The sequence below is a fragment of the Aquarana catesbeiana genome, linkage group LG08 (assembly GCF_042186555.1).
Source record: "Aquarana catesbeiana isolate 2022-GZ linkage group LG08, ASM4218655v1, whole genome shotgun sequence".
Lineage (NCBI taxonomy): Eukaryota > Metazoa > Chordata > Amphibia > Anura > Ranidae > Aquarana > Aquarana catesbeiana.
The window spans coordinates 287,423,740-287,493,217 of NC_133331.1; the positions used below are offsets into that span (position 1 = coordinate 287,423,740).

Here is a 69,478-nt window from a genome sequence, read left to right on the forward strand (position 1 = left end):
GTGAGATCTTGCATGGAGCTCCAGACCGAGGGAGATTGACAGTTATTTTGTGTTCCTTCCATTTGCGAATAATCGCACCAACTGTTGTCACTCTCTCACCAAGCTGCTTGGCGATGTTCTTGTAGCCCATTCCAGCCTTGTGTAGGTCTACAATCTTCTCCCTGACATCCTTCGACAGCTCTTTGGTCTTGGCCATGGTGGAGAGATTGGAATCCGATTGCTTCTGTGGACAGGTGTCTTTTATACGGGCAACAAACTGAGATTAGGAGCACTCCCTTTAAGGGAGTGCTCCTAATCTCAGCTCGTTACCTGTATAGGGAGACACTTGGGAGCCAGAAATCTTGCTAATTGATCAGGGATCAAATACTTATTTCACTCAAAATGTAAATCAATTTATAACTTTTTGGAAATGCGTTTTTCTGGATATTTTTGTTGTTATTCTGTCTCTCACTGTTAAAATAAACATACCATTCAAATTATAGACCGATCGTTTCTTTGTCAGTGGGCAAATGTACAAAATCAGCAGGGGATCAAATACGTTTTTACCTCACTGTATGGTGAATGCAGGCTCCTGGGTTAATTATTATTCAGGATTTATGTAGCGCCAACAGTTTGTGCAGCGCTTTACAACATGAGGGCAGACAGAACAGTTACAGTACAATTACAATACATTAGGAATCGTTAGTTTAGTAACACTTTAATTTTAATATAATAAAAATGATTTAAATGTATTACTCTTATTTTTATAATCATTTGAGTTATTATAATTGTAAATATTATAAATGTAATAATTTTAAATATATTTAAATACAATGAATTTAAATATATTAAAAATAATATTTCCATTTAGTTAACATGTAAACATCATTTTAAATAGGTTTAAAAAATATTTTGCAATAATAAACCTAATAGCTAGATCATGGTTTGAAACAGGAAAATCTGGATGCCGCACACCGGATAAAGTTGAAAACATCTTCTTTATTGTAAAACTTGGATCATAAAAAACATGAGTAAGCGCTCGAACTAGAGCGCGAAACGCGTCAGCTGTGCCTGTACCACCCGCCTGATTGTCCTGTTTTTTATGATCCAAGTTTTACAATAAAGAAGATGTTTTCAACTTTATCCGGTGTGCGGCATCCAGATTTTCCTGTTTCAAACCCTGCTTCAATTTGCATTTAGCCAGCACCTGGGACTCCCCTCCTCTGAAAGATTCACTAACACACACCTGAAAGCAAGTTCTCCTGAGCGGTGATTCATTTTCTCTGTCTTGTCTGCACCAAAGGATAATAGCTAGATCATCCTTGAAAAAGTCACGTGTCAGTGATGCAACGCGTGGGAGGAGCTTAGGACGTTCAGTGCTGCAATACACCTGAAGGTTAACAGCAGCTGTTTCTCTATGGGAAACCTCGTCCACAGCGGCTGACTGCAATCTGCATATTTGAATGCTTCTAATAGACCGGGAGTTTGTGAGTGTATCTCTTGTCTCTGTTTTGCTTGTGTACTATCTAGTAAGTTCACTGCACAATGATCTATTTTTTCTTTGCTTGCTTTGCATAAAACCTTTATCCTGAGAGCCGAATCACCAGCAGTATTATGGCTAAAGTGGGATGCAAGAAAAACTAAATATACTGATACAAACGATCTAACCCAGTGAGTCAATCAATCTGGATTAAGGGAAGGAACTGTTTAATTATTTTTACTTTCCCCCACTATTTATCTCTGCCTGGACATTGTACTCAGAGTGTCATTATTATTTTATTTATATTCACCGTCACATCACCAATCTGAAGATTTATTTTGGCAATTTTAACACATGTATTAGCACCATAATTATTTATCTATTTTTTTCACATGTATGCATTTTTTATTCCTGGATTTAAGCTTAGTCGCAGCAGCATATTGTGCACTATTTATTTAAAGCTCATCAATTTTATACTTAGTACTATTTGTTTGGTTATCTGATCACCCTATATTGATAGCAGCTTTAATTTACTGATTTTATCATAGCACTAACTATATTGGTATATATATATTTTTAAGCACAATTTATTTATATCACACATATCTATCCACATCAGCGCTTGGTTTTTATTCATTTTTTTAATAGCTAGATTGAACCCATAAACATAGATTGAAATTATATCATACATAATAATATTATATAAATATATATTTATTATAAGCAGTTCTAACGATATTCAAAATTAGGCATGTAAAAGCCTCCAATACTGCACAGAAAATATATTCAGGCAACTTTACTGGGCATTTTAGGTTAAAAATAATAATAGAAGAGGATGATAAATACTTGTCTGGCGGAGGATGAGCTCACTCTTCCCTCCTATGCACTGCTGCTATCTGACACTTCCAGGTGTGTCAAAAAGCAGGTCTCCTTAGGTACACGTGGCCCTGATCAGTCTTGACCAGGAGAAGGCCTTTGACCGTGTCTCCTATGTGCAGAGCTCTGTGCAGGTTTGGTCCTGGTGAAATGTTTTGTTCATATTCGAATGTGATGTATAATGACATTTGTAGTTTGGTGTTGGTGAACGGCTGGAAAACGGACCCCTTTCGGTTCTCTCTGGGGTCAGACAAAGCTGCCCTCTCTCACCTCTGCTTTTTGTTTGATGTATAGAGCTCTTCAGCCCAAAGCATCAGACGGAACCCAGAGATCAGAGGGATCACCGCACCAGGACCGGACAGATGGGATGTCAAGTGCTCACTGTACATGGATGACATGACGGTGTTCTGTGCTGATCGGTGCTCCATCTACACACTCGTCCAGAACTGTGAGGACTTTGACAAAGCTTAAGGGGCAAAGGTCAACTGCAGGAAGTCAGAAGTCGTGCTCTTTGGAAAGTGGTTTCCTGCCTTCTTCTGCACCCATTTTTTCCAGCGTCAAAACGGATTTTATCAAAATCCTTGGGCTCTGGCTTGGAGCTGTGGGCTCAGGCCTGAAGTCCTGGGAGGAGAGACTGGCCAAGATGTGACAGAAGTTTGGACGTTGGAGCCTCAGAGAGCTCACCATCAAAGGTAAAACACTGGTACTCTGCAGCGAGATTCTGTGTTGCAGTACCTCGCTCAGGCCTGCCCCCCCCCACCAACCCCCACCCCGGTTAACATCTGCAAGGCCATCACCAGGGCGGTGTTTCACTTCATCTGGAGCTTCAAAATGGACAGAGTGAAGCGGGTGGTTATGTTTAATAAACCTCTCAAGGGTGGTAAGGTTGTGCCTCGCCTCGCCACTCTACTGAGGGTGTTCTTTGCCTGTAACTGCAGCCGCAGGACTTTGGTTGATAGAATTTCGGACTCTAATGGTAACTCCATAATCCGTTTTTTCCTCCTGCCTCTTTGGAGGTCCCTTGGATGGGACAAATGGGACAGTTCCATTCCCTACAACTGGGACACTCCTTGGTATTACTTGGATACTTTTAAGTTTATCAAGGAGCTGGAGCTGCGTGGAGTTAAGCCTGACTTGTGGAAGCCAAAAACTATTCACAAGTTGATTAGAGCATCGGACATTGTTGAGACTGTTCCAGGCCTCCCTTCAGCCACTTGCAAAGTGGTCTAGAGGAATGTTTCTTCAAAGAGACCCACCAACAGGCACAAAGATCTGGTATGGATGGCAATCTAAGGGGGGTTGCCACTCAGGACATTCATGCATGCCAGAAACCTGTGCAGATACAGGCACTGCCCCTTTTTGTATCACCCAGGAGGAAACTGCTTTGCACGTTTTCTGGGAGTGCCCCTTTGCACAGGGCCTGTTGAGGGCCTTGGAACCTGAACTTAAAGACTTTGTGCCACAGACTGCAATCACACACTTCGGTGTGCTGAATGGACTCTTTTGTGGAACTCATTCCCAGGAGGACATTGACAGAGCCTGGTGGGTGTTGTGTTGCTTTAAGGACGCTTTATGGTGCACCAGAAAGTGCCTCATCCACCAGTAGGAGAGGATGTCCATTAAGGACCGTCGCAGACTGGTTCACAGTCTGCTCAGGGACAATAACTTGATGGACTTTAAGGAGGAAGAGGAGGTCTGAAACCCCCCCCCCCCCTGTATCCTTTGGCAGTTAAATAAAGCTTCGGGCCTGTAAACACCTTTTCCCCCTCCCCTATTCCCCCCCCATCACACCCGTTGCCTGTTGAAATGCAATTTGACTGAAACGTTATATGACTTGCTATCTAGTAACATGTTTTTAGTTAATGCTTTTGGGGTAATGCGGCGTCATGCATGGCGTGAGGTTTCAGGGTATTATTACTCTGCACAACACATTAGGCATCATACCGCAGGATGAACATCATTTATTTGTATGCTTGGAACTGTATTGTTATGTAGTGTATTTATGCGCTGCGTCACAGTACAGAGTGGAACGTACCCTGTTGTAGTATTTGTTTCTTGTATACTTTAATGCAAAATAAAGTATAAAAAAAAAAAAGCAGATCTCCCCTCTGGGTGCTGTTGTTCCTTCCACCAGCAAATCCTTCACTTCAGGACTCTAGTGGGAGGAACCACAGCGCCCAGCGGGGGGAATCCACTATTTGACACACCCAGAAGTGTCCGATAGCAGTGGTGCTGATGGCACGGCATGGGAGTAAAGAACGCTGGGAGAAGGCGTCTCCTGTATACGTGTAGCTAAGCCCTGGATGCCTTTCTTGTTCTCAGTTCTGGTGTAGCTAAGCTTATGAATGTGCGCTCCGTCATCTCCAATGATTACATGAATGCACTGCAGTGGAGGAAATGTCTTCTGTGGTAAAGCAGACACAGATTGTCTGAATGTGAACAAAGCAGAGACTGCACTGGGCTGGGACTGTGATGTAGACTCTGTACAGCACTGCAGTATATATCAGAGCTATATAAATGTATAATAATAGTGTGTGACTGTGGGGGGGAGCGGCATTAGAGTGTAAGCTCCTCTGGTACAGAGACTGATATGACTGGCTCAGTGCTCTCTGTACAGCACTGCGGTATATGTCAGAGCTATATAACAAAATTCAAACATCTTGCAATGAAACAAGATTTTATTTAAATAATGTTACAAGGAAAAAAAAAATAAAATAAAAAAATGATTAAAAAAAAAAAAAAAGTGACCAGTGTGGATGTTTCTCCTACAACAGCTCAGACCTGTGATGGCCGCTCATTCACATGGCTTCATCTGGAACAATCAGTTGATGAGGAATACAGCAAACGGCAACAGCTTTCTCAACCAATCAGATTCAATTCTCCTTCCGTCATACCCAGTAAAGGGAGTTTTGATTGGTTACTCACCATCTGCTCCAAAAGCACAATTCAAACCAGGACACAGTAAGGTGGAGCAATAAGACCACTAATTCTGTAAACCTAAGCACTCTATGTTCCCTTAGGCCTGTACAGGCTCTTGAAGTGTCCACTGGTGTCGGGAATGCAGACACAGCGGGGTCTGTGGAAGTCCCTTTTCTCAGGCACAATGAACATTTTAAGCGTCTGTACAGACGTGACGCAACGTCACTGTGCTGCCTGACAATAGCCATTCCATGGCAAGGTAGAAGCCATCACAGGCAGAAAAGAGGGGCCATGCCCCGATTCCGGCTAGGTTCCTATCTATGCATGTCGGGAACGCATTCAAAATGGCACGCTTTCCTGACACGCACTGCCCTTTAGCAGACGCACTGTGATGCCATTGTTGGTGATGGAATCCCCACAAATCTGCAAACGTGCGTCAAACCGCATCGTGTCGCAGGTTCGGTGTGTCACATTTTTTGGAAAAGGGTCACGGGCTTCTTCTCCAGGTTTCTCCTGCAAAGGTCAGCCAATTAAAATTAATAGGTGGCCCTACGTGAGACTTGTGCAACTCAGTGCCAAGCCTCGGGGACTGCTTTTCTGTGTTTCTCGTGCGTAGGGAGCCCATTGAAATGTATGTGCAAACAATATGAACCTCCTGCACTTGAGATAGCTGTTCCGGCACTGGTGAACCTTAGATCTTCAGTAACTTGACTCTAAGCAAGACCTTGCAGCCCTCTATAGACTTGGGAGGGGTCCAAAAGGAACAATAAAAACAGAGGGCGCACCAGCCTCGCACATTACCTTACTTACTGCTCCTATCCCAACATGAGGAAGACACTTCAAATTACTGACGCATTTCGAAAGTAGGGCTCTGAGGAACAGGGTTACTACCCTCGATAATGCGGCAGCCATTTGAAGTGTCTTAATAGATATGGAGCGCTATTTCCTGTGTTAAACCAAATACAATGTAACAATATATAATTTATGAAGTGATCATTGTGCAGAAGATAATACTTGCAAATGTGCTTCATTATAGTGAAAATTAATAAAGTGACTGATGCATAAGCCACAATATAAAAACAGTGCTCAAAAAAGTGCAAAGTGAATAAACATTTAATAAACTTATTATAAATAATAAGTGCCTTTTGTGACTCTTATTTGTAACACACAAAGTTCATATAGTGAATAGATGCAGCTCATGTGGAATCTCATTCAGGCAATATCCTGCATATGCCTCCTTTGCTTTCAATCACTGAGCATTGCAAGATGTCTGATATGTTCCGCTTGAAAACAGATATGTTTGAAGATATGATGTCTCATAAAGGTAAAAAGTTGGCCTCTTACCAGATATGGTGGACCCCTATTACAGAGATCAAACGCACTGTAGTAGTATATTCGCCTGTCTGGATATCACCCACTTGGTTTCTCCGATCTGACGCGTTTCCACAAAAATGACGTCTACTGGGACATTTGTCTACTGCGAATCCCCAGTAGACATTTTTGTGGAAACGCGTCGGATCGGAGAATCCCTGTAATGCCACCCAACTGGTTAGACCAATGATATCGCCGCCAGATACTATTTTTTTCATGCCTGAAATTTCTGCCTTGTTGTAAGTGTAACCTTTATAAGCTTTTGAATAAATCCATGCCATTTTACACTATGAGGCTTTTTCTTTCCTTATCAATATGATTTCCCTGAAATTTGGAGTTCCTTTACATTGTTATGGATATAAAGATCTGGTCTCAATACACTTGAGATTTCCAAGCCAGTTAATAAGCTGAACGCCCATAAAAGCAATCCAATCCCTTGGTCTTTCAATCACCTGAGTTCAAGTCTGTGAGTTGCATGGAAGGACAACCAAGAGGGTGATATCCAGACAGGCGAATATACTCCTACAGCGAAGTATGATTTCTGTAATAGGGGTCCACCATATCTGGTAAGAGGCCAACTTTTACCTTTATGAGACAGCATATCTTCACACACATGTGATTGTTTTCAAGCAGAACATATCAGACATCTTGCAATGGTCAGTGATTGAAAGCAAAGGAGACATATGCAGGGGATTGCCTGAATGAGATTCCACATATGCTGCATCTATTCACTATATGAACTTTGTGTATTACAAATAATAGTCACAAAAGGCACTTATTATGTATAATACATTTATTGAATGTTTGTTCATTTTGCACTTTTTTGAGCACTGTTTAAATATTGTGGCTTATGCATCAGTCACTTTATTAATTTTCATTATATTGAAGCACATGTGCATCAAGTATTATCTTATGCACAATGATCACTTTATTAATTATATATTGTCACATTTTATATGGTTTAACACAGGAAACAGCGCTCCTTATATATTAATACATTTTTTTTACTTTATTCCTGGTTTTGAGTAGCAGCTGTTTTATCATTTAGACCAGCACAGAGATTTTAAACATTTGAAGTGTCTTGCCCATGTTGGGATTGAAGCAGTAGATAAGATGATGTGGGACATTGATGTGCTAAATACCATATGCCGTTTTATTTCTTCAACAAAAGGTTTTTTAAAAAAGGTATTGCGCAAGGCTGGTGCACCATCCGTTTTTGTTGTTCCACTGAAATGTATGGGCTGCCCTACACGTGGGAAACATTTGCATGCTCAGTGCCACCTGTAGGTGTGAACCAAGCCTAAAAGGCAGAATGCGGCATAAAAATGTAGACGCTTACGTCATTGTCAGCAATTATTGTTATAAGCAATCATACCTTTACATGCCAGGTGTCTGTCCCCCATCGTTTCTATTATATCATGCTAAAAACACAGGGAAATCTCCCAGTGCATCATGGGAGGTGACTTTTTAATTTGGAAAAGGAACATCCACACATTTTTGCAAACATTCAAATCTGTGCACATGTATCTAATTATTAGAGGCTTAATGCATTTCCTTCTTTCACAGAAAGGGTCATATAGTGTCCACGGTGGTAAGAGGATTATGGATTGTGGCCATTTCCCAGGCTGAGTTCTTTATTAAACTGAGGACTCAGGATGCCGAGAGAAAAAGTTGTTAAGAGTGTGACTTGGTGACATCATTAGATCTCAAAAGTGTGACTTGGTGACTTCACTAGACAGAGTTCCCTGAGGAAGTCCGTTCCCTGAGGAAGTCTACCCTTTAGGCCGAGCGGTTTCCAAAAGTTCGGTTGGTTGTGTGCAACCATCACAACCGTTGGTCATGTCTGGGTTACCACCTGATCTTCTGCAAGTTGCCCCCTACAGCTCTCACCTACACTAATCAGCCTGCTGATAGCAAAAGTGCTGAAGTTGGGCTGGTCATCACGCCCCTGGCTTCTGGAGAACCAAACGTTGTGACAGCCACTAGTCGATCACTGGGTGCTTCGAGTACGACATTGAGGTAAATGGGGGCTTCGCCTTGGACTTGCCTTCTCACTGGTTGGTTATCGGGCTCCTCCCAACCAGGCCAACTTCAAACACATAACTGAAAGTGAAGGGCAGTTTGGGCCCCCCTCATAGTTAAGGTAAGCGGCCGCTCTCTTAGGAGCAACACTTGCATTTATCTTAAGGCTTTCCTTATAGTTAGCATGTTGCCTCTAGAAACGGCCAAAGACAATCATAACTAGCATGCTCCCACAAGGTAGGTCAAAAGTAGGTCCTCTCAAGGAGGACTTGCAATGTGTACCTGTGCCAAGCTCAGTCTTTTACTTGGGATCATACTATGGTGCGCTTTACATAGTCACAGTTCGCTAAAGAGGACAAAGGTCCCGGAGATGATGGTGACAATGACGCTGTTGGCAACGAGGAGGATGATATCAAAGATGCAGCCAGTGGCGGTGACGGAGGCGGTGGAGGGACTTTGTGGCTCTTCTGGTGGTGGACCAATTTAAATTTCGACTCGTAGTAGATGCCGCAAGTCCGGCAGGTGAAGCGTCTCTCTCTGGTGTGGATCCGCTGGTGGGCCTCCAGGTTGGCCTTGGTGTAACAGCCCTTTAGGCAGATCGAGCACATGAACGGCTTCTCACCTGTGTGAATGCGCCGATGGACGGCGAGGTAGTAGGTGCTAACAAAGTACTTTCTGCAGATTTCGCAATATGGGTTCTCACCCCTGTGGCTGCGTTGGTGCTCCACCAAATATGTCTTGGTGGTGAAACCCTTCCCGCACTCGTGGCAAGGGTATGGTTTCTCCGGGCCGTGAGTCTTTTGGTGGCTGAGCAGGTGAGCGTTCTGGGTAAAGGCCTTCCCACACTTGTGGCACACGAACGGCCGCTGACCCGTGTGACGCTTTAGATGCTGGGAGAGGTTGGCGAACTGGGAGAAGCACCTTCCGCACTCCGAGCACGGATATGGCTTCTCCCCTGTGTGACTACGCTGGTGGATTACGAGTTCTGCCCTGGTGATGAAGGACTTGCCGCATTCTGTGCAGGAATAAGGCTTTACGCCCGTGTGGATCTTGCGGTGCCTCATTAGGCCGCGCTGGTAAGAGAAGCATTTCCCGCACTCAGTGCAGGCGTACGGCTTGCTCCCTGTGTGAGTCTGCTCGTGTTTGGCAAGCTGGTCACTGTCGGGGAAGCGCCGCCCGCACTCGCCGCAGGTAAACAGCTCCTCTCCACTGTGGATGGTCTGGTGTTTGAGGAGGTTGGCTTTGCTGGTGAAGCTCTTCCCACACTCCGAGCAGAAATGAGGCTGCTCTTCGGGGTGGGTGACCTGGTGGTGGTCATCAAATTCTGAGACATTGGAAAAAGACAGGCCACACTCCGAGCAAATGTATGCACCATCCCCGGAGTTCAAATACTGCTCACCGCTATACAGCTGCTCTTCCGTATCCGGAGTATATTTTGACTCTTCATCATTTTCACTGAGTGTTCCTTCCTCGCTCAAGTCTGACTCCTCCTTAAGATCAGAAGGTGAACCCTGCAGTGGATCCATCGGCATAGAAGCCTCAGGGAGGGAAAGAAGCTCTTTACCTTCTGCCCAGAATGGTTCCTCCTTAATATCCTTAATAGACGTCAAAGATATGGGTGGAGGAACGTCCATCTGTGTGACATCATCTTCTTCTTTAGGTGCCAGAGGTTCCGTTTTACCATTATTGGCCACACATTGTGAATCAGTGGTTGTATCAAGGTCATTGTGTGGGAAATGTTCTCCTTGACACCAGGCAGGTTCTTCTTTAATATAGGTAGTAGTAGTAGCCTCTGCAGGATCTGACGAACGGTCAGGAAACAGGGGATCTTCTTCCTCCTTAACAGGAGTTGACTTTTCCTCATCATCTTCTGCAGTATGGAGGTCCAAAGGATGATCGGAGGGTAAAGTCCTAACAGGGACATCTTCACACAAGGTCTCTGTCCTGTCTGGTGTGGGAATCCTGTCACACGTGGGGCTTAGAATAACATTCTCATCTTCCTTCTTACAATCCGGTGATGGAGGATCATTAGAGTTGGGTTTTCCACACAATAGATCTGTTGGGAGAAAAGCCACAATGGTGAGAGGATGGAGACTAAAACCAGGATATCACACAATATTCACACTTGTGCTGATGAGTATTACATAAGGGTTAACACAAGGATAGTTACAGGTTTACTTAAAAGATCACCTCCCCTGATGGGGAAATTTAGATTTCCTTATTAAAGTTGTCTCACAGTATCTTAAAAAGCCTCCAAAGCCTGGTTACCTTAGCTGACTTCATACCAAAGGAACAGACCAAGTCCTTGTTCAAAGGTCATGTTGCCTGCATGTTATACCTACAAGCGTTTGTGTGATCTCTCTTTGCACATCTTGAATACAACCCTGAAAACGTAAATGATCACGTAACCGTGATAAAACCTCCCCCCACCCCAATATTTACCATCCCTGTCCTCCACCGCCACCCCTTTGAAGCTCCAAGTAGAAGAAAGCCCTATATTAGATCTATGTTGGAACTTACATAGGGCTAATGACCTCCCCATGGGACTGGCAAGTGGCCACTCAAGGTGCCAACCGGTCCACCCTTGCTAGCATTGGAGACCGTGCTAGATTGACTTGATCAGTCACTGGTTGTTGGACCCATTCATATCCTTTATCCCAGGCCACATCTTCTCCTTCATCCCGGACCCGGACCACATCATCTCCTTTATCCCGGACCCGGGCCACGTCATCTCCTTTATCCCGGACCCGGGCCACATCTTCTCCTTTATCCCAGACCCGGGCCACATCATCTCCTTTATCCCGGACCCGGGCCACATCATCTCCTTCATCCTGGGCCACATCATCTCCTTTATCCCGGACCACATCATCTCCTTCATCCCCGACCCAGGCCACATCATCTCCTTTATACAGAACCCAGACCTCCATGCCCGCTCCTCTTACCTGAAGACTGGAGCGGATTCTCCATCATAACATCCTTGTATCCTTCTATGCAGCTCCGTGACATCACAGCTCGACCTAGGATTAGAGAATGGATGAAACATTATCACATACACAGGATTTTTAATCCCCCCTCCCCCTACCGATTACTGTCTCACAGCACACCCACTACATTTAACACCTGCTCTTCATTCCTAACCTCACAAAATTATTTTCTCCAGGAGAACCTGTAGCAATTTCACTAAGGGTGCACCGATATATCAGCTGAAAATAGGGTTATCTGGGTTTTGATGATTAAAAAAAAAAAAAAAAAAAAAAAGTGCAGATAATGGCATGCTGCAATGCAAAAACGCCCCCCGTTGACTTCAATGCAAAATTGTGTCCCATTGACTTCAATGCAAAAATCGCAGCCCATTATATATAATATACATTTCTTTAATTGGTGCTGTTGCTATAATGGCAGATATATATATATTCATATTCATATTCATACACACATTTTTAATCGTAATTATTATTATTAGTTGTGGAATTTTTAAGGTTAGTATAACGATTAGTATTGTTTCGAATTATGTATCATTATATATCTGCCATTATAGTAACAGCGCCAATTTGAAAAAAAAAAAATATTTTTTAATGATATTATTATGAAAAAAATAATACATTTTCTTTTATTATGTATGGCTTATGTTGACATAGAGCTGCACGAATAATCATTAAAAGATCATGATCTTGATTCAACCCCCCCTCAAAAAAATCCAAAAAAAAAACAGCAAAATTTATCAACATTCCTTAGCGCTGGGAGATAGAGAAAAGATACATTGTATCTCTTGTCACTTTTAGATCAAAGGGATGAACTTCGGTCTGTAAATGAGGTCAGTTTAACCACTTAAAGACCGAACCTTACAAACAATAACATAACAATCTTGTTACTCTAAACTTTAATAAAAAAACCTTGATACAGAAAAAAAAAAGTCATAATTACAATAACAATACAAACAATAACATAATAAACAATACTAAATTGTTATAATAATGCTAAAAATACCACAACTAATAATAATTTTAATAATTAAAACAAATTATATATATTTGTTTTAATTATTATTAGTGGTGGTATTTATATATATATATATATATATATATATATATATAATTTTTTTTTTTTTTAATTATTTTTTTTTTTTTTGCATAATAACATCACTTAAAATATCGTTTTCATTGGTGCGGTTACTATAATCAATAAAAAGTAAATAATGGCAATTAAGTAATGGCATTTATTATATAAAATATAAATGCAATTTTTTAATGGCCATTATTTATAAATATATATATTTTTTTTTTTTTTTTTTATTATTATTATTATTATTATTATTATTATTATTATTATTATTATTATTATTATACCAAAGCTAAAAGTTATACCAATGCTAAAAGTAAATAACATAATTAATGCAGTAATAAAATAATTATCATTATTATACCAATGGTAAAAGTAAATAAAACAATAATTTTACGAATTATTATGACTCTTAAAAAATACTACTAATAATAATAATAAGGGCTGAGTTTGAGCGCCCCCTGCTGGCGGCCCACTGTGTTGACTAGTGTACAGCGGCCTCCACTGGCCGCTCCGCTGTACTGCGCCCCCTCTATAGACTTCAATGTGAGGAGTCCTCAGTCCCCCCCACATTCCGCTAACAAAAGGAACCTGTAGGTGAGGTCCCAGTCAGCTCCACCTATAACGGTAGCACCCAGAGGGGAAACTTCCACCCCACTCACCCGCTATCAGCCCTCCACATACACACACACCGCCCTCTTCTCCTGCAGCGTCCTCCGCTGTCTGTTCTGACCGGAAGTTGCTAATAAAGCATTTCCTTCCCCCCCCGTGCGTTCCAGCCTGGCTCTGACTGACAAGCATCCTCTGGATGGCTGGACAGGAAGGTGGATAGTGGGCGCGGATAAAGAAGGAGCCAGAAAGAGACGTGGAATGCAGAAGGCGGAAGTGCGCTGGAACGCAGAATGGACAATAGAGAGTGGATGATGGTAGGATGTGACTTTTGTTGTGCAATGAAGCTTTCCCCCGGTATTCTGACCCTGCCTGGGGGAGAGACCTGGACATGCTGCCTTTCATCATATATATATATATATATATATATATATATAATTGTATTAGCTTGTGTAGCTTCACAATGAGTAGTAAACACACAAGTCCCACATCTTTAGGGTTGTCACCTCTTCTGAGGACAAAAAAACAAAAACAAACAAAATAGCATTTCCTATTACAAACTTTGGGAACAAGTCCATTTTTTTCCAGCTAGGTGGTAACCCAACCCCCACCCTGTGCCGTGGCACTGAAACCCCCTCAGCTGCCCCCATCAGTCATCTTTTGGACCAACACACAGAGGAATGACCTCTGACACTTGCCATAGGTTTCCTGACCTCTAACCTCCTCCTGTTCCCAGTCCCACCTCTATGACCCCCTAATCACGTGTGGTCGATTGTCATACACCCAACAACTTCACTACTTGATCTGCCCCTCTCTTCCTCTACCGTATGCAATCAAAATGGCCTTAAAGGTTTTGCTTGTGCATCCAAAACATTGTTGGGGTGTCAGGTTGTCACAAGGGTCCAACACAAGTCAGCAGGACCCTGACCCTACCTTATAGTTGCCACCTCATCCCTTTAAACCTGAACACCTTTGAATTACACGGTTTCTGAGGATAATTAAATGCAGATGAGACACCAAGTGAGTTTAATTACCACCTTAATCAGCCACAGAACCTGTGTAATTAATATGTGTTCGGGTTTAAAGGGATGAGGTGGCAACCATACCCTACCTACAGCAACACCAGAGACCTTCTGGCCAATGCATGAGACGCTCACTGGATCCAGCAGGTAGGCATTGAGAAAGGAACCAGAAACCATTTGGCAACAACTATGAGGAAGAAATTGTGGTGCACACCTCTGTACATGTGGGAGAGGGGGGGGGGGGGGATGCCTTAGATTCAGTTTCGAACCTTTACATTTCAGAATTCCTGAAATAATTTTAAAAAAAAGGGATGTTTGGATTTCATGAACAAGGTGCAGTTGGGAAGATATTGTATTGTGGTCCTTCAGGAACCAAACAGATAGTTCACCCTCAGTCCTGACATGGACCCCACCTTGTCTCTGTCAGCTGTTCTTCTAGAGTCCCGAATCTGAGATTCTTCCTATCAATCCACTGCGGGCACAGATTCCGGAACTGAGGATGAAGAACTGGATCACCATGACCGAGAGGATATTAAACATCACCCTGGAGATCATCTACCTGCTGGCTGGAGAGGTGAGGAGGATTCTCACCTCTCTGGGAGGTCACATGACAGCAATCATCTCAGCTACAGCGGGTTTACTTTTCTTCTTATTCAAAAATGATTATTTCTGTTTAGGAATATGAATTGGTAACAAAGACATCTATAGAGAATGGGACACCCAGAAGTCGTCCACGGGCTTTCCATGAAAGACTTAATGACAAGAAGATTCTACAACTGACCAACAAGATTATTGGTCTGCTGACAGGAGAGGTGAGCAGTGTCGGGAATTCTGAGACATTATCCAGTAACAGACAAGGGATGTGTCTGGATGGTGACAGTATCATTTCTCTCCCTTGCATCGGAGCTCAGCTTTAATTCTCTCTCCATGCAGGATTATGAAGAAGAGCTTGAAGGTCCATGTGTAACATGAGTAGAGAGAGAAGACAATCTACCACTCCCACCACTGGTAAGATCCCGGCTTTGTAGTCTTGTGCCCTCTTGTTTATAAGCCATGTTTTCACATTTGTAGCAGTTTAGCTTGGCTGTAGTAGAAGGTCAGGCCGTTGGGGAGTTTCCACTGGTAGTGGTGTTCTGAGAAGCTGATGAAAAATATGGAAGTGTCCATGGGCTAGTCCATACTAGTCCATGGAGCCCAGTGTTGTCCTCCAGCCCAAAGTTCTTCCTTGGCCCTCTGCTCCCACATGGCCATCTTGGAACGATATTTCAAGCGTGCGCAAACACGCCTTACCAGGTCTATGAGACTTGGCGGAGACCCGCAGTGTATCTGTTCAGGAAGTGCATCCCGGCCCACCTTACTACTTTGTCCTAAACCTTCATCATCCGGCTGTCCTCACACACTGTGACCCTGACTTACAAAGAGACTCCCAGCCGGCCTCTCTCCAGAAGGACTGTCAGACCATCTCTATCTTATTCTTATATATTAGCCTTTCTCAAGTTTTTTTTTTTACACAGAGGAATCCTTGAAATCACCTTCAGATCTTACCTCTGCCCTTACATTGGTGGTCAGTGGGAAGAATGTCCCTTACATTGGTGGTCAGTGGGAAGAATGTCCCTTACATTGATGATCAGTGGGAAGAATGTTCCCTTACGTTGGTGGTCAGTGGGAAGAATATCCCCCTACTTTGGTGGTCAGCGGGAAGAATGTCCCCTTACTTTGGTGGTCAGCAGGAAGAATGTCCCCTTACTTTGGCAGGCTGTGCGAAAAATGTCCCTTACATTGGTGGTCAATGTGTCATAATAGGTGTCAGTGGTTACCTATCTGAGAGGCAGAAATCGCTTGTTGTTCAAGGAACCCCCGGCAGCCCATGTAGTAACCCTAGGGTTCCATGGATCCCTGGTTGAGAAAGGCTGTTATATACTATCCGCTAGAGATGTTGTCCAACTAGTCCAGTGGCAAATACTTAGGGGAACTCTGGAACTAATTACAGTTGGTCTTTGTAATAAACATGTGTCTTGGGACTAATTGTTTTCTGCCTAGAAATGGTCTTGCATGGAAACTTTTTAGATGGTAAAAGGTCAATCTGCTAAATCTAGTTCGGCCAGTTCCATTAGTGGAGGCCTATATATATCAGCTGTTCTCAATTAAGGATCCATGGAACCCTAGAGAACTCTAGGATATAATACTTACATTTATATGAAATCATATTAGGCAGGTCTGAAAATATCCCTACACTTGGTCAACAGTTTTTTTTTTTTTTCTTTAAACCTACGAAGTCCAGAATTGTCTTTGTTGAGGAGTACTGTGGACACAGCCTACATGCTAGGCAGGACATTGACATGTATAGTTTTGGACATGTCACCACTTCCTCCTTAATGCGTGATCCACATTTGTCTTTCAGACACCAAGGCCGGAAGTCCACAGGTCTTCTGAATGTAATATCTCAAATTCTCCGGTAAATGCGGCAGTTCTTACAAGCCAAACACGAATAGAGCAAGAACCAAACTCATGTGATGCCTACACATCTACCATTTTCAAGGAGAAATCCAACTCTGATAAACGAGGGGTGGGTGGCACCAACGTTCCCACAGCCAGTCTTACACAGCAGACGCAATGCAACTCTACCCAAATTAAAGAGGAATCCATCTCATGTGAAGAAAACAATCTTGCCAGCCCTTCCTCTCCCATGCACATAGAATATTTATCTGTCACCGTGAAGGAGGAATACTGTGAGGACAAAGGCAGTGGTCTCTCTGACTCTGATAATTAGGCGACGCAGGAGGCAGACAAAAAGTTGGGTTTCCCAGAATGTGAGAAGGCCTTCAGCTCAATAGAAGAGCTCATACGCTACCAGGCTTCTGACTTGGACTCGAAAGGCAGCGAATGTCTGAAATGTGGAAAGTTTTTTTCAAAGAAGTGCAGTCTCCGGGTCCACCAGACGTCCCACCGGGGGGAAAAGCCATTCTCCTGTGCTGAATGTAAGCAGAGCTTCTCCGTCAAGTCAACGCTGGTCAGGGACCTGAGGATTCACAGTGGCGAGAAGCCGTTTGCTTGCCCTATATGCGGTAAATGTTTCCGGCAGAGCCAGTCACTGGTGGCCCACCAGAGATCCCACACTGGAGAGAAACCCTTCACCTGCCCCATGTGTGAGAAATCCTTCAGCAGCAGCCAGTATCTGGTGGCCCACAAGCGCAGTCACACTGGGGAACGGCCCTATCCCTGCCCGGAGTGTGACAAATGCTTCGGCAAGAAGCCCACGCTGGTTATACACTGTCGGATCCACTTAGGGAAAAAACCCTATATCTGCCCGGACTGCGGCAAATGTTTAATCTGGAGTTCTGCCCTTGCCATCCATCAAAAGACCCATGTGGCTGGCAAACACTACCCCTGCCCCGAGTGCGGCAAGTTCTACCGATCGAGGAAGACATTGATGTCTCACATGAAGTATCATAGTTTAGACCAAATTGCCAGTACATCAGTGTGACCTCCGAGGATGGAGACTTGTTGAACGTTCTCAATGGGCGATGGAGGTGGCCTTTTCACAAAAGAGGACATTTCGTTTTTCCAGCTTCCCTATGTACCAATATATCAGTAATGTACCTCTGTTGCAGAAAATAAAGCACTTTCCCTATATTCTAGGGCAGTCCTTACCTCAGCCTCCAGTCTCCTATTGCTCCCATCCACCTCTGCAGTTTCATGTTCTTCAATGCAATAATTATCACTGAGCTCTGTTCTCACTAAATAAAAAGCCATCAACCATTTTGTACCTTACCTTCTTCTTGTTCATTTGGCAGAGTGTGCAGGAGCTGAGTGATCACATAACTTATGTGGAGTAGAGCTGTAGTATTGAAAACAGGGAAAGTGTGTCCCTGGAAGTCTGTAAAGCTCACCTTACCCTATACATTCTGGTTCTACAATACATTCTTCTTGCATACATCATTCATTTGGCAGAGTGATCAGGAGCTGAGTGATCACATAACAGCCTATGTGGAGCAGAGCTGTAGTATTGAAAACAGGGGAAATATGTCCCTGGAAGTCTGTAAAGCTCACCATACACTATTCATTTTGATTTGTACAATCTCCTTTGGATTTACCATCAACTGTGTAATGCAAGGGCCTGCCTGATTGAATACAGAGTGATTGAATAGGTAGTTTAGTCCTCCTAATTATATAGTTTTGGTAAATCTAAAGAAGATTGTACAATATATGGCCACCTTTTAAAGGAAGAAGGAAACTGGGTGGAAACAAAACAAGAGGTGGTATAGTAATAAGGGAGGTGTGGTCCAGAGTGGTAAAACACTCCCTATCCTGTGATGCAGTAAGGCATTGAATGATGGGATATGAAGCTTCCTGGAATGTCACATGATCTACAGGAAGGGATAAAAGCAGAAAGCATTTTTTAAACTTTCAAACAGAGGTGGAAATTGAAAGCTGCCATTGACTTGGTAAGTGAGAGATCAGCACATTGGGATGGCTTGGGCAGAAAAGACATTAGAAAAGGCTTCTATTGATTATGAAAAGTGAAATTGGGCCTGAAAAGGTGAACCTAGCCTTACCTAGACCCTAGGTTAAAGGATCATTCCACATTAGATATGTGTTGTATCTCATCTCTGTTCCCCCCTACCATGTGCAGAGGTCTTGTTTTCCTTGTAAGAAATAATTTGGAACGGTTGTGTAAGATTGACGATCGGGGGAAGCAGAGTTGGGGATTTTGATGGTGGGAGGGGAATCTCTATTCTGGAGGCCATGAGGGGTAGAAGAACCCACTTGGTCTTTAAGTCCCAACATGTCCTTTCTAAATCCGACACCCCAGCTTAAGGATGGCTCATGTAAAGTAGATTCCATTTTCATTGACAATGTAACTCTTCCACCATCTATTCTCCACCAGCATGTTAAAATTCAAAAATTGGGCAAGCTTCATGGACCTTTGTTGCCCTTTAGAAGGCTATGAGGATCTACAGAAGAGCTGTAGTATTGAAACAGGGGAAGTGTGTCTCTGGAAGTCTGTAAAGCTCTCCATACATCCCTACAATCTGATTGTACAATACCTTCATCTTGCATACTGTACATTGTTAATTTGGCAGAGTGTGCAGGAGCTGAGTGATCACATAACAACCTATGTGGAGCAGAGCCGTAGTATTGAAAACACAGGAAGGGTGTCCATGTAAGTCTGTAAAGCTCACCACACACTATACAATCTGATTGTACAATCTCCTTTAGATCTGCCATCAACTATGTAGTGTAGGGGTTAATAGATCCAGCTGGGGAGGGGTAGGCAGGCAGGTTAAGTGTGCTTTCTCTGAAAGTATGCTTATTCTTTAAAGTACCTGTATACATCGATATTTTTGTATCAAAAAATGAAATTGACCAACTTTGTCTATCAATGTTTTGCACATCTGTATTGGGGGGGGGGGGGAGAGTGCATAGTGATAGAGGTCCATTGTTCTCCATTGTGACATCTGCCCAGAAGTGAAGATCTTTGTACTTCAATGGTGCCCGACCATCATTTGTTTATGACATCTGCTCTTTACATTCACGAAGAGAGATCCAACACCTTTGTTTGCAAGATGAAATCAATGAGGGGTCTACTTACAACAAAAAAAAAAAAAATTCTGAGCCGTGGTTTTACAGCGCCCCCAAATGAATACGTTGCCTTAGCGAGTTGGGGTGCCATTTAAATGAATTGCATTCTAATGCATGTAATGTGCGTAGTGGTAACACAATGCACATGCGGCGATGCAACCCTCAAAAATGATCCTTAAAACTGAAACAAAGGTGATGGAAATTAAAATACAATTTCTCTTATATTAATATAATTAGAATACTGCCAAAATATAAATATCATAATTAGAATACTATACTCAAATTGTTATAATAACAATATAGTTTCATAATTTTATTATTATTATTACTATGTTTTTATTCAGAATATGTATTGATTTATTTTATTTTGTAAAATAGATTGTAAGCTCTAACGAGCAGAGCCCTCTGATTCCTCCTGTATTAAAATGTATTGTTAAAAAACGCTGCACAAATTGTTGGCGCTATATAAATACAGTATAATAAAAATTTACACCTGGGTGGTGGTATCATAAATCAGCAAATGCATTCTTCAAAATTACCACAAGATGGCACTGCTTCTCTGCAGAATGAGATTTCTATGTCAGTCCTTGCTATTCTCACTCTGGCCACCTGGTGGTGAAATCAGCTGGGATGCAGACAGGAAGGCAGTGAGTAGGCATGCTGGGAATTGTAGTTTACTCCTGTATCCTTGTACTATTGGATGTTCAACTGTAAACTACATCCCCCACCATGCATAAGCCACTTTAAAAATCATGGCCAGGAAGAACCCTTTCCTAAAGAGCAATTGGTTTCTGGGGGGATATGATGGTTTGCCATGTTGTCCTGTAAGTAAATGCCCCTCCTACTGTGAGTTTAAAGGGACCGCACAGCCTGGAAGAGGACTGCTTCAGCCTAAAGGGTCTCTTCAGTGTGGGGGGCTGTTGGATCATTCCTGAACCAAAATCAGGAACCTAATATGAGGCAAGTGGAGACATCACAGCTGGACTGTATTCGGGTAGATGATCTATAACATTATTTATTCATTTGGATTGAATTGTATCTATTTATATAGCTCTGACATATACTGCAGTGCTGTACAGACAGCACCGAGCTGGTCACATCAGTTTCTGAACCAGAGGAGCTTACACTCTAATGTCCCCCCCCCACAGTCACACACTATTATTATTATTATTATTATACATTTATATAGTTCTGACATATACCGCAGTGCTGTACATGGAACACTGGGTCAGTCTCTGAGCCAGAGGAGCTTAAACTCTAATGTCCCCCCACAGTCACACACTATTATTTGACATCTATACAGCTCTGACATATACCGCAGTGCTGTACAGAGAACACAAAGCCAGTCACATCAGTGTCTATACCAGAGGAGCTTACACTCTAATGTCCGCCCCCCCCCCAACAGTCACACACTTTTTTGCGTAAGGGAGTTTAACAAGACTCGTGGCCACTGATTAAAATTAGAAGAAAAGTTTAACCTTAAACTACGTAGAGGGTTTTTTACTGTAAGAGCGGCAAGGATGTGGAATTCCCTTCCACAGGCGGTGGTCTCAGCGGGGAGCATTGATAGTTTCAATAAACTATTAGAAAAGAACCTGAACGACTGCAACATACAGGAATATACAATATAATCACACATGTAGGTTGGACTTGATGGACTTGTGTCTTTTTTCATCCTCACCTACTATGTAACTTTGTATTTATGTTCTAGAGCGGAAGGAGAGACACTGTCTTACTATAGTGGGAAAATGGCGATGGGGCAAGGTTTTCTGGTATTTTTTGTTGTTTCTCTCGCCTCTATCTAAGGTTTGCCAGACGCTGCCGGTAGACATGAGGTCATCTCCCAAACCGGCGTGTGAGTGCATTTAACCCGAGCCACTGAGTGGGCTTCTCTAGATTTAATACTTTTCCTAAAATGATATACCCAGACCTCTACACACTTGCCTCTGTGTGGCTTGTGTCCTGATCTTTTGTTAATACTAGTCAACATTGAAAGCCATCTCCCTTCATGCCACACCACAGTTTCAACCCAAAATCTTTCCTTACGTTTGGGGAACCAAGGGTTCCAGGATAGCTTGGAGCCACAATGTATGCCTCTAAGGATTCGGGCGGACTAGGAATGCCTGATTTCAGGAAATACTATGTATACTATTAGAAATGATAGAAGGGTTTGGCGCTGTTCCTATTTAGTTTCCTACCTCCATATAGGTTACTAGATTAAAATAAATTCTTAGGTGCACCGTGCATATATCAAATATTAAATACAAATTAACAATATGAATTCCCAAGTATACCGTGCATGTGTCAATTAAATATTCTGTTGCAATATTGTGCAATCATAGGTGATACATAGACATAACTTAAATGCTTACATATGTAATATTGCTAGGGAGGGAAGAAAAGGGGGGAGGGGGGGGGAGGAGGAAAGGGGGGGGGGGAAGGGAGAAGGGAGTGAGATAGGAAGGTGGGGAGGGGTGTAGGAAATCTGTTCCTAAGGAAAATTACAATAACAAGATAAAGTGCAAATGTGTTGGTGCAATCCAAAAGGCAACAGTGACAAGATAAAAGTGCAAACGTGCTTCAAAATTCTTTAGTAAGTCTCTTGTGTCATATTCTTGTGCTGTGGTGATAATCCTTCACTTATAATATCTCTTTGCTCTGAAAGTGCAGCCACTCACCAGATCACTTCACCCCTGCGGGGGTAGTAGGCAGTTACAGTTTTATCGCCACTGTACAGCGATCGCTGGCGGGCTCAGGATCGTGGTATATCATATATAAAAAGAGAGGGAGTGCCCATAGCGTAAAATTGCTTTAAAAAAAGTTTTATTACACAAAATGAAAGGGTACTCACACTTTTGCAGTAAAAATCAAGCGAAATGGTAAAAACGTCAAAACCGTCATTAATATCCTTCAGCGCTGATACAGGAGGTGACGCTCCCGTAGACGTCCTAACGACGAAACGCGTAGGGCGTGGCCTAATCTGTGCTTCCCAAACATCACCTCCTGTATCAGCGCTGAAGGATATTAATGACGGTTTTGACGTTTTTACCATTTCGCTTGATTTTTACTGCAAAAGTGTGAGTACCCTTTCATTTTGTGTAATAAAACTTTTTTTAAAGCAATTTTACGCTATGGGCACTCCCTCTCTTTTTATATATGATATACCACGATCCTGAGCCCGCCAGCGATCGCTGTACAGTGGCGATAAAACTGTAACTGCCTACTACCCCCGCAGGGGTGAAGTGATCTGGTGAGTGGCTGCACTTTCAGAGCAAAGAGATATTATAAGTGAAGGATTATCACCACAGCACAAGAATATGACACAAGAGACTTACTAAAGAATTTTGAAGCACGTTTGCACTTTTATCTTGTCACTGTTGCCTTTTGGATTGCACCAACACATTTGCACTTTATCTTGTTATTGTAATTTTCCTTAGGAACAGATTTCCTACACCCCTCCCCACCTTCCTATCTCACTCCCTTCTCCCTTCCCCCCCCCCCTTTCCTCCTCCCCCCCCCCCCCCTTTTCTTCCCTCCCTAGCAATATTACATATGTAAGCATTTAAGTTATGTCTATGTATCACCTATGATTGCACAATATTGCAACAGAATATTTAATTGACACATGCACGGTATACTTGGGAATTCATATTGTTAATTTGTATTTAATATTTGATATATGCACGGTGCACCTAAGAATTTATTTTAATCTAGTAACCTATATGGAGGTAGGAAACTAAATAGGAACAGCGCCAAACCCTTCTATCATTTCTAATATATCTCAGCTGTCCCCATTTTAGGGTGACTGCCTGTTGGGAGGCAGCAGTTCCAAACTTTACCAATTAAGTCTTTATGTCCACTGCGCGGGTTCACCATCCCTTTACTATGTATACTATGTGCCCAACTGTGCCAGCTTCATAGCCAACATTATAGACCAGATTGGGTTTCTATAGCGGCCCAGGTGTGCTCTCCACTTACAATAGATTTTGTCCTTTGGATTCCACCAAAACATGGTAAAGCTATACTGTGCCCCACGCTCTCCCACTCATTACATGTGTGGGACACTAGCTGTAGGAGATGGCCTTTGCATTCCACACATATCCCGGTAGCTCCCCTTTTTGGCAATCCCCTGTTCCCACCAGAGATGCAACCTGAAAGGTTTGGCTGGTGGTTGAACAAGGGATTGTACCGTATAGGCGACTATCTCAATTATAGGGGCATATGCCCCCCCTCCTATTTCACGGGCAGTCTTGAGATGACCCCCGCGGAGAGCCTCCACTTGCAACAAATTTACCACTTTGTCAACTCATTGCGGAAGGAGGGCTCTGACTTAGGAGTCCAAACAATGTTCGAAAACAGATGCATACAGGATGCTGCTATGCGTGGGGACATCTCCATGCTATACAAACTGTTGGCTGACTCCACTGCTAGATTATCTTACTAGGTGGCATGGGAGAGGGATCTGTCCATAACCCCTGAGGTGGAGGACTGGCGTAAATGGAGTACGCAAATCCATAAAGGGATCCTTAATGTTGCCTTGATTAAGGCAAGTTGCAAAGTCCACGGCAGATGGTATTTAGATCCGGAGCGCCTGTACCCAGGCACCTCGGCTACCTGTTTCAGGGGTTGTGGTCAGATAGATTCACCATTACATGTGTGGTGGTCATGTCCCAAGGTATGTCACTTTTGGATGAGGGTTCATCCGTTTATTTTTTCAGTCACAATGGTCAACGTCACTCAAGATGCGAGCATCGCCCTACTAAATAAGCCAGTTGAAAATGTTCCACGACATACTCAGACCTTGATCTACTTTATATTTCTAGCAGCCAAAATCGGGATGGGGAAAAAGCCCCATCATAGACATTGCGATAGTAAAACGAAAACTTACATGGATTATGTTGAATGAAAAAATAGTGAGTGTCTTACGAGATAAACAATCCAGTTTTGACAAAATACGGTCCCCTTGGCTTGCTTACTTACAGGTTCCGAATGACTCATATAGTACCAATAAGTTGACGCTGGATGCCCGGACAGACCCATCTCTTTTCTTCTCCCCCCCCCCCCCCTTTTTTTTTCCTTTTCTTTTCTCTTCAAAGCATTGCATAGCTAAGCAAAAGCTCAACCCATTGGTCCACAGCGTTGTAGAAAATCCAGGGGAGCACTGTGGGAGATTGGAGGATGCTGTGGGACACTGTTGGAGGTTGGGGCACTGTGGGGGGTGGAGGCACTGTGGGAGGCTCAGGGTTCTCAGGGGCCACTATGAAAGGTTGTGTACTATGTTAGTTGGGAGGTTAAGGGATCTGAAGCTGGCTGGATGCCTGGGAGAGGGAAGGCTGCAGCCCAGCAGTGGCCCACTGCCTTGTGGTTGAGAACCACTACTCTAAACTATTTGTTCAGCAATGGCACAGCAACATAAAACGTTGTAGGTCATCATTATTTTTTTGTTATGATTTCATAAAAATTATATCAACTATTAGGACCAATTGATTTAGAAATGCAGGCCTTTTCAGAGTTCACAAATGCTTTTTTGCACAGGTCTCAGGATGTTCGTTTTTCTCCATGGAAGAGTGGGAACATTTAGAAGGACACAAGGACCTCTACATGGATGTTATGGTGAAAAACCGGACCCTCATCACATCACCAGGTAGGGTTTCTGGAGAGATGGTATACTTTAATTCCTAGAATAAGAAGGATCCAATTGTTTCAAATACTAAGAACATCTTTTTTCCAACAGATCTAACTACAGATGAAGAAACAAAATATAAGAATGGTTCTATTATAAAGGAACCCCTCTCACCTGAAGGACATCTCCCCAGCCTTGACATTGCCACATCTACATGTCATGTAGGATGTGCAGCTACTCATATCAAAGAAGAAACCCTCTCAACTGAAGAACATCTTCTAAACTCTGTCATGCCAATAAATTGTGCACAGTGTCCAGCTACTCATATTATAGAGGACCTTCTCCCAGCTAAGGAACAGCTCCCCAACCCTGACATCTCCACATCTACATGTCCAGTACAATGTTCAACTACTCATACCATAGAGGAACTTCCCTCGGCTGTAGAACATCTCCCCAAACTTGACATCTCCACATCTACCTGTCCAGTACAATGTTCAACTACTCATATCATAGAGGAACTCCCCTCAGCTGTAGAACATCTCCCCTACCCTGATATCTCCACATCTACATGCCCAGTAAGATGTTCAACTACTCAAATCAAAGAAGAAACCCCATCACCTGAAGAACATCTCCCATACTCTGTCATCTTCATACCAACAAATTGTGCACAGTGTTCAGCTACTCATATCAAAGAGGAACCCATCTCAGCTGAAGAACGTCTTCCACACACTGACAACGCCACATCAATATATTATACACACCATCCAGCTACTTGTATTCCAAAGGAAACCACCTCAGCTGAAGAATATCTTCCCCATCCTGACATCTCCATTCCTGAACATCATGCACAATGTGCCGTTACTCAGATTAAGGCGGAACCCCTTGTGGCTGAAGAACATTACCAAAATTCATGCATCCCCAAACCTACAGCTCATGTGCAAAGTCCAGCTATTCATATTAAAGTGGAACCTCTCTTGACTGAAGAACGTTACCCACAATCCAACATTTCCGGATCCTACCTGCAGTCACCAAAAGATTTCGTTTGTTCTGAATGTGGGGGAGATTTTACCCAGAATACAGAGCTCCAGAATCACCAGAAACCTCCAAGTGGAGTGACAACACATGTTTGTCCTCCATGCTCGAAAAGCTCTGGCGGACAGATAAAACTTTCAGGGCATCTGAAAACTCATATCAAAAAAGAATTGTCCGTCTCTAAGCCAGTTATCCAAAACTCTAATCTCATTTACCACCAGAAAGTTCCTCCATGCTCGAAAAGCTCTAGCGAACAGTCAAATCTTGAAGACCACCTGAAAACTCATATGGGAAAAGAATTGCCCATCTCTAAGCCAGTCCTCCAAAACTCTGACCTCATTCACCACCAGAAAGTTACTGAAGTAAACCCAAGTTTTTGTACTGAAGGTGGAAACTGCTCAAAGAGCAACTCCACCATGGCCCAGCAGAGAAGTCCATCTGAAGAAAGGCTTTATTCTTGTCCCATCTGTGTAAGGTGCTTCACCCGAGCCTCAAATCTCAGGAAACACAAAAAGATCCACTCTATGGAGCGCCCATATGCCTGTTCTACCTGTGGGAAGTGTTTCCGGACCACAGTGGGATGCCGAAAACATAAGCAAATTCACCTGGGCCTCAAGCCTCACCATTGTGAGGAGTGTGGTAAATGCTTTGCTAGCAAAGCGGACCTTGTCATCCACAGGAGGATCCACACGGGTGAGAAACCATTTCCTTGCTCTGAGTGCGAGAAATGCTTCATCAGCAGCTCTGCACTCTTTCAGCATCAGAAGATCCATCATGCCCTCCGGCCACATTCCTGCACCGAGTGTGGGGCATGCTTTGCCTATCCATCACAGCTAGTCAGACACCGTCAAACACACACCGGGGAACGACCGCATGTTTGTTCCGAGTGCGGAAAATGTTTCAAGCTCCTCAGTGACCTGGAAAAGCACCACAGAACTCACACCGGACATAAGCCATATTCTTGTGCGGAGTGTGGTAAAAGCTACTCAACCAGCTCGTATCTCATCGTCCACCAGAAGATCCACCAGGGAGAGAGGCCCTATTCTTGTACAGAGTGCGGGAAGTCCTTTGCACACAAGTCCTTCCTTGCCAAACACCATAAAACCCACACCAGAGACAGGCGCTTTTGCTGTACAGATTGTGGAAAATGCTTCAAGGAAAATCACCATCTCATCAAGCATCGTAAGGTGCACAGCAAAGAGAAACTTTACCCATGCCAGGAGTGCGAGAAATCCTTCACTACCAGCCCCAAACTCTTGGCACATCAGAGAAACCATGCGGGAGAGAAACTGTACTTTTGTGCCGAGTTAGGGAAGAGTTTTATGAGCCCTGCCTACATCTCTACACCAAGATGTCATACACAGCTTCCAGCTACTGCTACCCAAAAGGAAAACTTCTCAAATGAAGAATATTCTCCCCACCCTGACATCTCCACACCTGAATGTCATGTACAATGTGCAGATACTTATATTAAGGCAGAATCCCTCTTGACTGAAGACTATCATCCATATTCAGACATCACAACACCTACAGGTCATCCACAAAGTCCAGCTACTCATATTATAGTGGAATCCCTCTTGGCTGAAGGACATCATCCACATTCTGACATGGACACACCTGCAGGTCATGTGCAAAGTCCAACTACTGATATTAAAATGGAACCCATCTTGGCTGAAGAACGTCATCCACATTCTGACATGGCTACACCTACAGGTCATGCACAAAGCCTAGCTAATATTAAAATTGAGCCCCTCTTGGCTGAAGAACATCATCTATATTCAGACATCGCCACACCTACAAAGCATGCACAAAGTCCAGGTACTCATATTATAGTGGAACCCTTCTTGGCTGAAGAGCATCATCCATATTCAGCATATTCAGACATCACAAAGCCTACAGGTCATGCACAAAGTCCAAATACTTGTATTAAAATTAAACCCTTCTTGGCTGAAGAACATCATCCACATTCTGACACGGCCACACCTACAGGTCAAGCACAAAGTCCAGCTACTCATATTAAAGTGGAACCCAACTTGGCTGAAGAACGTCATCCATATTCTAACATAGCCACACCTACAGGTCATGTGCAAATTTTAACTACTCAAATTAAAATGGAGATCCTCTCGACTTAAGAACATCATCCACAATCTAAAATTCCAAGTGCTCAAATTATAATGGAGCTCCGCTCCACTAAAGAACATCATCCACAATCTAACATTTCCAAATCCCTATACGGTACAGGATTTCTAACTACTCTTATTAAGGAAGAATCCCTCTCATCTGATGAACATCTTCCATGCTCTAACATCTCCGCACCCTAACACTGTACAGAATTTCCGGTTACTTATATAAAGGAGGAACCCCCTACATGCAAAGATGTATCTCCCACTGACAATGAGATCTCCGATATTAACATGGTAACGGGCTCAGTTTTTAAAAGATTTTCCAGAAACCAATAAGCATTTAGAAAGCCATCTGATGTCATCAAAAGAGTTAGTTTGTTCTAATTGTGGGGGACATTTTACCCAGAACTTGGATCACCAGCAAGGTCATGGTGGAGTGGCAGCAAGTGTTTGTCCTCAGTGCTGGAAAAGCTTTAGAGGGCAGTCAAAACTTGAAGGCCATCTGAGCACCCATTTTGCAAAAGAACTGTCCTGCTCTGGGTCACATCTCAAAAATTCTCCCCTCCCCAACCACCAGAAAGTCCCTGCTGAAGAAAACCCACACTCTTTTATTGACGGAAGAAAATGCTCAAACGGTAACTCCACCCCTGCCCATCAAAGAAATCAGTCCAGAGAAAAGCATTATACCTTCCCCCATTTGTGGAAAGTCATGCACCCGACCCTCAGACCTGAGCAAACACAAAAAGATCTACGCTAAGGAGCGCCCATATGCCTGCTCTGCCTGCGAGAAGTGTTTCCGAACCAAGTCGGGGCAACGAAAACACAAGCAAATGCACACGGGGCAACAAGCTTCACTGATGCGATGAGTGTGGAAAATGATTCACCGGCAATGCAGACCTTGTCATTTACAGGAGGATCCACACCGGTGAGAAACGGAACCGGTTCATCAGCAACTCTGCGCTTATCCAAGATCAGAAGATCCACCAGGGTGTCCGGCCACATTCCTGCACTGAGTGCAGGGCATGCTTCGCCTATCCATCTCAGCTAATCAGACACCATCAAACCCACACCGGGGAACGACCACATGTTTGTTCTGAGTGCAGAAAATGTTTCCAATTCCTCAACGACCTGGAAAAGCACCATACAACTCACACTGGGCTCAACCAGCTCATACCTCATTGTCCATCAGAGGATCCACCAGGGAGAGAGGCCCTATTCTTGTATGGAGTGAGGGAAGTCCTTTGTGGGCAAGTCTTCCCTCACCGAACACCATAAAACGCATACCAAAGACAAACGCTAAGGCTGTATGGAATGCAGAAAATTGTTCACCGAAAATCATCCTCTTTAAATATTAAAGATATATTAAAGAACTGAAAATTCCAAGGAATGTGGGAATCCCTTCACAAGACCAAATGCAGGGTACATCAGAGAAACCATATAGGATAGAAGTCGTATTCTTGTGCCAAATGCGGAAAAGGTTTCATTAGTCCTGTCTACCTTGGCAGACATCGGCAGGTTACTGCCAAGCATAAAATGACTGAGCAGTCTGTTGGAGGGAAGGTTTTTGCAGGCAGGCTCTTCCCTATGATTAAGCTCCGGGGCAGAGCGAAACGCGTTGAAGGCGTGGCCTGGTCGGAGCCCAGGCTCAGACTGCCACATGCTTTTCCATTAGTGGATTTGCAGCAATGTGCACCTTTCAGGGCTTCTTCACTACAGACTCTTCTTTATGGTTGAATTTGTGATTTAACTCATGTAAGTGACCTAAATGGCTTCTATCTTATGTAAATCAGAATAAATGGACAGATTTAACAATTTCTCTGTGTGGCTTTTACTAAAAGGAACCTAAGAATAATACTTGGCGTTTTTGATAATGCAATTGACTGTCTTCATTTCTTCCAAATCACTGGCCTAAAGCCAGCATGCAGCAAGTCAAGTCAAGACAACCCATTCCTGCACCCTACTGTTGAACAGTGAGGCCCAACAATCATGTAGGTACTACTACCTCCCGTGACTGTAATACTGGATTTCAGGCTAAGGCAGCTGAAGCCTCATCCCCATCAATCCACAAAGAGAGCTGGAACCACGGTATATCCTCTACACCTCCCCCAGGCCCACTCATTACCCTACTGCTTTTATAGGTGGCCTCACTGGTCAATCCACAAAGAGAGCAGGCACCACTGTATATCCTCCACAAGCATAGGTTTTTTTTTTTCAATGAATATGCACGGTAACAGTAAGAGAAGTCAACGTGTTTCAGCCAATATTGGCCTTCATCATGATTAGGGCTATTATTGGATGAAACGTGTTGGCATTTGTGGCTGTTAACGTGCATATTCATTGAGTAAAGCCCATGTTTGCAGAGGATATATTGTGGTGCCAGCTCTTTGTGGGTTGAATGAATGATTTGTAAAGCGCTGCAAATGCGAACTGAATCGCCTCAAGGCGCTAATGCGTTTTGTGTCTGCGCAGCTTGTTAGAAGAGGAAGGTTTTTAGTTTTTTCCTAACCAGTGAGGCCACCTACAAAAGCAGTAGGGTAGGTGGGGGGTTCGAAAACGGGTGCATACAATGTGAGCTGCCAGCTTGCTAGGTGTTAAGCCCTTATAATCCCTCTTATTACTGTAATGAAGTCAGGCAACATATACAGCAGAGTTCCTCCAGAAAATGCTAAGTCCCAGTGTTTCTCCTTTGAATCTATTCACTTTAAAGCTTTCAGAACATTAATAGCTACTAAGGGGGACTTTTTAAATCTCTCTATAGAATATGAGCTTGCCCTTGGTAGGTTAAGATGGGATGTTTTGGAGGTGGATGGGGGTATGTTCTCCTTTTTCTGGACCAGGGTTTCTCAACCAGTGTTCCATGGAACTCTAGGGTTCCTCCAGAGGTTGGTAGGGGTTTCCTGAGCAATGAGCAATTTCTGCCTCTCAGAGAAGTTCCTGCTGACGGCATTGATCTTTTTAGGCATCTGTAAGGGGGCAATTCATCCCACGGTCTACAAGTGTAAGGAGCATTTCTCCCACTGACCATCACACTATTGTATCATAAGTTGATTATGTAGTCATTTTTAGCAGGGGTTCCTTGAGACCGAGAAACAATGTCAAGGGTTTGTTTTTGTTGAGATATATACAGTAATAATGCTAAGTGGTGGAGCAAGGGTTAAAAATGCCTGACCTGCCAGCAATAGAAGAGCCAGACCAGTGCTCTCACACAGCCTAGCTCTCCAATGCATTCCCTGGAACACTGCTCTACTGCTGCCCAGGGAGCAAGAACAACGTTGCTTGAAGTAGTGTTTGGGGGGCCGTGTTAAAACACAGGAGAGCCGGGCTGCTGCTTAGGTGGGAGAGCAAGGAGTCTGATTCTCCTACTGTCAACACAGGGTTTTTAACCCTTGCTACAAAAGCTGATCAGCAGCCATTCTAAGAGTTCCTTTAGAGCAGTCGTTATCAACCAGTGAGCTGTGAGAACATTTTGATGGTCCCCAGGGGTTCTGCTGCAAATCAACACTGGGGCGGATGTATACTGCCCAATGTTGTTTTCAGTGTTGTTCCTCAATGCACACTGACAGTCAATACTGTCAGCGTACATTGATACCCGATGCCTCCTCTGTAGTTTCGGCTCTTGTGAACTCAGAGGGAGGCACTAGGAGTAGTGCAGAGAGCAGGAGGTGAAGAAAGGGGGGACTTCCAATGGCAGCGCTGATCACAGACTGTGGGAGGGAGCACCGAGCTCGAGCACATGGCTGGATAAGGAGAGATCCAATGATGAGTCTGTGTAAGGCAGCCATGTGATGTAGAGTGCAGGGGGGGGGGCAGAGAGCTGGAGCATTGTGTGTATAAGTCAGCAGTGTGATCCAGGGGGAAGGGGGCAGATAGCCAGAGCATTGTGTGTATAAGGCAGCAGTGTGATCCAGGGGGAAGGGGGCAGATAGCCAGAGCATTGTGTGTATAAGTCAGCAGCGTGATCCAGGGGGAAGGGGGCAGATAGCCAGAGCATTGTGTGTATAAGGCATGTAAAATTCATATTAGTGGTCCACGGAATTTAAAATTGTGAGTTTAGTGGTCTGTGAGGTCTGAAAGGTTGACAACCACTGATCTAGAGCAGCCATTCTTAATCCGTTTACCCAAGAGGAACCTTTAGAATAATTTCCAGGTGTCGGGGATTCAATGCTAATATTAGCCTATTAAGGGTCATTGGGAAAATTACCCTTACCAGTCATTGGAAGGAGTAACTTCTTACAGTGCTGGCTAGATTGCTACAGTCAGCTGAAAAGATCATTGGTGTCATGCTACTGGTTCTGCCAAGTGGCAATGGACCATATAGAAGGTCAAATAACCACAGGAACGAACCCCACACGAACCTTTGGAGGAACACTAGGATTCCATGAAACTCTTGAGCAGTGGTCTCCAAACTGGGGCCCTTTGCTTGCTTCACTCTAGCCCTTGGGGCAATATTCCACCCCATTGTCAGCAGCAGTGGGGCATACTTCCTACCACTGACACCGAAATTGGGACACTATTCCTCCCACTGACACCAATGATTGGGCACTGTTCCTCCCACTGATGCCAGGGCACCTTCTCCCACTCGCCACAGTCAGGCTCCCCCAAATTTTGGAGGATAGTAAAGTGGCCCTTTGTTTATAAAGTTTGGAGACCCCTGATCTAAAGGGACCCTAGGGCTCCATAGAACCCTGGTTGAGAATGGCTGCTCTATAGGTTAGTACAGCTTCCTTGAGCTGTGACTGATTGACCTCCCTTTTGATGGTTCCTGCATCCTCCCCCCGAAGAAATGCTTTTTGCAGGTGTTCTCCAAGACCTAAAATATATTCTAAGTGTTCTTCTCAGCTAGACTTGAGAAAGGCGTGTATACAGTATGACACCTGACTACATTACAGTAACAGGAAGGATAATTTGTACTTTAAAGTGGCCATAGGTTGACTTTTAGGCATGCTTATTAAAGTGGAGTTCCACCCACTTCTACAACTCTTTAGCATCCCTCACTAAACTGTGCACTGTAAACAAATTGGATTTTTTATTTTTTTTTCTCAGCACCTACTGTATATCTGCTGTATTCATTTTTCACTTCCTCCTCCCTGGCCACGGCCCATCGCATCATTTCCTGTTTGCAGTGCCTTCTGGGAAGGGGCGGCAACTTCCTCTGACACTGCCGTTGCTAAGGAAACCTGACCTGAAACCTATTACACTGCTTGTGCTGCACTAAGCATGTGCAAAATCTGCAAGGATGAGATCCAGGAGGAAATACAGTCTGGCTTCAGATGCCCACACTTAAGATGGCCACGGCCTGCTGTAAGTTTATAAAATAACAAACTACTGCTATAAACTAACAAAACAGACCTTAGTTTACAGACTAACTTTACTAGAATACATTAAGCTTGTGTATTATAGGGGTATTTTTATTTAAAAAGTATAATTTCGGCCAGAACACCACTTTAATATCTACAGGTCACACGTCCCATGTCTTCTTTTGCCCTGGCTAACCCAGTGCTCATTCTTCCAAGATCCTACAGATTCTGTAGTGAGGTGCTATGGTTTTGAGCTTGGCCTCAGTAGCATATTGTATATAACTCCAGAGATGAGGTGTTTTCAGAATGGATATCTCTTAAAAAAAAATGTTGCAATGATTCCTAAACTTGAACCTCTTACCATTGTGAGTACCTGAGGTTTCTCAAACACCATATTGTTCATATCTAAGTCTTCTTCAATCATGTTGTGCAGTAGAATGGCTATTTTCCAACCTCCTCTGTGTTTTTGAACGCCAGTCACAGTCAGGTAAGGCTCTGGTTTTTGTTCCCACCTCCTCCGGTTTTTGAGCTTCTACTGAACGCCGTGAACTCTGGTGGTGGCCCTTAGTCCTAAAGATGTGCAGTGCCACCTTTACCAATTCTCTAAAGGTTATTGTGATTCGGAGGCAGATTCAGAAGTGAATAGGGTTTAGAACACAAGGCAGTCAAGTGCTTAGCAAACTAATCCTCTGGTAAAGACACTTCACTGATGCAGTAAAGACACAAGGCTGTTGAGATCTTGAAAGAAAAACAACTTTATTGATTAAAATGTTCGGGCAATCTGGTAGCAAAACACAACACAAACTGAGGACCTATCAAACGTGGATATAGAAACAATGTTGGCTTGCTTTGTTGGTGACCAACTCAACCTCCAGTTGACTAGGCATGGAGGAAAGTCAACTGATTAATTTTAAAGAACCTAATTGCTCTTTTGAAGGGAACCCGTGAGAATAGAAATATGGAAACAGTAACTGCTGACTTGTTTTTGAAGAGGCAAGCTCCAGGGCTGTATAAGAAGATAAATGAAGGGTTGGGACTTTGAATGAAAAATAGATAACTATTTGTGACAAGTTTATTCCATATATTAATGAATAAGAAAACAAGACGTACAGCACTGTGAGTCTGAAATTAATTTCATATATATACATATAGAGTCAATACATATATACACACACATAAATGCAAGGCACAATAACACATGACAGTTAAATAAGCAGCTTAAAAGACAGATAATAACATGATAAAAGGCAAGTATCTAGTCTGGCATTGGATAGGCACAATATTGCACATATCTGAATGTAACTGTAAGTAAAAGATGCATAGGTGTAGCATCCGTAGTTTGACGCGTTTCGTACTTGGTTACCACTCATCAGGAGCAATTATAGCCAAAAGTGTCCAGTGACGTCATCACCCCTCGCCTGGATTACAGTTTGCATCCCAGGCCTCGTTCTGATGTCCACACATCGCTGTCGGCCTGATACCATCCAGCGTTCTCAGATAGGAGTACAGAGGGAAATACATCCACGGCTGTTCAAGGACTGACCCCACTGATGACCCTTGTTGTCTTTGGGACCATTTTATCTTTCACTGCTAAAATGTGAGTTTACATCATTACTCCATTTTTTATATTAAAGTTGTCATACAGTCTGCACCCTGATGCGCCTCCTTCTTTTTGTTTAATTATGGCCAAAAGCCTATAAAATATAAATAATGGGTCAGACTGATTGCACTAATGAAACATTTTAGTTAAGTTGAGGGGAGATTATATAACATCCACCCATACTTACAGAACTAGCCATGGGTCTCGGGGTGTGGCAGGGCCACCAATGGTGGGCTGGGGTCAACAACTGGCATGGGAGCTGAGGCGGCACATGAGGCATGGTATCAGGGAACAGAAAAAATAATGTGCTCATGCGGTGTGATTGGACCATCACCAAACAATCCATGGTGATATGGGATTGATTGTCCCAAACATCTAGGGAGAAACAAAATGTATCTGTAAATAATTAAATAAATGTTAAATGATAATGTAGATTGTAATCATAAAATCCATGATACCATGCCTAATGTGCCGCCTCAGCTCCCATGCCAGTTGTTGACCCCAGCCCACCATTGGTGGCCCTGCCACACCCGAGACCCATGGCTAGTTCTGTAAGTATGGGTGGATGTTATATCATCTCCCCTCAACTTAACTAAAATGTTTCATTAGTGCAATCAGTCTGACCCATTATTTATATTTTAAAGGCTTTTGGCCATAATTGCTCCTGATGAGTAGTAACCAACCATGAAACGCGTCGAGCTACGGATGCTACACCTATGCATCTTTTACTTACAGTTACATTCAGATATATGCAATATTGTGCCTATCCAATGCCAGACTAGATACTTGCCTTTTATCATGTTATTATCCGTCTTTTAAGCTGCTTATATTTAACTGTCATGTGTTATTGTGCCTTGCATTTATGTGTGTGTACATATATGTATTGACTATATGTATATATATGAAATTAATTTCAGACTCACAGTGCTGTATGTCTTGTTTTTGTTATTATTCATTAATATAAGGAATAAACTTGTCCTGAATAGTTATCTATTTTCAAAGTGCATGTTTCATTCAAAGTCCCAACCCTTCATTTATCTTATCAGAATTAGGGATGGAGGTAACCTTGACTTTTTGGTCATAGACCTCATTTAAAGTCCCACAGTTTTCTTTTCATTTATACAGCTCCATGGCTGTAATCCTCATGCTGCCTTTACCAGTAGGTTGCAGACTTGGAACAAGTAGGTAGAGTTCCTCTACAGTAGTGGTTCTCAACCCTGTCCTCAAGTACCCCCAACAGACCATGTTTTGGGAATTTCTCTTAGATAAAATAGCTGTCCAAAATACTAAGCCATTGACTCTGATTTAAAGCACCTGTGCAAGATAAAGAAAAACCTGCAAACATGGCCTGTTGGGGGTACTTGAGAACCACTGCTCTAGAGCAGTAGTTCTCAACTCCTGTCCTCGGGACCCACTCACAGGCCAGATTTTAAGTATTACCTTGGGGAGATGGACACTAGAATAGTGCAATCACTGAGCAGCAAATTATATCACCTGTGATGTATTTCAGTTATCTTGCAAACCTGGCCTCTTAGTGGATCCTGAGGACAGGAGTTGAGAACCACTGCTCTAGAGCAGTGGTTTCTCAACTCCAGTCCTCAAGAACCCCCAACAGGTCATATTTCCAGGATTTCCCTCAGATGAAACAGCTGTGGTAATTACTAAGGCAGTGAAACTGATCAAATCACCTGTGCAAAACAATGGAGAGCCTGAAAACATGACCTGTTGGGGAAACTGGAGTTGAGAAACTTTGCTCTAGAGCAGGGGTCTCAAACTGGCGGCCCTCCAGCTGTTGCAAAACTACAAGTCCCATGAGGCATTGCAAGGCTGACAGTTACAAGCATGACGCCCTCAGGCAGAAGCATGATGGGACTTGTAGTTCCACAACAGCTGGAGGGCCACCAGTTTGAGACCCCTGCTCTAGAGCATATGTGTCAACAAGGCCCACGGGCCGAATCTGGCCCATCTCATGTGATCCTCGCACCCAGGGCTTTTGTTTCCAGCTGGAACGTGGCGGAACTCAGTATAGCCACCTCCGACTCTCGCTCTCCGATCCCTTCTCGCCCCTCACTTGTAAACAGAGAAGCCTTCTGAGTTTACACACACAGATTTCTGCCTGCACCCACGGTGGGGACAGATGCCGACCAAGGATCTCCCTGCAAGTGAGAGGGAGGCGAAGCCGCCTACACTTCCAGGAGGTACTAGAGCCAGGCAGGGTAGGTGAGATGCGGAGCTTTTTTGGAGGGGAGGGCAGATGTGGGCACACCCCTAAACCCTGCACTCTATATGGAGCGCACTCCTGAACTCTGTACGTTGCGCACTCCTGAACTTAGCACCCTTTGAGGCAACCATAATGCTAATGTGGCCCACGATGAAACTGAGTTTGACACCCCTGCTCTAGGGGCTGTTAGGGGCTTCCTTGAGCTGTAGCTGATTAACCTCCCTTTTGATGGTTACTGCATTTTTTCACAGACCTAGAAAAATGTCCTAGAGCAGCCATTCTCAACCAGGGTTCCACAGTGTTAATACATTGCTGGGAGCAGGTCAGGCCCGGGGTTTACTAGCAGGAAGAACTAGGATTCAAGTAGAAACTTTTTTTTTCTTATTTTGTATAGATTAAGGGTGGGTTATCAGGTTTATTTTTTGCCATCTGTGTCTGTGTCCTATTGGTAAGATTTTCCTTTACTTCCTGTTCCATAGCCAAACGGGAAGTGAGAAGAAATCTCAACGAAGCAAGGGAACCCCTGGTTGTCACCAGAACTTGTGTCACCATGACATGTACAGAGGGTTCATCTCCCTAACGGGAGCACAGACAGCAAAAAAAGCAGGTGTTCTAATCCCCCTCCACTCTATCCAAAACTAAAAAAAAAGTTTGGTCTTTAGTTATATTTTTAAAAAGCGAGATCGCATCAGCGTAACCAGACCACAGCGAAAGCGACCGACTGGATCCTGTTGCTCACCCACCTTATAACCCCAATCAAAGCTAATCGGCAATCTCTACTTTGACTTTAACTCACAAACCTTTCTGTAAGCCCTGAAAAAGGGGGCGCTCATATCCCAAAACGTGATGGCTGTATCCACCGTTCTCGTTCAATAAACACTTCAAACCTGTCTGGGGGGGTGGGCAAGCTGTCAATCTCAATCGAACGTGGGGAGGCCTACAGGTGGATCGTGACCACGGCTTTGCCTCCACTGCTCTCCTGTTAACTGCAGAGCGGAGGGCAGGAGCTGCTCAGTGAGTGGTTGCTAGGCGGTCCTAGGAACCAATCACCAGCTCTTACTATTATGAACTCCGTCAGCTCCCGCCTCCCACCCAGCACCATGCTATCTTCTGATCTCCGCTCTGATGAACACATGCTGGCAGGTAAGTGCTAATTACACAGTGCTGTGTGTATTGGGGGGGGGGCATGATTCGAAGGGGGCAGAGGACACAGCATTGGAGGGTACAGGACACTACAGGGTGAGGGTGTGATGTGAAGAGGGCAGAGGACACAGTTGGGGGGGGGGGGGTTGTTTAACACCACTATGGGCGGAGGGGGGCAGAGAACACTGCAATGGGTGGGGGCGGGGTGTGTGATGTGAAAGGGGCAGAATATACTGTGTTGGAGGGTACAGAACACTACTACTAGAGGGGGAAGGGGGCAGAGGACACTACAGTGTGGGGGTGTGATGTAAAGAGGACAGAGTATGAGGACCCTGAAACAGGGACACAAGTACCCCCCGGTACAACGGGACTTTAAGGGCAAACAACATATATTGGTATATCATAAAATATCATTTATTTATTTTATGATATACCAATATATGTTGTTCGCCCTTAAAATGGTCCTCATACAATGACCATTGGGATGTTGGCAACACCTTTTTGAGAATAATATTTCTCTTTGTGGTTCCCTATATATACTAAAGAGGGCAGAGGACACTGCGCTAGGGGAGTTAAAGAACACTACTGTGAGGGGGAAGAGGGGCAAAGAACACTGCAATGGGGGGGGGTGATGTGAAGGGGCAGTGTACACTGTGTTGGGGGGGTACAGAACACTACTACTAGGGTGAGGAAGGGGGCAGAGAGGACACAGCATGGGGGGGGGGTATAGGACACTAAAGTGGGGGGAGGGCGATGTGAAGGGGGCAGAGGACACTGCTATGGGGGGCAGAGGACACTACATTGGGAGGGTGATGTGAAGGGAACAGAGGGCGCTACTGTGGTGCTGTCTTCTTATTCGGAGCTTGGTAGTTTGTATTTCTAAAGAGCACTGCGTGTAGAACCCCCCCCAGGGACCTTTGCATTCCTCTGTGTAGTCCAGGTAGATCTCAAAATCTGAATAGTTAACTACCCTTACTTTAAATGAACTTTCAGGCAAGATGATGGAATTTACAAGAAGCTACCAACTGCATATCCAGGATTTGATCTTCCATTGAGCCATTCCTCCATTGCCATCAGACACCTGAATCAGGTCTACCCACCACCCTTTTCCTATGGCTCCTTCAAGGAGAACACCCGCTCTTTTGGATTTACACCAGAACCAATCCTCATTTCTACTCGTCCAGCGCTACTACATACCTACTGGGCTGGGAAGAATGGAATAGAATCCCTGTGCATTTCAGTCTGGAGTCGCAGATATATTTTTTGAAGATACGGTTAAAAGTGTGACTCAGACTCAACATGTCTCCACCACACGGCCAATCCCACCCAAACCCGAAAAACAAAAAAAAACAAAAAAAAAAAAGGGATATATCGCAGCCACATTCGTTCTCTTTCCCTTTATTTTTACCTGGTGGTCCTGTGACTAATCCACCACCTGTCTCAGAGCGGCTACCCTAATTTCTCCACTGTGCCTATGGTAGGAACCATGGTGGTCACACAGGGTGGCCTTCAAACATGTCTTCCTCTCTATTACATGGTGGATTGATGGGATTCGTAGTTTACACAAAATAAAAGAAAAAAATAAATAACAGTGTTTGTACCGCCTTTTCAGCTCACAGGAAGTGACAAGGACACTGCATTTCTGGCAGGATCTAGGGGGATTTTTTTGTACTTGTTGAATGCTGCTGCAATATATTAATTTTTTTGGGACTAGATAGCCTATTCCTCCCCGTTGACACCCACATATAAAAGGTAATTTGATATTTGCATAACTCCTCCCAAGAGCCAGCCCACTGCTTGCATCAAGGCTGAGCTTGAGAGGAGTACTGAGGCAGGGTGCTGTGATGCTATCTCCCACCAGCCGCAATCTGCCCGCATTACACAGAGAAGCACAGAGACCCAGCAATGAGATCGCTGGAGCTAAAATAAGGTGTGTAATAGAAACTGAAATATTAAAAAAAGAAAAACATTTTATTAGCATTTTGATGAGGGAGGAACCAGGGAAACAATATCCACCATGCCCTCTGATAAACCCAATAAGCCTTACACAAGGTTGAAACTTGGAGGAACGCATAGGACTGGAATCCTGGAAATATTTAATTGGTATTTCTATCTAATAGTGTTGCTTCCATTGGGTGTCTGGATTCTTTGATGGAAGGTCCTACATGGCAAAAGATCTCCAGTTTCCTTGGTTTGCAATAGAACTAAAAGCTTCTGACATTGAAGCGCCACACTACAGGTTATTAGTCCAGATATAAATATATTCCAATGCAGGATCAAGTAGAAGACTTCTACGAATGTGCCAACGCGTTTCGGGGGCAATACTCACCCCCTTCAACAGGGTTAAAGCGGTCGTGCTTTAACCAGTTGCAGATGAGCACTGTACATTATCATTGCATTTGGTTAAACTCTGATAAAGAGGGTGGGTATTGACCCTCGAAACTTGTTGGAACTTTCATCTACTTGATCCTACACTGGAATCAAATCTATACCTGGATTAATGACCCGTAATGTGGCACTTCAATGTCAGATTCATTTAGTTGCTATTTTTGGTGTCTATCTACCCCCACTTGTTTTATAAATCTTTAAAAGACGGGGGGGGGGGGGGGGGGATGGCCAACTAAACAACCCCTACAACAACAATTTTGGCGCTGTGAAAAAAGCAAATATAAAATACGGCTTCTTAAAATTGTAAGCAACTCAAGATTTCTTTTTGAAACGTCAACTGAAGAAATGTGTCTCTTCTGAAGCTTATTTAAGGTCCATGAATCTGATGTCCATAATGAGCAGGACACATTTGGGCAGAGGTCGGGGTGCCGGGGAAAGTACCGTCAGAGTTTGCCTTTCAATGTCCACACCAGTACTGACGATGAACCCTGCCACGTTTTTCTCCTCGATGCTTTCATCTGGTAGTCCACCCTCGAGGGGCACCACACTGAGCAGGTGGTGAGCCATGTCTCTGCCCGGTGTCACAGGCACCAGTTTCAGCTGATTATCCTCCTGCGACATGCCCAGGGGAAGGCAAGAATCAGGGATTGAGGGAGCTCCGACTTTGTAGACCTTAACCTCGGAGAACTTCACCTCGAAGGCGTGAGGGTAGAGAGAACCCCGAGGGCCGTAGAAGTACTCCCGCACCCGCTGATCTCTAGACTCCCTCCGGCACTCCTTGGACCTCTCTGATGCTCCGCCAGATTTAGGGAGCAGAATGGTATGGACAAAGTGCGGGAGGTCTCGGTGGAGGTCGTTGTACAGACGTTCTTGGTCCAGCACGATCACGACATCCACTTCAAAAGCCGAAGCAGCGTGTATTATGGCTTGATAGCCACCGCCTTTGACCCAACCGCAAGTATTAATGATGCAGCCGCTGACTGCAGCTCGACGATTGGAGTCACATCGCAGGTTGAAGACCTGAGCCAGGCGGGAGGTCAGCTGTGGAAGGAGAAGCAAAATGGCGGTCATAAGTCAAATACATGATAAACGCATTGAGCAGAAGGAACAGACCTATTGTAAGTGCACTGAGAACTTATGCTACAGTTTTGTATAGACAGGTAACCACCCATCCCATCGAAAACTGTCCATACATGGTACTATTTTCTTTAGACCTACCAATAATTTGACTTACCAATGTGGTAGAAGGGCCTACCTGATTGGATACTACATTGGGATGTGATACTAAGTTCTTTGGACTGTGTAGGTAAGTACTCAAATGACAGTTTTAGAACATCTTTAGGACATTGTAGAACCAGACTGTGATATCTATACCTAGCTTTGGATCCATCAAGGGCATCTGTGGTGAAGTCTCTTCCTGAAAAACCTACTGCCAAGCTCCTGCAGATGCCACCACCAAATGGCATCTTCTAATGGCAGAGCTTGGGATCTTCAGTTTAAAGACTTCACCAACCACTGGAGAAGCAACCAGCATCTACCCACAAATAGAGCCATTGTATTCCTCTCAGCAAGGACATCTATGATGAGGTCTCCTCCTGAACACCCTACTGCAGCGATGGCGAACCATGGCACCCCAGATGTTTTGGCACTACATTTCCCATGATGCTCATGCACTCTGCAGTGTAGTTCAGCATCATGGGAAATGTAGTTCCAAAACATCTGGGGTGCCAAGGTTCGCCTTCACTGCCCTACTGCCTAGATCTTGCAGATGCTACCAAAAGGAGTCTTCTAATAGCAGAGCTGGGATCTTGAAAGCAAAAATGACCTACCAGTAATGAAGCCACCAGCATTGACCCAAAATGGAGCCATGTGATTTCACTCAGCAAGGACATTTATGAGGAGGTCTCTTCCTGAGCACCCAACTGCCCAGCTCCAGCAGATGCCACCACCAAATGGCATCTTCTAATTGCAGAGCTTGGGGTCTCGAATAGAAAGGTTTCATCGACCAGTGGTAAAGCCACCAGCATCAACCCACAAATGGAGCCATTTTATTCCACTGAGCATTCAAATCTTTCTAAATCTGACCAAGCATGGCCACCATAGATATTTACCATCCATCCCAGGAACTGATTCTATCTCACCGGTCAATGCTCTAACAGGTCAGCCAACATAACTGTCCTGTGTATGGACCCTGAGGTCTGACCACCATAACATCGTTGGTGGACTCTAAATCTACAGCAAGTTGAAACCTAAGAGCCATGATACGGAAGAGCCCAGACCAGCCAATTGACCACCAGGCAATCAATGAAGGAGTTATAAAAAGTTCTTCCTCACCTTGTTGTAGAGCTTGATGTTAGTCCCCGGCGTAGTGGAGCCAAAGTGATAAATGAGCGGAGCCTGAGTCGAGAATCCTTCCTCCACATCAGCTGGCCGTTCCACACACAGAGCACCGACTGTCCCAGGCACTGACACTGAACCCTGCCCGACATCTAGTTCCACCATGGCTGGGCGCCGTCCGATCCTCACCGCATAGTTTAAGAGTAGACGGCAAAGCGTAGATTTACCCACGTCAGATGGCCCAGCCACCAGCACCCGGGGCCCACGCTCTCCCTCCCGCTCCGCTTGTACCCTCATCTGCTCCAGGGCCACGTGGGTGTTGAGGTAGAGCAGCATGGGGGTATCCTTGGAGACGTAAGCCGTATCCGGGCTCCCGAACAGCTGAACGGTGCACCCATGCCAGGTGAAGACGGCGGCTCGGCTCCCCGGCGGGAACGTGTACTTCTTATTCTTCACCAGCTCTGTGCCGAACACCTCGGCGAGGCCCGACACCAGTTCCACCTGCACGGGGGCCGAACCTTCCACCTCCAGCCGCAGCTCTGTCTCCCTGTCCAGCTCGAACTTGGTGGAGGGGACGCTGGGGGTAGAGGACGGCCAGGGACTACTGGCCTCCGAGGTCCCGCCAAGGACATCTTCTGACATGGTGGCCACCTGAAATACGAAGGGGTGAGATGAAGGTCAACGAGATATAAACCCAACTCAAAAGTCAATCCACTGACCAGTTTCGATCACCTTACAGTTATCCTTAGCCCCGCCCAACCACGTTAATGCACCACGCCATCCCTGGTAGGCGGAATCTGCGTCCACAAACCAGAAGACTCTGGATGTAGGAAGCCAATCAATTCAGTTCACCACTATAACCCCCCTTCATTTATTGACGCGTCCATTGCGCTCATATGCAAAAGCACCGCTAAGATTCACGCCAAAAAAACATTTCCACCTGCCCTGGCAACACGACGCTCAGTCATTGTGACACAGCGATGTTACCCATAGCAACTGGTCAGCTCTCTCTTCCAGTGTCACTGCATGGTTGCTATGGGAAACAACTCCACCTGACTAGGCCCAGCCAGGAGCGCAGTGCAACCCTATATGACCTCCCAGCCAGACAACATACCCCACTCACACCAGCAAACTCACCAGCAGCGTTAAACAGCACGACCGGAAGTCACACGCGGCCCAGAAGCCCTTCCGGGGGTCACAATCTGAGTGGAAAAAAAGCCGCGGCCATTTTGTTGTAGACCAGCTCACTTTTTGAATCGCTTACAACTACGTCCTCCACTTCTCCCACAGACATATCATTTTTTTTTTATTTAGACTAGCACGTCAGAGCAAACATAACTGAGCCTCCCGCAATAGGTTAAATTTAAAGTGTCCGCAATTTGGAAGAGCGGCTGCCATTTTATTGTAGTCCCGTCGCTTTATTGAAGGGGTATTCGGTTTTCAAAACATCGCTGAAATAATTTAAACAGGCAAGCAGCACCGATCTCTTTAATCAGTTGTTAATTGTATTGCATTTCGAGGTGGGTGAGTGAAAGGTGTAGCAAAAAGGCAGCCATTTGTTGTAGTCCAGCCACATTCCTGAATATTCGGAGTCAAGACATCGCTGAAGTCAATAGTCAATAGTCAAGCGGTACTAAAATGAAAGTGTCCGCAATTTAGAAGAGCGGCGGCCATTTTGTTGTAGTCCGGTCGCTTCCCTGAAATTGGTATTCGGCGTTAACACATCGCTTAAATCATTTCAATAGGCAAGCAGCACTTTTCTCTCTACTTTGCAGTCGATTTTATTGTATTTTGAGGTGGGTGAGTTAAAGGTTTAGCAAAATGGCAGCCATTTTTTTGTAGTTCAGTATTTTCACTGACAGGATGTTCGGTTTCAAAGCATCGCTCACATTTTTTCAATAGATAAGCAGCCCCTTTCTCTCTACTCTGCAGCCGATTTTATGGTATTTTGCGGTGTGTGACCTATGGTATACCAGAACGGCAGCCATTTTGTCGTAGTCCACAACACTTTCTCAGAGCTCCCTAATCCTCTGAGTGTCTGGACGTGAGCTGATTTGAAGGGTTTGTGATGCTGGAGTGAGTGTGGGAGAGGTAATTTTTAGTGCTGCTGTTATTAATATCATTATTATTATATGTATTGTTATGTACGGATGTGAGGTTGATTCATTAACGCAGCCGGCATGAAAACAGATGTCTTCCTCGCTCTGAGCGCGTCATGGCGGCCACTATCTGTAACGTTGCCGCCTTTTCATGCAGAAAATGGTGGTCTCAGATTTACTGAAGCAATTTTTTTAGCTGCATGGTCAGCTGACGTTGATTCGTATTATGCTATAGATCAGTGGTCCCCAAACTGCGGCCCGGGGGCCGGATGCGGCGCTTTGCTTGCTTTTATCTGGCTCTTGGCCATCCACTAGAGTTGTCACCTGTCCGGAATTCACCCAGACAGTCTGAGTTTTGAATCATGTGTCCGGGTTTCAGTCCACCTGTATGCTAAAACAAAAATATATATACTGTGCACCACTAAAGTGTTAAACCCTACCATCCACTGACACCAACAATGGGACCAAATTCCTCCCAGTGACACCAACAATGGGACCAAATTCCTCCCAGTGACACCAACAATGGGGCCAAATTCCTCCCAGTGACACCAACAATAGGGCCACGGTTCCCCCCAGTGATGCCAACAATGGGGCCACGATTCCTCCTAGTGACATCAACAATGGGGCCAAATTTCTCCTAGTAAAACCAACAATGGGGCCACGATTCCTCCCAGTGACACCAACATCGGGGCCACGGTTCCTCCCAGTGACATCAGTGATGGGGCACGGGTCCTCCCAATGACAACTAAAATGAAGCCACGATTCCTCCCAGTGACACCAACAATGGGGCCCAATGACATCAAGTATGGGGCACAATTCCTTCCTGTGACATTAAGAATGGGGCCAAATTTCTCCCAGTGACATCAACAATGAGGCCAAATTCCTCCCAGTGACACCAACAATGGGGCCAAATTCCTCCTAGTGACACCAACAATGGGGCCAAATTCCTCCTAGTGACACCAACAATGGGGCCAAATTCCTCCCAGTGACACCAACAATGGAGCCACAATTCCTCCCAGTGACATCAATGATGGGGCACGGTTCCTCCCAATGACACCTAAAATGAAGCCACGATTCCTCCCAATGACACCAACAATGGGGCCCAATGACATCAAATATGGGGCACAATTCCTTCCAGTGACATCAAGAATGGGGCCAAATTCCTCCCAGTGACACCAAAAATTGGGGTTACATTTCCCCCAGTGACACCAACGGGGCCACGATTCCTTCCATTGGCACCAACAATCGGGCCATGATTCCTCCCAGTGACACCAACAATGGGGCCCAATGACATCAACAATGGGGCACAGTTCCTCCCAGTGACACCAGCGATGGCCATTGTGTACTCCTACTGATGCCAGAACATTTTCTACTCCCAATAGCCACATTCCGTCCCCCACTAAAGTCTGAAGAACAGTAAACTTGCCCTTTCTTTAGAAAGTTTGGAGATCCCTACTATAGTTGGACACGAGGACGAGCGTAGGTGTGGTGACAGCATCGGCCCAAGTCTTGAGTGTCTTAGGTTCCTCAGGCTCTTTAAAGGGATAGTTCACCAAAAAACTGCCTATGCAGATAAGGGGTGTCTGAAGATTAAAACAAACTGTGCAGCTCTGACTAAAGTTGAATAATCCCCTTGCTAAAGGCGTAGGATTTTTACGTACCTCATAAAGCCTGACTGGAATACTCTCAGAGATGGCATCATCCTGTCCTTCCTTGTTACTAGGACGTTGCTAAGACGCTCCTTGCCATTACTGTTCACATCCACAGGAGCGAGCTTTTAAACGCTGAGCTCAGAGCTCTGCATCAGGGAAGATAAAACGCATATGAAGGGGACTGAATCACAGAAAGAGCTCCCTCCTGTGGTGGTGGAGGTGAACAGTAATAGCTAGGCTTCTCTTGGCAATGACCTTAGCAACGTCCTGGGAGTTCTCCAGTCATGATTCATGAGGTACATAAATGGCCTTCACCTATAGCAAGGGCATTATTTAACCTTGGTCAAAGCCGCATAGTTTTGAGACTTTTCTTATCTACCCAACAGAATGCTTTCAAAATATGAAGTTTGCATAACAAGTAAACACTTTTACGAGTCATTAATTGTAACCTGTATATTGTTGTTTTGACATATTTTTTTATTTGTGCAATAAAAATCTCCTGCTTGCCAGTTTCAGGTTGCCGAAACGTAATTATTTAATGGATGCCCCAAGAATGAAGAAGGACAAGCCTAACGTCACCCAGATAATACTAAATCTCACCCTGGAGACCATCTACCTGCTGACCGGAGAGGTGAGGAGGATTCTGGGAGGTCACATGACATCACTCTTATCTCTATTAATAAGACACAGACCTGACCGGAGAGGTGAGGAGGATTCGGGGAGGTCACATGACATCACTCTTATCTCTATTAATAAGACACAGACCTGACCGGAGAGGTGAGGAGGATTCAGGGAGGTCACATGACATCACTCTTATCTCTATTAATAAGACACAGACCTGACCGGAGAGGTGAGGAGGATTCGGGGAGGTCACATGACATCACTCTTATCTCTATTAATAAGACACAGACCTGACCGGAGAGGTGAGGAGGATTCAGGGAGGTCACATGACATCACTCTTATCTCTATTAATAAGACACAGACCTGACCGGAGAGGTGAGGAGGATTCGGGGAGGTCACATGACATCACTCTTATCTCTATTAATAAGACACAGACCTGACTGGAGAGGTGAGGAGGATTCTGGGAGGTCACATGACATCACTCTTATCTCTATTAATAAGACACAGACCTGACCGGAGAGGTGAGGAGGATTCGGGGAGGTCACATGACATCACTCTTATCTCTACTCATAAAACACACACACCTGCCGGAGAGTTGAGGAGGATTCTGGAAATGCCATACTGGCTCTTGATGGCAAAATGTATTCCTTTTTCTTTCAACTTTCAGGACTATGAAGTAATGAAGAGGACATCTGATGATGGTGTCACTTCCCGTGTCCCTGGGGTATTGAACAAGAGCTGGAGCCATACTATGAATCCTTCACCTTTTGTTATAAAACAGGAGAAGAATGACAAGAAAATTCTGGAACTCACCAACCAGGTCATTCACATACTGACTGGAGAGGTGAGTGCTGCTTGAAAATGTAAAACCACCAAACAGTTTTTTATATTAAGCAAAAATTTCAGTGGTGGGTTGCTGACACTTGGCGCTTGAGTCTCTGGGACTACCCATAGCGAGGGGCTCCCACCAATGCAATCTGAATTTTGGAGAATGCAACAGAAGTAGTCAGAACACGCCAAGGTGGGAACCATTCATGATGGCTCCATCCTGGTCCACTTTAGAGCTTTGGGTGCTCTTATTCGTCTTGGGGTTAGGCCTTCTGATTCAATCTTCATCATGCAAGATTTAATCATAAAAGGTAAAGTAAGACCTGGTACAGACATCCCACCACTGGAGAACATTTTTTAGTGACTGGAAGTTGAAGTTTTGTTTTTTTAAACTCAACCTTTAAATAAATACCTACAACTTAAGGTCAATACCCACAGACTTAGTAGAATGACCACAGAGACATGTAAAGAACAAAAAGGTGTTGGTGTCACTGAGAACTCTTCCCTTTCTGCAGGTGTGGAAGTATTTGGGAAAAACAACTCTATATGACTACACAAACCTTGAAGAATCTCCGTCTATACAGTTGCATGGTAAGTTGAGGTTTACCTGCAGATCATATCATATTAGGGGTACAGCTCAAAGAACTAGGTCTTTACTGTCAAATATTCATGTTGACTTTTCTTTTTCTGGCATGAAAGGACCATGTCCATGTGTTTAACTATATTGCTCCCTCTCTGTATTGGGTAGGAAGTAGGTCCTGGTCCATATTATATTGCCCTCTCTTCCTCTTTGTGTTCTCCTTAGCTTTTGAGTACTGGTGTTTCTATAGGGGCCAAATCCAAAAACCTAATGAACATGTCTTTTTTTTCTTTACCAGATGTGGCTCATGACAATCCACCCAACTGCACCAAGGTGGCATCCAATTTCTATGGTGATGGTGACCATATGTCCTTTAGGCATGATTTATCTGCAGGGGCTCATCTATCAGACCCTGACATCTCCACATCAGTTCAGGAGTCCTTGTCAAATCAAGATCTTCTCCACTTGGAGGTCTCCAAACGAAGACCACATACACAACATACATCTAGTGAAGATCTTCTCCACTTGGAGCTCTCCAAACCTGGACCACATACATCTAGAGAAGATCTTCCCCACTTGGAGGTCTCCAAACCTAGACCACATACATCTAGAGAAGAAGATCTTCTCCACTTGGAGGTCTCCAAACCTAGACCATGTACACAACATACATCTAGTGAAGATCTTCTCCACTTGGAGGTCTTCAAACCTAGACTACGTACACAACATACATCTAGTAAAGAAGATCTTCTCCACTTGGAGGTCTCCAAACCAAGACCACCTTCACAACATACATCTCAAATTGATGCATGCTCACATGAAGACAGGCATCCAGGAAAGCTTGGTCTTCATTGCCTTGCAGATGATACTCAATACATATCTTTCGTCATTAAGGAGGAGGAGGAGGAAGAAGGAGATCTACCACACCCAGACACATCCACCAATCAATTACAGGTCACATCTCCAGAAATGTCAGCTGAATCGATTATGTTGGAAAATTTAGGTAAAAATTTGACTTCCCTTGGGAACAGTTTTAATGTCTCACCAAACCAGGAAAACTCACATCAAGCCAACCCCAGTGAGGAACCATATACTCGTTATAGTGTCGGTGGCGATTTGACTACAGCTGGGTACTCCAGAAACCCTACTGACCCACAGGTGAATCTCAGCAAGCGTCTGATGATTCTCCAGAAAGGAAAAATCTTCTTCTGCTCAGAGTGTGGAAAATCATCCTCCTGGAAGTCGGCATTAGTCCATCACCAGCGCATTCACACAGGAGAGAAGCCGTTTTCTTGCCATGAGTGCGGGAAACGCTTTATTAGTAAGTCCCACCTCATTCTACACCAAAGGACTCATACGGGAGAGAAGCCATATTCATGTTCGGAGTGTGGAAAGTCCTTCACCTGCAGCTCGCACCTTGTTACGCACAGAAGGGTTCACACGGGAGAGAAGCCTTATTCCTGCTCTGAGTGCGGCAAAAGCTTCATCAGCAGCTCAAACCTCATCCGGCACCAGAAGTTTCACTCCGGAGACAAGCCGTATTCGTGCCCGGACTGCGGCAAATGCTACCGATACAACTCCGACCTGGCTAGGCACCAGAGGAGGCAGCCTGATGGAAAACTGTACTCTTGCTCAGAGTGTGCAATGTGTTATTTTAGCAAATGCGCCCTTGCTGTGCATCTACAAAGTCATGGACTGGCTCCCCGTGTTCTGTAGTAGGGACGGGGAAGTAATATGCATCATGCTGCAGATCAGAAACATTCTATGCTGAAAGGGTCAATCCGCCCCAAAAGTTATATTTGTAGACCTCCTCAAGGTTGATGGCTTGAACCATTGGCATCACCATTCTCTAAATGTACATAATAAAATTATTGTCACTCTTTTTATATAGGAAAGCACGGTGCAGTCTTATCGTCCTAAGATCTCAAAGTTCACTTCCCAGCAGGGGTCTTACCTCTGTGGGGTCTGTAGGGTATTATGATTTAATACAAACGTGTGCCAGTGGGGGGCTTGGCTCCAAAATGGCCCCACAGTAAGCATGGGCTTGTGTGACTGGTATAAGAACATTAGAGTGTAAGCTCCTCTGGTACAAAGACTGATGTGACAGGCTCAGCGTTCTCTGTACAGCACTGCGGTATATGTCAGAGCTATAGATAGGTATAATGATAATAGTGTGTGACTGTGGGGGGGGGGGGGGGGACATTAGAGTGTAAGCTTGTCTGGTACAGAGACCAATGTGAAGGCTCAAAGTTCTCTGTACAGCACTGTGGTATATGTTAGAGCTATGTAAATGTATAATAACAATAGTGTGGGAGGACATTAGAGTGTAAGCTCCTCTGGTACAGAGACTGATGTGACGAGCTCAATGTTCTCTGTACAGCACTGCGGTATATGTCAGAGCCATATACTGTAAATGTATAATAATAATAGTGTGTGACTGCGGGGGGACATTAGAGTGTAAGCTCCTCTGGTACAGAGTCTCAGATCCTGTAATACTGAGATTACAGGAGGAGGGTTGGTGGTTCTTATTGTGGGGCAGGGTGTAGGCATAGTGGGTGGGGTGGTGATAGTAGTGGATGGGGAGGGTTGGGGGTGTGCAGTGGCGGGGGGGGGGGGGGGGGTTATACTTGCTGAGATTACAGGAGGAGGATTGGTGGTTCTTATTGTGGGGCAGGGTGTAGGCATAGTGGGTGGGGTGGTGATAGTAGTGGATGGGGAGGGTTGGGGGTGTGCGGTGGGGGGGGGGGGGGTATTCTGGCTGAGATTACAGGAGGAGGGAATGGTGATTAATATTGTGGGGCGGGTGTAGGCATAGTGGGTGGGGAGGTTTGGGGGTGTGCAGGGGGGCTGAGATTACAGGAGGAGGTGTTGGTGAGGATAGCTGAGAATGCTGGGGGATGGGGGTAATGTAGGTATATTGGGTGGTGGTAGAGGGGGTACCAGGATGGTGGTATGTGCAGATTCAGTGGGTGGAAAGGGGGGCCTGGCTAAAATTGCAGGAGGGGCTGGTTTGTTATTATTGCTAGTGGTGATGCCGGGGGGGATAATAATGGTGGGGGGGCGGGCTTATATTTCAAAGAGGCGTGTTACTGTGTGTTGCCCTCCGAATCTGAAGCTAAACAGTATAGTCAGGGATTGAACAAACTCCATTGAAAACAATGCACTGCCTGTGCGGCCGGGGTCTTATCCCGACAGCTGTAAAGCAAGGAGGTTGAATAAGTCTGAGTCACACACAGAGCTCCCTCTAGTGGCTAATCTGCAAATTTCTATATTTAATACAATACCAAAAAAATATGGAAGAGCAAGCATGTACAGCACACTACAGAATATAATAAGTCAAAATAATCGATTGCTGGAAATACACTGTACTCTCTCTTTTTAAAGCACCTCATCTATGATAGACAAGCTTTCCGTGCTTCGTGCTTTTGGTGGCCACTTTGCAAAGAACATTGAAGTCTGAAACGTCATTTCATGTTTTTCACTTCACATTTGGATTGTGCAAAGAAAATGGTAAATTCCACGGTGTGTGGGCGATTGTCGGGTACTGTTGTTTGGATTGAAGGTCCTCACCATAATCACAGAAATGGTTACCCTTCAAAACCACCAATAAGGATCTACTATATACACAAGGACCGCACTGATTAACCACTTCCAGCCCAGATCAATTCTGACCTTTCTCTCCTATATGTAAAAATCATCATTTTTTTTGCTAGAAAATTACTTAGAAACATTATATATTTTTTAAGCAGAGGCCCCTAGAGGAAAAAAATGGTGGGTGTTGCAACTTTTTTATGGCACACAGCGATTTTTTAAATGCAATTTCTTGGGGAAAAAATACACTTTAACCATTTCAGCCCCGGAAGATTCGGCTGCTGAATGACCGGGGCATTTTTTGCGATTCGGCACTGCGTCCCCTTTAACTGACAATTGCGCGGTCGTGAAATGTTGCACCCAAACAAAATTGACGTCCTTTTTTTCTCACAAATAGAGCTTTCTTTTGGTGGTATTTGATCGCCTCTGCGTTTTTTAGTTTTTGCGCTATAAACAAAAAAAGAGCGACAATTTTGAAAAAAATAATATTTTGTACTTTCTGCTATAATAAATATCCCCCTTTTTGCTTTTTTATAAAAAAAAAAACTTTTTCAGTTTAGGCCGATATGTATTCTTCTACATATTTTTGGTAAAAAAAAAAAAAAATCGCAATAAGTGTATATTGATTGGTTTGCACAAAAGTTATAGCGTCTACAAAATAGGGGATAGAATTATGACATTTCTATTATTATTTTTTTTTTTTTACTAGTAATGGCGGCGATCTGCGATTTTTATCGTGACTATGACATTATGGAGGACACATCGAACAATTTTGACAAGTTTTTGGGACCATTGGCATTTATACAGCGATCAGTGCTATAAAAATGCATTAATTACTGTAAAAATATCACTGGCAGTGAAAGGGGTTAACACTAGGGAGCAATCAAGGGGTTAATTGTGTTCCCTGGGAGGTGATTCTAACTGAAGGGGGAGGGGACTGACTAGAGGAAGTGACGGATCGTGGTTCCTAGCTAATAGGAACACACGATCTGTCACTCCTCTCAGAACAGAACACGGATTTGTGTGTTAACACACACACTTCCGTGTTCTGTCCCTCGTGCTCGCTCGTGGCCGGCAGTCATTGCGACCGTCGGCCACAAGCATTGACACCCCCTGCAGTGCAGCGGGCGCGTGCGTGCCTGCTATCCCGATTCCGCGAGCCAACGTATAGCTACGACGGTTCGCAGGATCGTGCCGACCTGTCGCAGTAAAATGACGGCAGCTGGTCGGCAAGAAATTAATTAATTTTACTGCAAAAAAAAAAAAAACAATATATAACCCAATTTTTTGGTAAACTATAAAAGATCATGTTACACCAAGTAAATAGGTACCTAACGTGTCAGGCTTTAAACTTGCGCACACTCATGGAATGGCACCAAACTCCGGTAGGTAAAAACCTCCATAGGAGACACTTTAAATTGTTTTTACAGGTTACCAGTTTAGGGTTACAGAGGAGGACTAGTGCTGGAATTATCGCTCTCGCTATAACGTTCGCGGCGATCCCTCACATGTCTGGTGCGAACACCATTTACATATGCAGGTGTGATCTACGTATGCGTTCACCACTGCGCGCAAGCAACGGGGATTGGGGGCGCTTTAAAAAAAAAAATTATATGGATTTATTTGTTTACACTGTCCCTTTTTTTTTTTTTTTAACCACTTGTAAGACATGACAGGTCCTCTTTATGGAGACATCTGGGGTCTACAAGGCCCCAGATTTTTCCTCTACTCTGGAAAGCATGAGTTTAAAAAAAAATTGATCTCTGCTTTCCAGAAAAAAAGATTGCAGTGTTTACATCTGCCAGAACCAGAAGTCACAATGTCGCTTCCGGCCTCCCAGGACCATAGAGATGGCCGGGGACCATTTGGTCCATGGCCACCTCTATGGTACTCCGGCAGCACCACCAGATCAGATACCAATCCGATCACATGGAAGAGCCCGTAGAGGCACCGGTGGGAGGCGGAGGATGTCCCCTCCCGCTGCCTGTAAAAAGCAATCCAGCGGCTAATCAGCCACTAGGATGGCTTTTATGACAGGGAATCGCTGGCTGAAAGAAAGATACCGGATGCAACCACTAAAATTCCAGGATGGCATGACATCCTATGGGCGGGAAGTGGTTACAGGTATTTTCAAAGAGGTTGTTATGGATATAGTTCATAGAGTCTCATGTGATATGCCATCGCTGTCTTTCTCACCACCGGTAGGCCTGGAGTCCTCCTCCTCCTCTGGCAGTTTAGAGTGAATTTGTCTGTGTTTCAGAAGGGCCGTCTTCCTCCGAAAGCACTTCCCACACTTTGAACAGCAATAGTGCTTTCGCCTTGTATGTACCGTCATGTGTCTAGTAAGATCTGCCTGCCGGTTAAAAAATCTACCGCATTCCAGACAAACGGACGGCTTGTCCCCCATGTGGTACTTCCAGTGCTTGTTAAGAGCACACTTCCTGGTGAAACCTTTGCCGCATTCGGGGCAGCAAAAGGGCTTCACCGCAATGTGAAGTTTGGCATGTAAATTCAGGTTGGACTTCGAGGAAAACTGCCCCCCACATTTACTGCAGATGAACGTCTGGTCTTTGGGGAGGTCGTTCCCGCCATGAGTGCTTGAGGAAGGCTCATTCTCCGCATGGTCTCTCACAGATCTGGCATGCTCCTTCTCAGCGGCGTGTCGTTGGTGGTGGACAGCAAGCAGCGAAGCTTCGCCGAAAGTCTCTCCGCACTCCCAGCACTTGTACAGCTTGTCTCCAGTGTGCGTTCTCATGTGCAACTCCAGGTTCGAGATGATGGAATAACATCGTCCGCATTTGCCACAAACAAAAGGTCTTTGTTTTGTGTGCATTATGGGTGGGGGATGACTAAACCTAGGAGGAGAACCTCGGCTAGATTTGGTGCAGGAAAGTTCTGTTGTGCTCGTAAGACTTCCTTTTTTGCATGCGTTTGAGCCTTCTTTAATAGGGTTAGATGTAATTTGGATAGATCCTGTTGGTTTGATATCACAACTTGAGGGCTGGTTCCCTTCACATGAGAAGGGTTCCTCTTTAACCTGAGTACATGAAGAATGGGTAGGACACGCATGTGTGTTGAGATGTTCCTCAGTTGAAAGGTGTTCCTCCTTAACATGAGGAGGTGTGGAATGCATATGAAATGTTGCTCTTAAACTGTCTTGGTGGGGAAAATGTTCTGGAGCTGAGAGGCTTTGCTCCTTAACATGAGAAGGTTTTGAGTGTGTACAATATGTGGATGTAGAAATTCTAGGATGGGGGAGATGTTCTACAGCTGAGAGGACTTCCTCCTTAACATCAGTGGTTGTAGATGGCATATGATGAGTAGCCAATAAGATGTGTGGACAATGTTCTACAACTGAAAGGACTTCCTCCTTAACATCAGTGGTTGTACATGGCACATGATGAGTAGCTGGTAAAATGTGTGGAAGAGGTTCTACAGCTAAGGGGACCTCCTCCTTAACATCAGTGGTTGTACATGGCACATGATGAGTAGCCATTAAGATGTGTGGGAGATGTTCAACAGCTAAGGAGACTTCCTCCTTAACATCAGTGGTTGTAGATGGCACATGATGAGTAGCTCTTAAGATGTGTGGAAGCTGTTCTACAGCTGAGGGGGGCTCATCCTTAATTTCAGTAGGGGTAGATTGTGTTAGCGTGGAGATGTCAGGGTGTGGGAAGTGTTCTACTTCAGTGGAAAGAGGTCCCTCGATAATCTGAATAGATATATATTGTATTGGATCTGCAGGTGTGGAGATATCCGAGTGTGGAACATGTCCTGACGAAATGAACCCTTTGTGAGTGGGTGTAGATTGAGTAAGATCAGTGGATAAAGACATGTCAGGGTGGGGGACATGTTCTTCAGCCGAGAGGGAATCATCTTTAAGATCACTAGATGCAGATTGTTTATAATGGGTGGCTGTGGAGATGGGCTGAAGATGTTCCATTTCACCGGACGGGAGCTGTTCCTCCATAATCTGAATGGATATGTATTGTATGTGGTCTGCTGGTGAAGCGATGTTGGAGTGTGAAGGAGGTTTTTCAGCTGGGAGTAACCCCTCCTTAATGGGAGAAGTTGGTGACTGTCTATGATGGACAGGTGTGAAAATGTTGGAGTTGGGGTGATGTTCTTCAGCTGTGAGGGCTTGCTTCTTGGCTGAAGAAGGTGTAGGACACGTGGGGGTGGAGATATCAGGGATGGGGAGGTGTTCCTCACACAAGAGGTGCTCCTCTATGATGGGAATTGACATGTCTTGTACGATGTTTGTCAGGGTAGATATGTCAGAGTATGAAACACGTTCTTCCTCCTCGCATAAGGTCTCCATGTTTTTCTCCTCTGATGGGAAGCATTTGGCAGGGAAGTGATTGATATGAATGTTGTTATCTTCATTCATACAGTTCGGTGATGGAGAAATAAGAGAGTCGGATCCTACAGATGATAAAGCTGAAAGAAAACATGTTATTGAGATGATGGAAACACGGGAACAGATATAAACATAAAAACACAAAGATGAAATTCTGAGTGGGGAACTTTCATTGTTGTCTACAGTGATTGTGCTTATTGATTGGTCCTATGCTGAGATAGAGCAATGGAGTAGGAGGTCAATGAAGCTGTGTGTTTAGCTGTGAAAAGTTCTATTGCATGGGAAGGAGAGAACAAAGAATAGGAAAATGCCTTTTATTGAGACAAATTTCTCATTGGTTCCTTGGGGCCTTTGCTATTAAACAAGCCTCATACAACTAACTGAGAACTGTGATGCCTTATCTTCTAACTCAACGTTGTGAATGCCAGCTGGCTCGCCATAATGACATCCTTGTAAAGATCCTTAAGTCCTTCTAAATACTCCCACTCCTCCATGGAGAAATAGAAAGTGAGATCCTGACACCTTATACAACTTAGAACTGTGATCCCATATCTTCTTACCCGGAAATATGAGGGGCGGCTGGCTCGCCATCATGACGTCCTTGTAGAGATCCTTGTGTCCTTCTAAATACTCCCACTCCTCCATGGAGAAATAGACAGTGACATCCTGACACCTTATAGGAACCTGACACACACAATGATACAGTCACTATCCAGACACATCCCTTGTCTGTTACTGGATAATGTCCCAGAATTCCCACCACCGCTCACCTCTCCTGTCAGGAGATCAATGATCTTCTGGATGACTTCTAGAATCTTCTTGCTATTGCTTGTGTCTGTTGTCAGGGGAGGAGGTTGTGGCTCTATGGTTGGGATCTGGCTCCATCCTCCAAAAGAACACTCGCTAGCCTCCTTTTTGACGGGTTCATAATTCTGTGCAACATAAAGGATCAAGAATTTAGAAATATTTTGAAAAAGAAACATGAACCAGCATGGAGATGTTGAGCTGTCAAGATTTGACCTCCCAGAATCCTCCTCACCTCTCCGGTCAGGTCTGTGTTTTATTAATAGAGATAAGAGTGATGTCATGTGACCTCCCAGAACCCTCCTCACCTCTCCGGTCAGGTCTGTGTTTTATTAATAGAGATAAGAGTGATGTGATGTGACTTCCCAGAATCCTCCTCCCCTCTCTGGTCAGGTCTGTGTTTTATTAATAGAGATAAGAGTGATGTCATGTGACTTCCCAGAATCCTCCTCCCCTCTCTGGTCAGGTCTGTGTTTTATTAATAGAGATAAGAGTGATGTCATGTGACTTCCCAGAATCCTCCTCACCTCTCTGGTCAGGTCTGTTTTATGAACTACTTAAGGACCAGCCGCCGTCATTATACGTCGCTACTTTGACGTTAATTACTGTTGTTATGGCAGCAGCTAGCTGCCATAACCCCGGTATTTTTAAAAATGGCAGACTGTCCTCTTTAGGATAAAAGTGGTCTCTACGGCGGATTCGCCGTAAGATCACTTTTATCGGGGGGCGGGAGAGGGGCCCCTCCCGCCGCGCTCTGGTTGTCTCTGCCGCTCACCGGAGCCGTCGGTAGCGGTGGAGCCGATTGGTTCCTCTCCCCTCACTGCCTGGATGCGGAGTGAGGGAAAGACTTGGCTCTATAGCATTGGAGGGCGGAAGTGATCCAATGCTCCTAAAGGGGAATTTTTATTTATTTTTTTCAAATGACATTTAATTTTTTTTTCTAATTGCATTTTAGTGTAAATATGAGATCTGAAGTCTTTTTGACCCCAGATCTCATATTTAGGAGGTCCTGTCATGCTTTTTTTCTATTACAAGGGATGTTTACATTCCTTGTGGTAGGAAAAAAAAATTTGGGTCACTTTTTTAAAGTGAATTTTTAAGTGTAAAAATACACTTTTTTAATTTAAAAATAAGACAACAGTAAAGTTAGCCCAATTTTTTTTTATTGTGAAAGATAAAGTTACGGCAAGTAAATTGATACCCAACATGTCACGCTTCAAAATTGCGCCCGCTCGTGGAATGACGACAAACATTTACCCTTAAAAATCTCCATAGGCGACGTTTAAGGTTACCAGTTTTGAGTTACAGAGGTCTAGTGTTAGAATTATTGCTCTCGCTCTAACGATCGTGGCGCACTTCACATGTGTGGTTTGAATACCATTTTCATATACGGGCGTGGCTTACGTATGCGTTCGCTTCTGCGTGCGAGCTTGGCAGGACGGTGCGCTGTAATTTTTTTTCCTTCTTATTTATTTTACTTTTTATTTTGACACTGTCCCTTAAAAAAAAAAAAAAAAATATGGCTAACTTTACTGTTGTCTTATTTTTAAATTAAAAAAGGTGTATTTTTACACTTAAAAATTTACTTAAAAATTCACTTTACAATTTTTTTTTTTTTTAAAAGGACAGTGTCAAAATAAAAAGTAAAATAAATAAGAAGGAAAAATATAGAATTTAAAAAATGTAAGCACGCAGTCCCGCTGAGCTCACACGCAGAAGCGGACCCATATGTAAGTCACGCCGGCATGTGAAAACCGTGTTCAAACCACATATGTGAGGTAACGCCGCGATCGGTAGAGCGAGAGCAATAATTCTAGACTTCCTCTGTAACTCAAAACTGGTAACCTGTAGAAATTTTTAAACGTCGCCTATGGAGATTTTTAAGGGTAAATGTTTGTCGCCATTCTTTTTTTTTTTAAATTAAAAAAAGTGTATTTTTTCCCAAAAAAGTGCGCTTGTAAGACCGCTGCGCAAATACGGTGTGACATAAAGTATTGCAACGACCGCCATTTTAGTCTCTAGGGTGTCTGAAATAGAGATAAGTGACGTCATGTGACCTCCCAGAATCCTCCTCACCTCTCCGGTCAGGTCTGTGTTTTATTAATAGAGATAAGAGTGATGTCATGTGACCTCCCAGAATCCTCCTCACCTCTCCGGTCAGGTCTGTGTTTTATTAATAGAGATAAGAGTGATGTCATGTGACCTCCCAGAATCCTCCTCACCTCTCCGGTCAGGTCTGTGTTTTATTAATAGAGATAAGAGTGATGTCATGTGACCTCCCAGAATCCTCCTCACCTCTCCGGTCAGGTCTGTGTTTTATTAATAGAGATAAGAGTGATGTCATGTGACCTCCCAGAATCCTCCTCACCTCTCCGGTCAGGTCTGTGTTTTATTAATAGAGATAAGAGTGATGTCATGTGACCTCCCAGAATCCTCCTCACCTCTCCGGTCAGGTCTGTGTTTTATTAATAGAGATAAGAGTGATGTCATGTGACCTCCCAAAATCCTCCTCATCTCTCCGGTCAGGTCTGTGTTTTATTAATAGAGATAAGAGTGATGTCATGTGACCTCCCAGAATCCTCCTCACCTCTCCGGTCAGGTCTGTGTTTTATTAATAGAGATAAGAGTGATGTCATGTGACCTCCCAGAATCCCCCTCACCTCTCCGGTCAGGTCTGTGTTTTATTAATAGAGATAAGAGTGATGTCATGTGACCTCCCAGAATCCTCCTCACCTCTCCGGTCAGGTCTGTGTTTTATTAATAGAGATAAGAGTGATGTCATGTGACCTCCCAGAATCCTCCTCACCTCTCCGGTCAGCAGGTAGATGATCTCCAGGGTGAGGTCCAGTATCCTCTCAGTCAGGTGACTCTGATCCATCTCCATCATTAGGGGATCCGGTGTCCGATGTAGAGAGGACTTTGGTGGGGTGACATTTCGAGGGATACTCCTTTATCCAGGATACAGAAGACCAATATTAAGAACAACACCTAATGGTGAAACACATAAAACCATTACACACCCGATGAGGATCCCTGCACTTCAAATATCTAATATTACTATCATGTGACATAATGTTAATATGAAACAATATATTTAGTGTTTGTGCTCTCTATAGTAGTCATACCACAGAATAATATATGTAAATATAAACCTCAGAGAGAATTAGCTCCACACCTTCAATAACAGCAAGCCCAAAAAAAGAAAGCTTTCTCTGTAAAACCGGAAATAGCTTGCCCCCTTTCATATTTGTCCCCCTTTACACTTCCTGCCTTTGCGTTCCAAGCTACTTCCGGGTTATGCGCTTCATCTGCTTCTTGAGCTGTGTTCGTTCCGTTATGATTTGCACTGATGGCGAGCGCCATCTGGTGTCCATTTATTATAATTGCATGCTACACCCACCATCCGCGCAGTTTACCCTTCTGCCAGACATTAAAAAAAAAAATCATCTCCCTCTTTCCCTTTGTGGTTCCTCTGAATGCAATAAACACAACGGAGCCCCGGACATTCCCGTGGCTGGGAGGTTATATAGGAGCAGAGAGTACTAGACGATTGCGGATAAAGAAGCCGGAAGTGTCATGGAACGCACCAAGAGGAAGTCTGGTGGAACGCAGAAAGGAAGAGCATCCTATGCAGGCAGAAGCAGTGGAATGCCGAGCAGGGTCAGTTTTTGTGCTGTTAGAAGGGAGAGGGACAGAAGGTAATGAGACACATTGTGACATCTTCATACATTGTCTGCTAGTTATTATTAGGTGACTATTACTATTATATTTTTAGGAGCCTGGAAACCTGAGTTCAGTGTATTTCTCTCTATAGTTATGTGCATTTGTTTAATAGATGTATTAATAATAGTGTGGGGGACATTTAGAGTGTAAGCTCCTCTGGTACAGAGACTGATATGACTGGCTCAGTTTTCTCTGTACAGCACCATGGTATATGTCAGAGCTATATAAATGCGTATTAATAATAGTGTGTGACTGTGGGGGGACATCAGAGTGCAAGCTCCTCTGGTTCAGAGGTTAGCTCACCGTTCTCTGTACAGCACTGCGGTATATGTCAAAGGCTCAGAGCTATATGACTATGAGAATCATCATGTAAACAGACTTACTGTATTGCGCTTGCTGGTGTTTTTATGAGCTGCATGGAGCAGACTTAGAGTGAACCTGCAGTATGAAGCCTGAAAGTGAAAGCTATTAGTAGGGGGATGGGTAGATCTCATCACCTGAAGATCCTGCAAAGTAAGCAGATCCTCCAAGAGAAAACCCATTCAAAAATTCATCTCAGACTTAGTGAGGAAACAGGTTTTACCCGTTTGTTATTTTCCTTACTCATTAGTTTAAGGCAAGTCTGAAAGTGAAAGCCACTGGAAGTCTTCTCATTTGTTTGTTTATTTTAATCTACAGTAGAGACGTTGCTCTATAGGACGTCAGGTTGTGTCACCAAGAATGGATGAGGGAGAGAACCACAAAACCCAGAAGATATTAGACCTCACCCTGGAGATCATCTACCTGCTGACCGGAGAGGTGAGGAGGATTCTGGGAGGTCACATGACATCACTCTTATCTCTATTAATAAAACACAGACCTGACCGGAGAGGTGAGGAGGATTCTGGGAGGTCACATGACATCAATCTTATCTCTATTAATAAATCAGACCTGACCGGAGAGGTGAGGAGGATTCTGGGAGGTCACATGACATCACTCTCTATTACAAAAGGCGGCAGCGATCTGCAATTTTTATCGTGACTGTGACATTGCGGCGGACATATCGGACACTATTTTGGGACCATTTATATTTATACAGCGATCACTGTTATAAAAAAAAAGCACTGATTACTGTATAAATGTCACTGGCAGGCAAGGGGTTAACTGTGTTACCTAGGGAGTGATTCTAACTGTAGGGGGAGGGGACTCACAAGGGGAGCAGAGTGATCAGTGTTCCTCTGTACTGGGAACACACGATCGGTCTTCTCTCCCCTGACAGGACGTGGTTCTAGGTGTTTACACACCTAGATCCATGTCCCTGCTCTGTTACCGGCAATCACGACCGCCAGGCACGCGCGCGCCCCCTAGACGCCCGGGAAGCTGAGGACATCATATGTCACCCGCCCAGGATGGGAGATTCCTCCTGCGGACGTCATTTAACTATGGGCGGAGAAGCAAGTGGTTAATAAAACAGACCTGACCGGAGAGGTGAGGAGGATTCTGGGAGGTCACATGACATCACTCTTATCTCTATTAATAAAACACAGACCTGACCGGAGAGGTGAGGAGGATTCTGGGAGGTCACATGACATCACTCTTATCTCTATTAATAAAACACAGACCTGACCGGAGAGGTGAGAAGGATTCTGGGAGGTCACATGATGTCACTCTTATCTCTATTAATAAAACACAGAGCTGACCGGAGAGGTGAGGAGGATTCTGGGAGGTCACATGACATCACTCTTATCTCTATTAATAAAACACAGACCTGACCGGAGAGGTGAGGAGGATTCTGGGAGGTCACATGACATCACTCTTATCTCTATTAATAAAACACAGACCTGACCGGAGCGGTGAGGAGGATTCTGGGAGGTCACATGACATCACTCTTATCTCTATTAATAAAACACAGACCTGACCGGAGAGGTGAGAAGGATTCTGGGAGGTCACATGACGTCACTCTTATCTCTATTAATAAAACACAGAGCTGACCGGAGAGGTGAGGAGGATTCTGGGAGGTCACATGACATCACTCTTATCTCTATTAATATAACAGACCTGACCAGAGAGGTGAGGAGGATTCTAGGAGGTCACATGATGTGACATTTGGACAAATCTTCCCAACAGGGCACAGGCAGCAATAAAAAGATGAGAAGCGTTCTAACCCCTCTCCACTCTATCCAAAACCATACACCTTGACCTCCTGTGTCTTGTTTCTGTAGGATTATATCGTCACCAAGAAGACACTGGAGACAAATATGGCACCCAACTGCCTCGCCCTTGTCCCAGAAGGATGGAACAGAAGCCAAGGTCTCATTATGGAGCCTCCACCTCACTGTCTTGCATTGGAAAGAAATAGTGACAAGAAGATTCTAGAAGTCACTCAGAAGATCATTGAGCTGCTGACGGGAGAGGTGAGCGGTGCCGGGAATTCTGGGACATTATCCAGTAATGTTTCTGGATGGTGACTGTATCATGGTGTGTGTCAGGTTTTTTTGAAGGGGACACTGTCTTTTTTGTATTGCAGGCACAGAGGGATGGAGAAGAACATGAGGACCGTAAGAAGGATTTCGGAATGGAGAGCTGGAAGGTCCTTAAGTCTCCAGGTAAGAGTTGTTTAAACCACCCACCATTAAAGAAACCCAACAATATCAAGAAATTTTAAATTTTCAGATGTCTTTACCAGTGATTCCCTATGTTGAACAGGGATGGTGAAGAGTTTCAGACCATATTCAGTGGAACCTTTCCAATGTTGAAGACCATTTTAGGTAGAACTTTTCCTGGTTTTGAGACCATATTGGATAGAACTTTTCCGGGGTTGGAGACCATATTAGGTAGAAATTTTTCCAGGGTTCCTCCAGAGGTTGCTAGGGGTTCCTTGAGCTGTAGCTGGTCGACCTTCCATTTTGAAGGTGCTTGCATAGTTCCATGACCAACAACGCATGGCAAAGCCAGCAGAATGACACTGATTATGTTTTCGGGTGTCTGCAAAGTGTTGCATTATTTCTACTGACCAGCTATGTAAGTGGCCATTGACTCCCAATGAACTGGTTTTAATGAGGGTTCCTTCAAGACCCAAAAATTCATTTTTGGGGGTTCCTCTGGGCTAAAGAGGTTGAAAATCTCTGCTCTAATCTCTTGGTTGTTTGCTTTTGCTCACATAGACAATCTACTTCTTTATGATGCCAATCTTGAAATGTTCTAATATGGTCTCCAAACCCAGAAAAGTTCTACTTGATATTGTCCCCAACCCTGGAAAAGTTCTACCTAATATGGTCTCAAACCCTGGAAAGTTCTACCTAATATGGTCTCCAAACCTTGAAAAGTTCTACCTAATATGGTCTCTAACCCTGGAAAAGTTCTACCTAATATGGTATCCAACCCCAGAAAAGTTCTACCTAATATGTTCTCCAACCCTGGAAAAATTCTACCTAATATGGTCCCCAACCCCGGAAAATACAATTCAATACAGAAGGAATCAAAGGGCCCTGCTATTGCAATAATTACAGTAAGGTATAAAAGTGAAAAAAAAATGATGATTCCTACTTAGGCTGCTTTATAGAAAAGGATAGAATAAAACAGAATAGAAAATGTAATAGAATAAGATATAATACAATGTATTCTATTTGCTTCATTTTATTCTTTCCTATTCCTTTATTTTCTAATTTATTCTATTCCTTCAATTTCTATTCTATTCCTTTATTTTCCATTCTATCCTATTCCTTTGTTTTCTATTCTATTTTATAAAGCAGCCTCTGTCAGAACAAAATGATTAAAGTGGTTGTAAACCCGTACATATACCCAGTGAAGTGACTGGCCTCAGGTGATACACAGAGATGAAACAAATCCTCCTACATAAGTTATACCTGTTTATCTGCAGTATTCTCTTCTTTACATTCGTACAAAGTGCTGAATTATAAAGTTAGTCTGAGAGTTCAGAAAAAAGGGGAAGGAGAACTGAAGTTACACTGTGCAGAGCTTAGTGAGGAGAGCTCTGACAGCTGATTGGAGGGAAGGGACACCCCCTCTCTTTCACACAGCACACAGGAACAGAGCTGTCAATCTGCTGGAGGTCCCTCCCCTGTCACCATTTTTCTCTTGGTGTCAGGAAAACTTGTCAGAAGTGACTCGTGCTGATAGCAGAGAAAATAGGCAGCAGGCAGAAATGAGAGTTAGTGCTCTGGACTGAGACAAGTACACACTATAGGAGGGATATGCTTTGTTCATATTTCATGTCTGAGGTTTACAACCATTTTACCTTAAAGCGGAACTTCAGTCATTTTTTTCAATTTTCCATCTATTAAATCTTCTGCCCTTGTTGTTGTTTTAACTTTGGATAGTAAAATATTTTTTTTCTGCCAGTAAATACCTTATACAGCCCACTTCCTGTTTCTTGTCTGATTATTAGCCTAGGCGTAAGACATCATGCACAGCTCTCTCTCTCTAACTCTCGTGAGAGTTTGCCAGGAAGGGAGGGGAGGATGAGTCAAAAGAGGGCCAATGAGAGCTGCAGAACTGGAGGTGTGTCTGTATAAATCCAGGAAGTGAACAGGCAGCAGCTTCATCTGCCCACAGTTAAAATGGTTGCAGCCAGACTCAGTGAAGGGAGATTTCTGCAGCATATTTGGCAAGTACAGAATCACAGTATGTATAAAATAATATGCAAAGTGGTTGGAGGGAAGCTTCAGAATGGCAAATATGTTTTTATTATAAATTATGTGAGCAGACTGCAGTTCCTCTATAACAGGGATATGCAATTAGCGGACCTCCAGCTGTTGCAAACTAAAAGTCCCATCATGCCTCAGCCTCTTGGTGTCATGCTTGTGGCTGTCAGAGTCTTGCTATGCCTCATGGGATTTGTAGTTCTGCAACAGCTGGAGGTCCGCTAATTGCATATCCCTGCTCTATAACAAACAAATTTGAAACTAAACACATTTTTCTGTCCTGCACTTCACTTGTCCCTTGTCCCCAAAATTTCGGTCAACTCCATATAAACGTTCATATCAATCCCCATGTGTCCATCTTCTCACCACCCTCTCTTTCTGTCCACCAGATTCCCTAGGAAGAGTCACCCATCCCAATGCACCATCACTGGACCTTTTGAAAGACCCCAGAACGATCCACCCCACCGTTGCCAAATCCTGCTCAGCAGAGGAACTTGATGCAGCCCATTCTCCAGAGAAGAACGCACTATGTAGACCCGTTGGCTACTCCAAAGCAGTGGATTGTGTTCAAACTGCATCTGCTAAAGTTAAAGGGGAAATGGCTGTACAAGTAGAAGACACAGACTTACATCGTGGTCATCAGACGTCTTTTGGTGTTAAGGAGTCAGCCTTGTGTAACGAGGAAGGACTAGCTCTACCCACTCACCGCTCAACATCTGCTCATATTAAGGAGGAGCCCTCTTCATCTGATGAAGAGAACCTCTCAAATGGGGAACCCATATCTGTTATTGTTAAGGGGGAACCAGATTCAGGTGATGAAGAGCACCTACCAACCGAAGAGCAATCCCAAACATGGACAGGAAAAAGTGGCTTGCCTGACCACAGTAAGTGCTACATATGTAACCGGGACCTCTCACCGCAAGAAATAGTCTATATTGCAGGAGGACTCTACCCGTACACCACATGTGGGACATGCTTCACAGACAACGCCCAGGTTTTGATGCACCAGACCACGCACGTGGTCGACAAGCGCTATTCTTGCTCTGAGTGCGGGAAATCCTTCGCAAACAACTCGCACCTGGTCCGACACCAACGTGTCCACTCTGGTGACAAGCCGTATTCCTGTCCCGACTGCGGGAGGAGCTTCGCTAACAGCTCCCACCTTGTACGTCACCAGAGGGTCCACACCGGGGACAAGCCTTACTCCTGCCTGCAGTGCGGGCGCTGCTTCTCCAACAACTCCCACCTCGTTATCCACCAGCGGGTCCACACGGGCGACAAGCCCTACTCCTGCGACGAGTGCGGCAAAAGCTTCGGCACCAAACAGAACATGGACCGCCACAAGAGGATCCACACGGGGGAGAAGCCCTTCGCCTGTCCCATCTGCAAAAGGAGCTTCGCCCATAAGTCGGCCATGATCAAACACGAGCGGATCCACACAGGGGAGCGACCGTACACCTGCGGCGAGTGCGGGAAGGGCTTCGTGGCCAAGTCTGAGCTGGTGAAACACGAGAGGACTCACACGGGGGAGAAGCCGTACGAATGCACAGAGTGCGGGAAGCGTTTCAGCCGCAACTACGAACTCGGCCTTCACAAGAAGATTCACACGGGGGAGAAGCCTCACTGTTGTCCCCAGTGCGGAAAATGGTTCCTGAGGAAGTACGAATTCATCCTTCATGAGAGGACCCACACGGGGGAGACGCCATATTGCTGCTCCATATGTGGGAAAGGATTCAGCCACCGGACTAATTTCAGCCGCCACCTGAGCACTCACACATCTTATAACCCTTAACACGAAATCTACATACTTTATGCTTCTATTTCTAGCTCAACTCTGGCTGCAGTGCAACCTGGCGGTGAAAACCGGAAATGCGACATGACTATCCATACTCAATACGAGCAATGATGTATGTGAACAGTTCCTTGTTCTATCTGTAGAGGACAGCAGAAGGTTCTGCTATCGGTAATAAGGAGGGGACACTAGATAGAGCAGGCTTCTCATTTTCCTTAAATCCCTCCCTAAATAAATTTAAAGCTACAAGGGTTTTGAAAAGTAGAGTAGGGTTATAACTCTGTCAGGTTTTTCTTTTTTGGCCCATCTGGATCCTATTGCAGAGATTATGCATTCACTTCTTGTCCTGGAGACACAACAGGATGTAAAAGGATATGTCGCCAAAGGGAGGAGAAATACCAACAGGTTTCCCCAATGGGAGATTCCCCTTCACTTCCTGTTCTGATGACGGCTATAACAATTTGGATTTCCATCTCTTTTTTTTTTAATGGCGACATAACAGGAAGTGAGAGTGAAAGCCGCCATTTTTTGTGCCTTTTATTTATATTTATGACTCTACAGCAAAGATTGAAGTCAGGTAATAAAGGTGGCACCCGCAATCACTAGATCAGGGGTCTTCAAATGCGGCCTTCCAGGTGTTCAGGAACTACAATTCCCATCATGCCTAGTCATGTCTGTGAATGTCAGAGTTTTACAATGCCTCATGGGATGTGTAGTTCTGCAACAGCTGGAGGGCCGTAGTTTGAAGATCCCTGCACTAGATCATGGTGGACACTGGTTTCCAGGAGATGTCACTTCATGTGGTTTGTGAACTGCTACATGTCTGAGATGGCTTTGCTGGCTGACAGGTTCTCCTGCTTGGGCTGCTCGAGTGATCCAGACCTTGGTAGCCTATGGGAAGCTTTTAGTGGAATCATTTTACATTCACGAAGAATGATCTAGAATGTGATCAGCCTATTGACAATAAGTATGGATCAATATTTTCTAGGCCTTGGATGTAGTGATCATTTACAATTATAATATTGCTAACTCTGTATGCATGCTACGCATTCTGTATGGGGGCGCTGAGCCTATCATGGGCACCCAACTGGTAAAATCTTCTGT

General features: G+C 44.4%; 7 protein-coding genes and 1 non-coding gene across 14 annotated transcripts; 4 read left to right on the forward strand and 4 right to left on the reverse strand.

Annotated features, from left to right (window-relative positions):
• Window positions 1–8,075: 8,075 nt before the first annotated feature.
• Window positions 8,076–13,708, reverse strand: LOC141106774 (uncharacterized). The gene is made up of 3 exons (XM_073597701.1): window positions 13,369–13,708; window positions 11,590–11,664; window positions 8,076–10,703 (listed from the first exon to the last, which is right to left on the reverse strand). The coding sequence occupies exons 1-3, from the start codon at window positions 13,706–13,708 to the stop codon at window positions 8,959–8,961; spliced, it is 2,160 nt and encodes a 719-aa protein (XP_073453802.1). The 3' UTR covers window positions 8,076–8,958.
• On the forward strand, window positions 13,253–30,614 carry LOC141106567 (uncharacterized). Of its 3 annotated transcripts, none has more exons than XM_073597440.1 (3): window positions 13,253–13,632; window positions 25,456–25,564; window positions 25,655–30,614. In XM_073597440.1, exons 1-3 carry the CDS (start codon window positions 13,609–13,611, stop codon window positions 28,705–28,707), a joined length of 3,186 nt encoding a protein of 1,061 aa, XP_073453541.1. In that variant the 5' UTR covers window positions 13,253–13,608; the 3' UTR covers window positions 28,708–30,614. The 3 variants fall into 3 exon arrangements, with proteins under 3 accessions (XP_073453541.1, XP_073453540.1, XP_073453542.1); XM_073597439.1 differs by lacking the exon at window positions 13,253–13,632 and adding an exon at window positions 20,639–20,914; XM_073597441.1 differs by lacking the exon at window positions 13,253–13,632 and adding an exon at window positions 20,639–20,880.
• LOC141105437 (uncharacterized) lies at window positions 14,318–17,987 on the forward strand. The gene is made up of 4 exons (XM_073595291.1): window positions 14,318–14,335; window positions 15,015–15,149; window positions 16,739–16,903; window positions 17,108–17,987. Exons 1-4 carry the CDS (start codon window positions 14,318–14,320, stop codon window positions 17,819–17,821), a joined length of 1,032 nt encoding a protein of 343 aa, XP_073451392.1. The 3' UTR covers window positions 17,822–17,987.
• A 10,295-nt stretch (window positions 30,615–40,909) lies between the features above and the next one.
• On the reverse strand, window positions 40,910–44,957 carry CLP1 (cleavage factor polyribonucleotide kinase subunit 1). Of its 2 annotated transcripts, none has more exons than XM_073597525.1 (3): window positions 44,822–44,957; window positions 43,682–44,335; window positions 40,910–42,388 (listed from the first exon to the last, which is right to left on the reverse strand). In XM_073597525.1, exons 2-3 carry the CDS (start codon window positions 44,324–44,326, stop codon window positions 41,711–41,713), a joined length of 1,323 nt encoding a protein of 440 aa, XP_073453626.1. In that variant the 5' UTR covers window positions 44,327–44,335; window positions 44,822–44,957; the 3' UTR covers window positions 40,910–41,710. The 2 variants fall into 2 exon arrangements, with proteins under 2 accessions (XP_073453626.1, XP_073453627.1); XM_073597526.1 differs by having other exon boundaries at window positions 44,799–44,825.
• A 609-nt stretch (window positions 44,958–45,566) lies between these two features.
• On the forward strand, window positions 45,567–51,339 carry LOC141106596 (uncharacterized). Its single transcript, XM_073597507.1, has 5 exons — window positions 45,567–45,775; window positions 47,946–48,066; window positions 48,724–48,900; window positions 49,400–49,475; window positions 49,763–51,339. The coding sequence occupies exons 2-5, from the start codon at window positions 47,974–47,976 to the stop codon at window positions 51,175–51,177; spliced, it is 1,761 nt and encodes a 586-aa protein (XP_073453608.1). The 5' UTR covers window positions 45,567–45,775; window positions 47,946–47,973; the 3' UTR covers window positions 51,178–51,339.
• Window positions 51,340–52,713: 1,374 nt separating this feature from the next.
• LOC141106570 (uncharacterized) lies at window positions 52,714–61,799 on the reverse strand. 4 transcript variants are annotated; one of them, XM_073597447.1, is made up of 5 exons: window positions 61,392–61,799; window positions 61,023–61,164; window positions 58,183–58,344; window positions 57,973–58,096; window positions 52,714–57,492 (listed from the first exon to the last, which is right to left on the reverse strand). In XM_073597447.1, exons 2-5 carry the CDS (start codon window positions 61,101–61,103, stop codon window positions 55,208–55,210), a joined length of 2,652 nt encoding a protein of 883 aa, XP_073453548.1. In that variant the 5' UTR covers window positions 61,104–61,164; window positions 61,392–61,799; the 3' UTR covers window positions 52,714–55,207. The 4 variants fall into 4 exon arrangements, with proteins under 4 accessions (XP_073453548.1, XP_073453545.1, XP_073453549.1 ...); XM_073597444.1 differs by having other exon boundaries at window positions 61,023–61,204; XM_073597448.1 differs by having other exon boundaries at window positions 61,369–61,799.
• Window positions 61,800–61,808: 9 nt separating this feature from the next.
• Window positions 61,809–69,408, forward strand: LOC141106597 (uncharacterized). The gene is made up of 5 exons (XM_073597508.1): window positions 61,809–61,914; window positions 62,618–62,737; window positions 64,141–64,332; window positions 64,446–64,524; window positions 66,972–69,408. Exons 2-5 carry the CDS (start codon window positions 62,660–62,662, stop codon window positions 68,372–68,374), a joined length of 1,752 nt encoding a protein of 583 aa, XP_073453609.1. The 5' UTR covers window positions 61,809–61,914; window positions 62,618–62,659; the 3' UTR covers window positions 68,375–69,408.
• Window positions 62,420–62,559, reverse strand: LOC141106974 (U12 minor spliceosomal RNA). The gene has a single exon (XR_012235752.1). It is a non-coding gene; the product is annotated as a U12 minor spliceosomal RNA (small nuclear RNA).
• Window positions 69,409–69,478: the final 70 nt, after the last annotated feature.

Bases quoted from the DNA above. Each gene is read 5' to 3' on its own strand.
- LOC141106774 (XM_073597701.1), bottom strand. From the start codon at position 13,708: ATGTCCAGGTCTCTCCCCCAGGCAGGGTCAGAATACCGGGGGAAAGCT. The intron at 11,665-13,368 runs GTGAGTGGGGTG...CTCTAATCCTAG, and splicing joins ATGTGGAGGGCTGATAGCGG to GTCGAGCTGTGATGTCACGG. The intron at 10,704-11,589 runs GTAAGAGGAGCG...TTCTCCCAACAG, and splicing joins GAATCCGCTCCAGTCTTCAG to ATCTATTGTGTGGAAAACCC.
- LOC141105437 (XM_073595291.1), top strand. The intron at 15,150-16,738 runs GTGAGCAGTGTC...TTTGTCTTTCAG, and splicing joins TTGGTCTGCTGACAGGAGAG to ACACCAAGGCCGGAAGTCCA. The intron at 16,904-17,107 runs GTGGGTGGCACC...TCTGATAATTAG, and splicing joins CCAACTCTGATAAACGAGGG to GCGACGCAGGAGGCAGACAA.
- LOC141106567 (XM_073597439.1), top strand. From the start codon at position 20,876: ATGAGGCAAGTGGAGACATCACAGCTGGACTGTATTCGG. The intron at 20,915-25,455 runs GTAGATGATCTA...TTTTTTGCACAG, and splicing joins CACAGCTGGACTGTATTCGG to GTCTCAGGATGTTCGTTTTT. The intron at 25,565-25,654 runs GTAGGGTTTCTG...TTTTTCCAACAG, and splicing joins GACCCTCATCACATCACCAG to ATCTAACTACAGATGAAGAA.
- CLP1 (XM_073597525.1), bottom strand. From the start codon at position 44,326: ATGTCAGAAGATGTCCTTGGCGGGACCTCGGAGGCCAGTAGTCCCTGG. The intron at 42,389-43,681 runs GTGAGGAAGAAC...CTCCTTCCACAG, and splicing joins ACATCAAGCTCTACAACAAG to CTGACCTCCCGCCTGGCTCA.
- LOC141106596 (XM_073597507.1), top strand. From the start codon at position 47,974: ATGGATGCCCCAAGAATGAAGAAGGACAAGCCTAACGTCACCCAGATA. The intron at 48,901-49,399 runs GTGAGTGCTGCT...CCCTTTCTGCAG, and splicing joins TTCACATACTGACTGGAGAG to GTGTGGAAGTATTTGGGAAA. The intron at 49,476-49,762 runs GTAAGTTGAGGT...TTTCTTTACCAG, and splicing joins TCCGTCTATACAGTTGCATG to ATGTGGCTCATGACAATCCA.
- LOC141106570 (XM_073597447.1), bottom strand. From the start codon at position 61,103: ATGATGGAGATGGATCAGAGTCACCTGACTGAGAGGATACTGGACCTC. The intron at 58,345-61,022 runs GTGAGGAGGATT...TATGTTGCACAG, and splicing joins TCTACCTGCTGACCGGAGAG to AATTATGAACCCGTCAAAAA. The intron at 57,493-57,972 runs GTAAGAAGATAT...GTTTTCTTTCAG, and splicing joins GCCGCCCCTCATATTTCCGG to CTTTATCATCTGTAGGATCC.
- LOC141106597 (XM_073597508.1), top strand. From the start codon at position 62,660: ATGGATGAGGGAGAGAACCACAAAACCCAGAAGATATTAGACCTCACC. The intron at 64,333-64,445 runs GTGAGCGGTGCC...TTTGTATTGCAG, and splicing joins TTGAGCTGCTGACGGGAGAG to GCACAGAGGGATGGAGAAGA. The intron at 64,525-66,971 runs GTAAGAGTTGTT...TCTGTCCACCAG, and splicing joins GAAGGTCCTTAAGTCTCCAG to ATTCCCTAGGAAGAGTCACC.